At 35.3% G+C, this 72,089-nt stretch overlaps 3 protein-coding genes, 1 long non-coding RNA gene and 1 pseudogene across 8 annotated transcripts; 2 read left to right on the top strand and 3 right to left on the bottom strand.

The window, feature by feature from the left end:
• Positions 1-11,452: 11,452 nt before the first annotated feature.
• LOC107951502 (BTB/POZ domain-containing protein At4g08455-like) lies at positions 11,453-13,703 on the top strand (annotated as a pseudogene).
• A 207-nt stretch (positions 13,704-13,910) lies between these two features.
• Positions 13,911-24,738, bottom strand: LOC107951501 (probable methyltransferase PMT10). Of its 2 annotated transcripts, none has more exons than XM_041091297.1 (9): positions 23,793-24,732; positions 22,575-22,724; positions 22,225-22,495; positions 21,787-21,897; positions 21,330-21,489; positions 20,430-20,687; positions 20,182-20,304; positions 14,482-14,559; positions 13,911-14,385 (listed from the first exon to the last, which is right to left on the bottom strand). In XM_041091297.1, exons 1-9 carry the CDS (start codon positions 24,441-24,443, stop codon positions 14,187-14,189), a joined length of 2,001 nt encoding a protein of 666 aa, XP_040947231.1. In that variant the 5' UTR covers positions 24,444-24,732; the 3' UTR covers positions 13,911-14,186. The 2 variants fall into 2 exon arrangements, 1 of the variants encoding a protein (XP_040947231.1); XR_005912108.1 differs by lacking the exon at positions 13,911-14,385 and adding an exon at positions 19,520-19,593 and having other exon boundaries at positions 14,477-14,559; positions 23,793-24,738.
• A 5,428-nt stretch (positions 24,739-30,166) lies between these two features.
• Positions 30,167-30,945, bottom strand: LOC107952579 (probable calcium-binding protein CML44). Its single transcript, XM_016887793.2, has one exon. It carries the CDS (start codon positions 30,817-30,819, stop codon positions 30,223-30,225), a length of 597 nt encoding a protein of 198 aa, XP_016743282.1. The 5' UTR covers positions 30,820-30,945; the 3' UTR covers positions 30,167-30,222.
• A 1,097-nt stretch (positions 30,946-32,042) lies between these two features.
• On the top strand, positions 32,043-47,846 carry LOC107951504 (uncharacterized). 4 transcript variants are annotated; one of them, XR_005912135.1, is made up of 5 exons: positions 32,043-32,458; positions 32,563-32,622; positions 32,709-32,842; positions 33,044-33,133; positions 46,883-47,846. XR_005912135.1 is itself a non-coding variant. In XM_041091314.1 (4 exons), the coding sequence occupies exons 1-4, from the start codon at positions 32,146-32,148 to the stop codon at positions 33,062-33,064; spliced, it is 528 nt and encodes a 175-aa protein (XP_040947248.1). In that variant the 5' UTR covers positions 32,043-32,145; the 3' UTR covers positions 33,065-35,709. The 4 variants fall into 4 exon arrangements, 1 of the variants encoding a protein (XP_040947248.1); XR_005912136.1 differs by having other exon boundaries at positions 47,122-47,638; XR_005912130.1 differs by having other exon boundaries at positions 46,871-47,010.
• Positions 46,858-49,928, bottom strand: LOC121216068 (uncharacterized). Its single transcript, XR_005912137.1, has 6 exons — positions 49,727-49,928; positions 48,692-48,768; positions 48,480-48,585; positions 48,194-48,322; positions 47,276-47,477; positions 46,858-46,968 (listed from the first exon to the last, which is right to left on the bottom strand). It is a non-coding gene; the product is annotated as an uncharacterized lncRNA (long non-coding RNA).
• Between the last annotated feature and the right edge of the window lie 22,161 nt (positions 49,929-72,089).

Below are 72,089 nucleotides of genomic sequence, written 5' to 3' on the forward strand. Positions count from 1 at the left end.
GAACACGTCGCTCACCCAACTCAGTCAAGCACAAAAGAGTGCGACACCTCATACGGTGCCATCTGTATACTAGATTGATAACTGTTGTTGTAAACGAACTCTGCCAAGGGCAAGTACTCTTCCCAACTACCTCGGAAATCCATAACACACCCTCTTAACATATCCTCCAATAGCTGAATCACCCTCTCCGACTGACCATTTTCTGAGGATGAAATGCAGTATTAAAGTCAAGATGAGAACCCAAAGCCTCATGAAGTTTTTGCCAAAACTGAGAAGTAAATTGAGGATCCCTATCAAAAATGAGCAAGACCGGTACCCCATGTAGCCTCACTATCTTAGAAATGTACAGCTTGTCCAACTTCTGTAGAGATAAGTCTGTCCTAACAGGGATGAAATGTACAGTATTGGTCAATCGATCCACAATGACCCAAACAGAATCTTTCCTAGTGGGTGTTAGGGGCAACCCATTAATGAAGTCCATCGTTACTCGCTCTCATTTCCACATCGGTATCCTAATCGGCTGCAGCAAACCTGAAGGTAATGATGCTCAGCCTTAACCTGCTGACAAGTCATACAGTGAGCAACAAAGTCGGTAACCTTACGTTTTAACCTTGGCCACCAATACAACTCTTAGAGATCTCGATACATCTTGTTTCCACCAGGATGCATAGCTTAAAGACTACTATGCACTTTCTTCGGAATTGACAATCGCAAATCCTCATCATTAGGTACACAAATCCTACCTCAAAAACACAGTACCCCATCACTATTAATCCCAAAGTCAGTAGTAGCCCCAGTCTCAACTTGACGAAATCGCAACTGAAGAGACTCATCTCTTAACTTCTTATCCTTAATCTAAACCAGCCATGTCATCCTAACCTGCAACTTAGCCAAAAGAATCCCATTATCATAAAGGCTCAATTGAGTGAACATTGCTCTCAGATCTGTCATAGCCCTACGGCTTAATGCATCGGCCACCACATTGGCTTTATCAGGGTGATACTCAATACTCGTAGTCCTTGAGCAGTTCAACCCACCGACGCTACCTAAGATTTAACTCCTTCTGAGTGAGGAGATACTTGAGGCTCTTGTGATCAGTGTAGATGGTACATTTCTCACCGTACAGATAGTGCCTCTAAATCTTCAATGCAAAGACAACTGCCACCAACTCCAAATCATGCGTCGAATAATTAGCCTCGTGAGTCTTAAGTTGTCAAGACGCATAGGTAACTACCTTACCATCTTGCATCAAGACGCAACCCAAACCCACATGTGACGCATCACTGTAAACCATGAAATCCCTACCAGGCTCAGGCTGTATCAGAACTGGAGCCTGAGTCAAAACTATCTTGAGCTTCACAAAGCTCTCCTGCTGCGCATTAGTCCAAACAAAAGGAACTCCTTTACACAACAACTTAGTCAATGGCGTTACGATCATCGAGAACCCCTCTACGAAATGTCAGTAATATCCTGCCAGTCCCAGAAAATTGCGAATTTTTTACACACTCTTCGGCTGTTTCCAATCCAACACAGCCTCAATCTTACGAGGATCCACTCGAATTTCCTCAGTAGAAACTACATGACCCAGAAATGTCACTTCCCGAAGCCAGAACTCACACTTGCTGAACTTCACATACAACTGTTTCTCATGAAAGATCTGCAGAACAAATTTTAAATGCTCATCGTACTTGACCTCAGATTTAGAATACACCAAAATGTCATAGATGAACACCATTACAAATCGATCCAAGTAGAGCTGAAACACACAGTTCATTAAGTCCATAAATGTCGCTGCTGCATTAGTCAACCCAAAAGGCATGACTAGAAACTCGTAATGCCCATAACGAGTCCTAAATGTCGTCTTATGCACATCGGCCTCCTTAACCCTTAACTGATAATAACCTGATCGCAGATCGATTTTCAAAAACACTGAAGCCCCTCTGAACTGATCGAATAAGTCGTCTATCCTCGGAAGTGGGTACTTATTCTTAATCGTTAACTTGTTCAATTGGCAGTAGTCAATACACATCCTCACTGTACCGTTCTTCTTCTTTACGAACAGAATAGGTGCTCCCCACAGAGACACACTTGGACGAATAAACCCACGATCCAACAACTCCTAAATTTGAGCTTTCAGTTCTGCCAGCTCCTTTGGTGCCATTCGGTAAGGGGCGATAGACACCGGAGCTGTACTAGGAATCAACTCAATCCCAAATTCTACCTCACGGCTTGGAGGCAATCCTGGTAATTTCTCTAGAAAAACATTTGGAAAGTCCTTCACAGCATGGATGTCTTTAACCAATAAGTCCACGGAATCAGAGAACTGATGTAGGCCAAAAACGCCTCACATCTTTTTCTCACCAGCTTCTCTGCTACCAACGCAGATATCATATTACTCAGATAATTTCGTCATTCTCCAATCACGAATATCTTATTATCCTCTGAGATCCTCAGGACAACCCTCTTTTCAGCGCAATCCAGTCTTACATGATGCTTCACCAACCAATCTATACCCAAAATTAAATCGAACTCCCCAAATAGAAGTTTTATTAAATTAGCCAGAAATATCGTTCCTTGGACTTCCAATGGAACGTCTTGAACAGTTTACTAACCCTAATAGACTACCCCAATGAACTCACCACTAAAATCTCACTAGAAGCACTCATATACGGTATTCCCAAAGTCTCAGACACAGAACATACAACGTAGGAATATGTAGAGCCTATGTCTATCACTGCAACATAAGGTACATTAAGGATTAAAAACGTACCCATGATGACGTCCGGAGCATCTCCATCCTTATGATGACGTGTAGTATAGACAAGTACAGGTTGCCTCGTCTCAGTTGGCCCAGCACATATGCCTTGTACTCTCTATCCTCGGCCCATACTGTTTCCACCCCTAGCCTGACCTCGGCCCCTTGGTGGCTGCTGGACTACCCTCGACGGTTGTACAGTTTCAGTATCCAGAACTTGCACCTAATTAGTCCTCAATAGACAGTCCTTAACACGATGCTCAGAAGACCCACATCTAAGACAAGCTCTAGTAAACCTCCAACACTCGTCCGGATAGCGTCTATTACAGTGCTGACAAATTGTCACCCCAGCAGGTGCAACAGTAGACCCAACTCCTATGGGCCCATCAGATCTGGCCTTTTTCCTAGGCCTCACCCCAGCATTTGAAGACTCTACCTCCCTCTTAGTCTTCCTTCTATCACAGTTCTGGTGCTCAGCGCTCTTAACCTCCTCCGCAATCTTGGTCTTCTCAACCAACACGGTAAACTCACACTCCCTATACAGAGCTATCAAGACCCTCAAGTTATCTTTCAAGCCATCTTCAAAATAGACACAGCACTCATACTCAGTTACCACCATGCCTCGCGCATAACAGCTCAGCCTCAAAAAGTCGGCCTCATACTCGGCCACCAAACGGTCTCCTTAAGTAAGATTTAGGAATTCACGCCTCCTAGCGTCGATATAACTGGCCCTCACATACTTGCTCTGGAAAGCCGTCTTAAATAAGTCTCACATCAGACTGTCAGGTTGAGTGCCATCCCTGACTGTCAGCCACCACTGATATGCTTTATCGCGAAGCAATGAAACAGCCCCCTTTAGCTTCTACTTGGCAGTAAAATCCAGATCATCCATAATAAGCTCCGTGGCCTTCATCCAGTACTCAGCCACATTAGGAGCAACTCCAGCGATGGCCCTAAATACCTCAGCCCCATTGGAAAGGAGCCGTTCCGTAATCGACCCACGGCCTCTAGATTCAGCATTAGCCCCAGCTACCCTCTCCAGAATTCGCAACATGGCCTGGGACAATGCGTCATCCCCAGCTGCACAGTCTTGCGACTCAGCACCAGTCTCAGTAACAGGTGACACCGGCGTCTCGCTAGTGTCCAGATTAGGGATCGTATTAGATGTGAAAGACTTAGCTCGAATCCCTCTACAGCCTCTACCTTGGCCTCTAGTACCCCGTCCACGAGTACCACATGCGCTCATCGTAATTATCAAATTAATCTGTATTTAGAAGTTTTATGCACATCAGTTTATAATTTCGATAATTATTAACAGATATTTTATGCAAAACAGTATCAGAGTTTTAGAGTCAATTATCGCGAGTAATAAGCTTACTATGGTTTCAGTTTACACTACCAAAGTGGTTCAGTAAAGTACTACCTATAGTAGTCTCACAACACATACATAATCTTTTAAACAAATACAGACAATATTTCATTTTAAACATGTTTCAGATAGTATATATCAGAGTTTAAAAAAACTTACAGGATCGGCGTCGGAGATTCGGTGAACCACTTATTTATCAAAAACATTCCAAATTACTTTACCACTTATTTTTCAAAAACAATTCCTTTTTACCGTCCAAATCTACAGTCGAGTTTTTTACAAATCTAGCTCTGATACCAATAAATGTAACACCCCCAAACTTTGCCTAAACGCTATGGCCGAATCTGGCAGCATCACATGTGAGTGCTTTTTAGATAAACCTTAGCGAGTTGAAATTTGTCATGTTTGTTATCTTTACTTAAGTTGTAAAATCTCTATTCCAAATATTAAGTGAAAATATTTCATTAACGCGAAAGCTAAAACATTATTAATTCATGAATCGATAATTTAACAATTTAAAATCCCCAAAATAAACCCAAAATAAATATTTAAATAAAATAGACAAAATAAAGTGTTACTCAAAAATCCGTAAATATCTACCAGTGTTCACCATCGAGTGCTCCGTCACACCGATCCATCTACTGCTGGGGATTACCTGAACAGACAAATAAATAAAATGGGTAAATTTCGCAACTCAATGTGTACATCCCCACAGTATAGCATGTATACGAACAAATAACAGAATACAGTTATAATTCGGGCCTAGGCCCTCACAGAATCATTATCAAATACAGTCTTAGGGCTTGCGCCCATCTCAAATGTAACATGCATAACAGAACAGAATAACAGATAAAATCCACCAGCCTTGCACACCAACTCCGACCAACCCAACACCATGTGAGGATAAAATCGACCCACTCATCCTTGCACACCGTATATGGGGATATAATCGACCCATCCAACCCTACACACCATAAAGTATCGTATCGCAGCACATATCATAAGTATGCAGCTTAGCTGCCAGATGATGGGCTTATGAAGCCTTTCAGATACTCCCTTCACTTCATCAAACCCACACCGATGCAATGCATCATATAAGCATGGCATGCTATAATGCAGACAAACAGATCATACCTTTATTTACAGAACAGATCAGATAATCATGCTAAGTATATCATGCGAACACATACATTATAGAATTAAGAGTCTAGATAAGGCTTACCCACCCTACTACTGGTCACAGTCGACTTGGGTAACCCGTGCAACCTTACAAAACATTTTAAATTTAAGGGCTCACACACCCGTGTGCCTTGCCCATGTGGGCCCACACGCCCGTGTGGATCACATGGCCTGGCCTAGATTCTCACACATCCGTGTGGTTTACTCGTGTGGGCCCACACGCTCGTGTGGCCTACATTGCCCATTTGCCTGAGCCCGTGCCTCGCAAATGGCCTACAAGCTATCACACGCCCGTGTTTGTCACGCATTTATGGCACGCGCATGGTCTGGCTCGTCGAACACACGACCGTGTATCGCTACACGACCTCCACACCGGTAGTCCGCACACTCATGTGGCATCGACAGCAGCATTTTTGGCTTTCACCAAAACTCGTTTCCTGCGTAATCGAAGTACACACCTGGTTTATTTCTGCTGCTAATCCAACCACGCGCACACCAAAGTCGAAAATCGATCATAGCGAACCCAAAATCAGTCTCTTAAGTCAGATTATTAAGAATAGGCAAATCCCGAAACAAAAGATCTACTTACCTTCAATGAATAACAGTGATTCCTCACTGTTAAGAGCTCGATTAATGATCCACATACCCTAGAATATTCCCTAAATAGCAACCAAAATCTCTCTTAAACAATCTCTAAGGAAATCACTTAACTTAATTAAAAACCAAACTCACTGAACCGACGAAATCACTAGCAATCAAAGAAGAAGAAAAATGGAGAAGAAGAGAAAAAGAAGAAGAGAATTTCGGCAGCTCAAGTTTGGAAGAGGAAGAACGGCAGAGAAAATATTTTTCCAAAATGAAGGAAATAATAAAACCCCTAATTTTTTTCCTAAAACTCTCAACTCAGGATTTTAATAAAACTCAACACTTAGCTGAAACTTGCAGCAAAAATAATCTCATCGCTACTGTAGGGAATCGAACTCTAGACCCCCAACACACCAACACACATCTTAACCACTAGACCAACATGCCCATTCTGTTAGGTTTTTACCATCAATTCCTTATAAGCCCACTGACCTAAAGTCAGGCTTTTCTCACATAAAAACCAAAATTTAGCCCAAGTTAAAACTTGAACTTGGAACCTCCCAAACACACCCCAAAGTACATAACTTCCTAAACCACATATATTTATGCCAAAAAGAATCAAAACAAAAGTTTCGATATTTTCATGCTCAACAATCACAAATGTCGAAATTACAGAAATTTTGGGCGTTACAAAGGTTTCCTTAATGAAATTGAGAAACGTTTTGCTAAAAATGATAAAGTTAAAATGAAATTATTTCTAACTTCTTTGATGTCTGTAAAGTATAAGGGCCAAGGAAATACTGAGCGATCTAAGGGCTATGAATTTTAAGATCCCACAATTAGGAATATTTTTTAGACGATAATTGAAACATTCTTTTAGGATGTTGAGTTTGGAGGGAGAAATAAGGTTAGAGACATTGTTTTTAAGGAGGAATTGAATTTTAACTCAGTTCCTACTATTACTTTTGATGATGTTTATGTTCTCATACCTATCATTAATCAATAAGTGAATCTAGAACCTCAATAAGACAATGTTAAACAACTCCCTATTCAAAATGAGGTAATTGTTCTTGAAGAACAAACTCAACAACCTCAAGAATGAATGTTATTAAAAATGTCCACTAGGGAAAGAGTTATAATGGCTTTAGTGGAATATTTTGATATTAAGCTACATCAGATGAATATTAAGTTAATGGTTTCTCAATGGTAACATTGATCATACATTTATATGGTGCAATTAAAAAACTTTGCGTCTGATGATGCAAAGGTAATGATTTGCAGATTAAAGAACTTCATCTATGGGCTTAAGTAGACTTCTCGTCAATAATATTACAAAATTTACCAAATGATTATCTCATTCGATTTAGAGATGAATTTTTTTTATAATCGTATATACCATAAGTTTAGTGGGAGTAAGGTTCTCTATTTGGTTTTATATGTTAATGACATACTTCTTGTCAATAATAAGTATAGCCTCAATCAATGCCCTAAGAATGATTTTGAGATTACCAAAATGCATAAGATTTTTTTTATATTTTAGCAATGGAAAATCTAATGTACATTCAAGTTTGTATACATTGGAATATTGTGTATATTATTGGGATGTTAGGTAGATATTTTAAGCAACCCTAGTTTGGACCATTGGATAGCATCCAAAAGGGTTATAAGGTATTTTTAAAGAACAAAAAATTACAGGCTCTGTAACGCCCCAATTTTCGGGAATTCTGTGAATGTTGGCATAGGTTTAATTATGTTAGTGGGCCTCTAGAAAGCCAAAACTTAAGATAGAACCCGACAATTTTAGTTAATTTTTTTTCCATAAGAAAAAGGGGGTGAAATTATGAAATAGGACCTATGTGAAAATGTTTGAAAATGCTATAGGCTAAATTGAAGTGGCCAAATAAATAGGAGTGCAAAATAGGAGGATTTGCATGACAAACCTCCCATTTTACATGAAGTGGCCAGCCATCATGTTGTTGTAGACAAAAGTACACTTGATATCCATAATTTATGGTACAAATTGATAATAGGTTAGGTAAATGTTCAATGATAATAGGTTAGGTAAATGTTCCATGATAATGGATTAGGTAAATGTTCCATGATAATGGGTTAGGTAAATGTTTCATGATAAAAATTTCATGTCTTTTGTATTAAAGAATTAAATGGATGAAATATGAAGTTTTATTAAAAGAAAAAGGGGTGAAAAGAACAAAGTTTTGTCCATCTTTGTTCATCATAGCTGAAAGTTAGAGAAGAGAAAGGAGAGGAGAAAGCTCTTGAGTATTCGGTTATTAGGAGGAGGAAAATTGAAGGTAAGTTCTTGGTACCTTGCTTCTATTTTGAGGTTCATGAGTTCTTCTTGATTCTACCTTAACTCTTGAAGTATATTTTGATTTTTAGTTGTGTTGTGAGCATTTAGTCATGAATTAAAATGAAGGAAATGGTTGTTGTTTCATGTTCTTTTGATGAAAAATGGAAGATAGGTGAAGTTGAGCCAAACAAATGAGCATGCATGTGCCTTAAATGCTAAAGGGAAAAATCAGCTAACATGTTGTGCTTTAAAATGATGAAATGGAGATTATACTTAAGTAAAATCATAGATATGTGATGATTGATTGGTGATATACATGTTTAAATAACAAGCATGCAAGTTAGGTGTGAAAGAGTGATTTGGTAATAAATCTGCTTGGGACAGCAGCAGTAACGTGACTATGGAAAATCACCATAAATTGTGGGAGATGAGTTAGAAGCTGCATAAATTATGTAATTAAATCTTAATGAGTCTAGTTTCAAATGGAATAAATGAGAACATATTTTGAATTCTTTACAATGAGAAATTTGATTCGTAATGAAGAGTGGTCAGATTAGTCAAACAGTGAAACATGGGAAACTTTAAGAAAAATCTGGTATTGATTGGCCATACCAAAAATTCTGAAAATTTTATGGATAAACGATATATGAGTCTATTTTCAGGGAAAATTAACGGCACTTGATTTGGAGTTTCGTAGCTCCAGTTATAAATAATTTAGTGACTGTTGCTCAGGAAGACAGCTTGCAGTGCAATTATGATTATGTAGTAAACATTGACAAAAATTTGTTAATGAGTTGCTTATTGATTTCTTATAAGCTTACTATGATCTGTAGGTGTGGTTGGCCGAATATTGTAAAGGGTTAATACGTAGTTTGTATTTGAATAGTTAGATTAATGTGTTAGTAATCCAATTGTAGGCGGTTCGTGTGTGGATCTCGTTAGCATATCATCGCAAACAGGTGCGTAACTGACACTCTCTCATAGACTAGATTGGCAAAAGCCGAAAAGCCGAAATGCTGAAAAGTCGGTATTTTGGGAATTTGCGTGTGCGAATGCTCGTAAAATAGTTGGGTTTGTATATTTGGTAATCTAAAGTAATAAACTGCAGTACGCGCGATTTCGTACATTTTGATAATTTGGGCTTAATGGGCCAAAGATCGGGTTCATGGGCCAACGGGCCTAATTCGGTAAGTATGCGCGGTAAGTGTTCTGATAGTACGTAAATAGTTAGGATATGCATGAAAACCCTGAAAGTAGCTAAATTACTATAATACCCCTATGCATGGAAAATTACTGTTATACCCCTAGGTGCAAAATTACCGTTATACCCGTAGGGCTAATTTTGACTGAAAAGCATAGCGATCTGATTCTGTATGATGGATGCCATGATTATATATTTGTTGCATGGGGACATGGGTTATATTATGGAAGAAGCGTTCTGGTGGCTATGCCACAAATATCTGATCTGGTGGCTCTGCCACATATATCTGTTTTGGTGGCTCTGCCACGATTATCTGTATCTGGTGACTCTGTCACATTATCTGTTCTGGCAGCCATGCTGCAAATTCTGTGGTGTGTAGCGGTTGGGTGGGTCGAGTTGTCTCCCTACACGGTGTAAGGTTGGTACGGGGGTGTATACGGTTGGATATGGTTGGGTTTCTACATAAACATGTAACATTTGTTCTGTTCTGTTATGGGCCTATGGGCTTTATTCTGAATTCTGTTCTGGGCTAAGGCCAACTTATTCTGTTTCTGTGGGTTGAGCTGATTTAGACTATGGTTGGGTTATTTTACACACTGAGTTTCCCCAAACTCATCCCTTTTATTTTCATCCACGCAAGTAATCCCCAACCATAGTGGGCTTGGAGCTGTGAGGGAATTCTGAGTGGCCACCCGTTCTGAAAGTTTGATTTTCTTCTGGTGAACTGGACATCCTTTTAATTACGTTTGAGGTTTTGGGCTTTTAAATGTAATAAAGCCGCTTATTTATTTTTGATGGTTTTTAATATGTATTACTAAGATAGGTAATACTTATTTTAACTGTTGAAATTGGATAGCTTTAGGGCGCATTTTCAAAAACAACAGTTGATTTCAAAATAACACGACAACAAGCAAAGCTTCCGCAATGAAAGTATTTTCCAAAATTAATCACTTTTCCTAAAAATGACTTAATCAAATCGGTTTCCTAGAAATATCCATGACGTTAAGGTGTGGCAATGACAGTATGCATGTCTAGGATTGGATCCGAAGGGAGCTTGGTACTTAAGCAGTCCGATGGACTCACCACCTCTTTTCCGGTTTCCTACCTGGTGCACAGCTTCCATTCACTTTAACCCTTAATGAATTAATCTTTTGAACATCAAGTACGATTTTCTGGACTTAGAATGGAAATTTTTTTTTTACGTTTTTGATGTGGCATGCCGGATCCGGCCATAACTTCTGGGCCGGGTTTGGGGTGGTACAGGCTCACATATCAGAAATCTAATTAGTTAGAGATCATCAGGTATATAAACTCCGGTTTTGATGGAATATGGATACAAGATTTTGTCACTAAGGTGTAAATTGTGAAAATAAATTGCAGCCTTTTATTCCAATAGCAACAGGAGCACATTAAAGTCAAAACACATAGACTTTAAGTTCCTGCTTGTTAAAATAAAAGTTCAGAGTGGTTAGGTACTTATAAAGCATATTAGGACAAACTCTATGATTGCGGATCCGCTTACTAAGGAACTACACCTAAGGTTTTATAAGAGCACATTGCTAATATGGGTGTAATGTCATTTAAAGGATATTTGGTTTTAGTGGGAGTTTGTATTTTTAAATGCTTTTATGTTATAGACACATTTTCAGTTATTTCAGTTAAAGATAATAAGTTTATTTTCTGCAGAAATAAAGTTTATTTGGTTTATTCACACTCTAATTTTGGTAAGGTTTGATCTTACTAAGGAGGACCAGTTGGAAATAGACATGTTTAGATTATATTGCATGTAATTTCCATGCTACACATCCATACTTGATCTATGTCATTTGGTTGTGTTAATATATGTGATCATGGATGGATTTAGTTACGATATATGTAACAAAAGTCGCCTTGGTTCTATGTTAACATAATTAATAGACGAGATTGTTCAGAATACCTTTTGGATATAATAGTAAAATTTTGAGCTCATAAGGTTATATAATGACATGTAATTATAGAGTAATTTGTATATATATGTGGACCAAGTGGAAGATTGTTGGAAAATATGGACATCACATATATAATAAGGTAATTACATGTTATTAATTACTATCATGATATGTTAGCCCAGATTAAAAGTGATCTAATTTGGTTAAAATTTTATTGGGCTTTAATTATTAAATAAAATATGGGTCAAATATGTGTAAATACTCTAGTAATTGAGTTCTAATCATATTCTAATTAATGATGGGCTAATTAGAATTTGATTAGAATTAATATGTCACGATTATAAATATTAGAGTTATGGTTCCCAAATTACACACAAGATATCTTTTCTAATATCTCATCATTAGGAAAAAAAAGAGCAAATATTCTTTGAATTTCTTGTGTGCTAATTTGGAAGATCAAATCCCCAAAATCCGGTAAAACTTTAAAGAATTCATGGATTCAGGTACGCTTCAGCATCTAGTTCTGTTATTTATTTATTCTTGATGATTTGACATGATAGATCCTAGTTTACGGTTCTAATTTTATATTAGATACTATTTAAAATTCTAACATGTCATTATAATGGAAGAAGAATGAAAAAATATAATATATATATAGTGTGAGAGAGAAATAATGTAAATGAAAATAAAATAATTAAAAATCATTTTTTTAAAAATTATATGATGTTAGGGTCTATTATTACTGAAATTTTTTAACAGAAATAACATTTTGATGTCAAATGGACAATGAAAGAACAGTTTAGGTAGCATGTGACAAAAAAAGTTTTAGTATCAACTTGAAAAAAAATTATAATTTAGGTATTAATTTGTGAGTTAAGCTTTTTTTGTAAATAGAAATTGTTTAACTAATGGTTTGATTAATGAAGGTAGCAACTTGAGGAAAAATAATTTAAATATTATTTATGACAAAAGAAAATTAAGTATAAAAAATAAATAAATAATAATTTAATTAACAATTTATGAGTTAAGATTTTTTTTTAACTATAAAAAGTGTAATACAATTACAAATACTAAGTGTAAATAACTACAAGAATCAAACTATTATAAGGTTTAACAATAAGTAGAAATAAAAAAATCATATTGGGAATCGTTAAAGAAAAAACAGCCAATAGCAAAAGACGCACATTCTTTCCCGTAGAGCGAAAAAAGGAAAATGAGAAGGCATCGGTGTGACCGGGCGGGCATCAGAGTCGGAGAAGGAGAGCGAGAGCGACACCGAGACGATGAGATGCATATCGTGCAAGGAAATGCACACGGCACGTGACGCCGGGACGTGCAAGGAGTGTTACGAGGGAGCTAGCGAGACCGAGGAAGAACTGAAGCGGGAGATTGAAGATCTCAAAGCCAAAGTCGCCTTTTACGTTTTTGGTCTCCACTAGATCACGCCCACCGTGGTGCCTCCACCTCCCCTGGTCCCCTCTTCCCCGACGTCGTTTTGGTCGCTTCCGATGATAGCTTGCCCCCTGTTCCTGTACCCGCCCATAAAGCCGTTTTGGTACTGCTCCTACTTCCACTCCCACCAATTTGCTTCATCTGCTCTAATTTCAATTTCAAATGAAAAAATTGAAATTTTAATGTGACCCAACTTGAAATTTTTGAAAATTACATTTGGATGATGGCTATTTTCTTTTACAGTAGCTAAAAATCTGGACCTAAGTCAGGAAATGTGTCTTTTAGGAGCATTAATTGTTTGGTTCTTGTTTTATGTATGAATATTTGGATGTGAAGCCAGGTGAACCATTCACCAGTATTCAAAGCAATGCTTGAAAATGAGATGGAAGAAAGCAAAAGTGGAACAATCAAGATCAGTGACGTATCATACGATGCTCTGCGAGCCTTTGTGAACTATTTGTACACTGCAGAATCATGGCTTGATGAGCAAATGGCTTGTGATCTTCTTGTTTTGACTGAAAAATACCAGGTGAAGCATCTTAAAGGCTTCTAGGAAAAGTTCCTGGTATCAAAATTGAACTGGGATAATTCACTCATGACCTATGCCTTTGCTTACTAGCACGGCGCCAAGCTCTTGCTCGATGCAGCTTTGTGTTTGATTATGGACAACATTGATAAGCTTACAAAAAAGGAAGGGTATATGGAACTTGTTGAAAAGGATCCTAGACTCGTTATGGAAATATATGAAGCTTCTCTCTCTAAACAGGTTAATACTGCTGTTCTTAAGGATGCTTCAATAAAATCATAGTTAATTGTGATAAAGGATTTTGCTTTGTTTATCATTTGGATAGTGTGAGTTTGTAATCTTTGTTTATGGATGAACTTTTAGGATGATATGAAAGAAAAAAAAAATTTGATGATCATTTATTGGTGAAATCTTGGGTTACAAGTTGTCAATGGATGGATCTTTTTGTCTCCTTTTATCCCAGAAAAAAGATTGGTAAAATTGTTGTATCCTTCCTAACACATTCTCTAAAAGTTCTTGGCATGATGAAATCACATATTCCTTCAACTGAAACATGGAACAGTTTCCTAAAGAGAATCAGTAAGACATTGACAACTTCAACATGTACTAAAATGGCAAACTTTGTAATGTACAATTACACTTGGGATACAACAGAGAAAAATGAAATCCTTTAATATATGTTCGTCCAAATGTAGTAATACCAATCAGTAATGTTTACTACATACATAGAACAATAGATTATACTTATATTATTTGGAACGAGTTGCAGCTCTTACTTTTTAGTTCAGGGAGTAGCAGCTTCTTTCTATATGTGATTTTGACGTACTTCCCAAAGTTGTGAAGCTAACATGGTTTTACAGATATTCATCAAACAAGCACATCACATACGTTTCTCAGAGATCAAAATTTTCCAGCTCGCGTGTGGACCTTCACCTGTTTCGTGCAGCACAGCCACCCATCCCATTGCAGTTGCTATTTCTTGAAGTTCACCCATAACAAAGATTGAATCTCGTATATATACACGTCCACCAGGTCTCAGCATGCGATCCATCTCTAGCATGATGGTTGACATATTACACCTATATCAACCAGAGAAGGAAAATGACAAACCGTAACTTAAGAATGTGCATTATTATCATAAACTAGGACACAAAAGGAAAAGAGGATGAATATACCTCTTTTTCTCAACAGAGAAAAGACCTGCTACATGTAATAGGTCATAAGTTCTAGGATAAGTATCGAATGGTTCACACCTGGGAAAAGAAATTAAGAATCATAAGTATAAAGCAAGAGGAATATGAAATCATATGTAGAAATTCTACAGATGAGCTTAAAAGCATTCATAAACTCAGTAATGAATGAGCTACAAAAGAAACCCAAGGAAGACCATGGAAGGCCCTCTTACTTAGTTCTAAGTACTATTACTTGTATAAACATGGTGGAAGGTCCTCCTACTTCCCAGCCAAAAAGGTTTAAAGGTTTCGCAGATTGGTGTCACTAAGTGCTATTTTGACAGCTGCTTGACTTAGTTCAAGACTCATCCTGGTTCATTCTAATTAACTGGACGTGCTAACTACTATATGGCTTAGCTAAACATAAATTAAGCCTCAAGCCAAAGCTCAAAGAAGCTGAGTTTTTGGAAATCTATGCATTGAACTTTAAATGTTGGAGAGGAAAGGTTTCCCTTGCCCAAATCAAATATGATGGCTTCCAGAAAATACATATGAGTAGAAATTTTGATGATGACATCAAAATGATGTCCTTCTCACATTTTGTTGGAATTCCTTAAATTAAGCAGATTTTCTACCTTAGTTCTAGGAATTTCCTTGTACTATTAGCCATAATCAAATTACTAATTTTGAGGGATAGGCTAATTTCTAGAGATTATTTCTTTTTTTTTTCCTGCTATTCTTTAAAAGGCTGTATTCAGATTAGAAAAAATAAGAATTATTATTCTTCCTAAACTTGTTCATGATATCAAGAGCATCAAGAATCCAATTGATCCTGCTCTTTCTTCTCTTTTCTTGTTCTGTTTTCTCTGTTAGAAACCTTACTCCCATGGGTGACACCGAAAATTCCTCTGAGACTGAGATCCCACAAATAACTTAAAATCACAGTCAAGGAATCCCACAAGGTGACCTTAACTCTTCTCTTATAATCACAAATCATCGATTAGATGGAAAAATTTTCCTGCAATGGTCACAATCTGTCCTTATGGTTCTTCTTGGTCGAGAAAAAATTGGGTACATTAATGGACAAATTCCTCGACCAGCATCAACAGACTCTGGTTATGCAACTTGGGAGTTTAACAACTCAATGGTTATGGCCTGGCTTATAAATTCGATGGAAGATCATATAAGCCGAACATATCTTTTTTTCAAAACTGCCAAAGAAATGTGGAATGCAATCAAGGAGAATTACTCGGATCTTGGAAATGCTTCCCAAGTATTCGAGATCAAATTAAAGTTGAAAGATATTCGACAAGGAACACTTGAAGTCACTCAATATTACAACAGCCTAAAGATCTTACGGCAGGAGTTAGACATGTATTATGAAGCTGATTGGGGCGAGGGCTCGGAACACACCAAGTTCATGGATCATCTTAACAAAGAGCGTCTCTATGAGTTCCTAGCAGGACTAAATCGTGATCTTGATGAAGTCCGAGGACAAATACTAGGCAGAACCACACTGCCAACCATAGGAAAAGCATTTGCTGAAGTAAGGAGGGAAGAGAAACGACGTCTTATTATGTTGGGAGACACAAGAGAACTAAAACCATTGACCATAGCTGGTCATCGTCCTTCCAAGAACTCTACTCTTATTTCAAAAGGCCCACAATCTCAAAAGTTCAAAAATGGAATTGATTCTGGTTCAAATAGGCCATGGTGTAGCCACTGTAACCGGGTTGGGCATACCAAGGAGAAATGCGTCAAACTCCATGGTTATCCTGAAAAAAAAAACAGAAAGAAACAAGGCAGCAATGATATCTACTACTGAAGAAGATGCTCAAGATGTTCGGCTAACCAAAACTCAACTTGAGGCTCTTCATAAACTACTCAGAACTCCTACAGCCAGTGGGTCACTAGCTATTCAAGGTATTGCTTTAAATACTACACACGAACCTATCATAACTTCTTGGATACTAGACTCGGGTGCATCCGACCACATGACAGGTAATCTAAGTTTGTTTCACACCTATTTACCTTGTCATGATCACTCTCGGATTCGCATAGCTAATGGATCTTACTCGCCAGTGGCTGGAATGGGGACAGTTAGACTTACTGAAAATTGTTTTCTTGATAAAGTTTTACATGTTCCAAATCTTTCCTGTAATTTACTCTCAATTAGCAAGTTTACCAAGGATGAAAAAGTACTTGCTGAATTTTCTACTTTCGATTATGTGGTTCAGGAACAGGAATCGGGGAAGATGATTGGCACTGCTAAAGTAGATTGGAACAAAAACAGTTCACAAGAAGGGATAGCCTTATCTACATCAAAAGAAGATTTTATCATGCTATGGCACAGTAGACTAGGACACCCGAATTTCATGTACTTGAAGAAACTGTTTCCTCTACTATTTCTAAATAAGAAAATAAGTTCATTGAACTGTGAAGTTTGCCAACTGTCTAAACACACTCATGTCCCTTATCCTTTAAAACCTTATGTTCAATCTCAACCTTTCTCTTTAATCCACAGTGATCTATTGGGAGCCAGTCGAGTAAAAAACATCACAGGGGCTAGGTGGTTCATAACTTTCATTGATGACCACACTAGAGTTTGTTGGGTCTATCTCCTTAAAGAAAAATCCGAAGTCTCTAGAGTCTTCCAAAATTTTCATTCAATGATTCGAACCCAGTTCAATTCAAATATTCACACCCTTAGAACTGATAATGGGAAAGAGTACTTTAATTCTATCCTGAGTCCTTATCTTTCTGAGCAAGGAATCATACATCAAAGTTCTTATCCTGACACCCCTCAACAAAACAGGGTTTCCGAGAGGAAAAATTGACACCTTGTAGCCGTGGCTCGTGCCCTTATGTTTACTATGGGTGTACCAAAGTATTTATAGGGAGAAGCTGTCCTCACTGCTTGTTATCTTATAAACCGACTCCCATCAAAGGTATTAAACTTTCAAACACCTTTACATACTCTTCAAAAAAATTTTCCCTTGTTTCGTGTTCCTAATCTCCTAACCAAAACATTTGGTTGCAAAGCATTTGTCTACAACCATCAACCTAACCGATCTAAACTTGATCCTAGAGCCCACACTTGTGTTTTTATTGGTTACTCACCTACACAAAAAGGGTACAAGTGCTACTCTCCAACCTTACACCGGATGTTTGTATCCCTTGATGTTACTTTCTTCGAAAACGAGCCATATTTTTCAGCCTCTCATCTTCAGGGGGAGATACTTAGTGAAGACGAGACCTTGAGCAATCTTCTCATTATACCTCAAGACTCTATCAGCCCTACCACCACTACAAAACCTGCTGAAAATCCTACAGCCACTGTTATTCCTGTTTTTCCTGTTTTGGAACCTGTTTTTCCTGTTTTGGAACCTGTTTTTCCTATCTCCACTGTTCAGCAACAAGAAACAAGGGTGATTAACCATACTAATGAAGAAAAACAGCCCACTCGGAGACATCAGCTGTCTGAGACAGAAACAGCAGTGCCAATGCCATTTTTACCCGAGGACTGTCCTGAGGAAGAAGTTTCACCTCCTTCATCTTCCATCTATCTTCCAATTGCAGTAAGAAAGGGCACTAGGAGCTACACTCACCATCCCATTTCTCGGTTTGTATCCTATGGAAACTTGTCTAAATCCTACAATGCCTTTGTTTCTAATGTTGACTCTGTAGAAACTCCAAAAAATATAGAAGAGGCTCTTAAGTCAACCAAATGGAGGCAAGCTGTGTTGGAAGAAATAAAGGCTCTTGAAGACAATGGAACTTGGGAAATATCTAAACTACCTACTGGGAAGAAGACCATGGGTTGTAAGTGGATTTTCACCACAAAATTTAAACCAGATGGGAGCATTGATCGATACAAGGCTAGACTTGTGGCCAGGGGTTTCACTCAAACATATGGGTTGGACTATGAGGAAACATTTGCACCAGTGGCCAAATTGAATACTATTCGAGTGCTTCTCTCAATTGCTGTCAACTTAGAATGGCCTTTGATCCAATTGAATGTAAAGAACGCTTTTCTCAATGGAGAATTAAACGAAGAAGTCTACATGGATTTTCCGCCTGGATTCAAAGGAAGCAAGGGCCAAGTATGCAAGTTGAAGAAGTCCTTGTATGGACTAAAGCAATCCCCTAGGGCTTGATTTAATCGTTTTGCCAAAGCCATGACTAGTAGACATTATACTCAAGGTCAAGCTGATCACACCTTATTCTACAAACACTCGGATAATGGGAAGTGCTGTATTCTCATTGTCTATGTAGATGACAATATTGACAGGGGATGATTCTATTGAAATTGAAAGACTAAAAGAGTTCTTAAGTCTTGAGTTTCAACTTAAAGACTTGGAGAATCTTCGATATTTTCTAGGAATGGAGACAGCAAGGTTAAAGGCAGGTATTTCAATCTCTCAAAGAAAGTATGTTCTTGATCTACTTTCTGAAGTCGGACTGTTGGGCTGCAAACCAACCGAGACTCCTATGGAATCCAACTTTAAATTAGGAACTGATAAGGATGGGGAAGAGGTAGACAGGGGGAGATATCAACGGTTAGTGAGAAAACTTATCTATCTTTCTCACACTCGTCCAGACATAGCTTTTGGAGTAAGTGTTATAAGTCAATTTATGCATGCTCCTAGGGAGAAAGATTTCGAAGCTGCCTACAGGATATTAAGATACTTAAAAGGGACTCCTGGTAAGGGGTTGCATTTCAAGAAAGATGTAAATCGAAGCATAGAAGTCTACACTGATACAGACTGGGCAGGGGCAATTAATGACAGGCGCTCCACAAGCGGTTACTGCAGCTATGTTTGGGGTAATCTCGTGACATGGAAGAGTAAAAGCAATCTGTTGTGGCACGCAGTAGTGCTGAATCTGAATATCGAGCTTTGTCCCACGGTATATGTGAAGGAATGTGGTTACAACGGCTAATGGGAGAACTAAAATTATCCTATACAAAACCTATAACATTATACTGTGACAACCAGGCAGCAGTTAGCATAGCTCATAACCCTGTACACCATGATCGTACCAAGCATGTGGAAATTGATCGCCACTTTATTACGGAGAAAATTAACAAAGGGGAAGTTTGTGTTTCATATCTACCTACAAGACAACAAGTAGCAGACGTGTTAACCAAAAGCTTGAGCAGAAAAATGTTCGAAGAAATTATGGGCAAGCTGGGTTTGATTAACATCTACACTCCAGCTTGAGGGGGAGTGTTGGAATTCCTTAAATTAAGCAGATTTTCTACCTTAGTTCTAGGAATTTCCTTGTACTATTAGCCATAATCAAATTACTAATTTTTAGGGATAGGCTAATTTCTAGAGATTATTTCCTTTTTATTTTTCCTGCTATTCTTTAAGAGGCTGTATTCAGATTAGAAGATATAAGAATTATTCTTCTTACTAAACTTGTTCACATTTAGATATCTTTTACCATTGTATCCTTTTCTCATTTAGATGTATTTTACCATTGTTGCCTCCAGGTCAAGCACAGAAGGTGCATAATTTATGCTGCAAAATTTCATTGTGGTCTCAAAAGCATTACACTTGGTGGGATTCATGGTCCAAATAGTAGCTTCATGTATTTTATATACTAGGCTAAATAGAATCTGAATAGATGCTACAATACCACCAAGCACATGATGTTGGAAGAATATGAAAACCAGAGCAAAGTGAAGGTTGTCTATACCAGTCATGCATAACTCCTATAAGCCCACGATCATAAATAACAGGCAAGGTGTTGAACCCACTAACAGGAACAACATTCATAACCCAGCAATCGATCTGAAGATCATGTAAAGCTGCTGCAAACCTGTCAAGAGTCAAAATAAACAAAAATTTCAAAATAATGCAATACATTCTTTTTCATTCTTATCAAATAAAAAGAATTCTAAAATCAGAAAAGTGTATGTAGTAGCATGTTCTATATGACGTTACCCGCCAAGTCCAGCTCTCATGTCCATCACATTCCGTAGTTTCAAATCTTTCCAGCGAAAAGCACGTATGTAACTGTCTATTATTTCATTCCAGTATTTTGATTCAGCTCTAAAGATTTCCTTTCTGGATATATAGGCATTCATTTCTATGCTTTGAAGCCTGTCAGGTGGATCATGAAGACGCGCAGGCCATGTGCTAACATTAGAGCCATAACCATTCACTGGCAATAGAGTGATGCAGGCACTCAAATCAACATACCTGCAAACATGTTACACTGCAACTTGTTATGAGTTGTTCAACTATGGCCGTTAAACCTCCTTGAGCTTTTCTGCCATATGTCATATCAAAGTTCTTTTAATAAGCAGAGGAAGGTAACAAGAAAGCACCCAGCTTACTCCTGAAAATGGTCTAAGCATTCTCAACTTTTAACTGATCTCTCAATTCTTCTGTTAAGCTATTCTTTCTAGTACTTTATCTATTAGGTTTAATTTTTTATATGAAAATGGAAGAGAATGGTCTAAGCACTTGGTGAATTCTTGCTGATTTGTAAGTAATGTAAATGGATACAGAAGTCAAATATTTTCTATTTTCTGCAGCACTAACTACAGTTACCAACATCTGACAACGATTCTTTAAAAACATTAAGATAGTGATTTGGCATACTACGTAAAAGAAAACACGCTCAGCAATTTTCAACTCATAGGTGGTTTCAAAAGTCTAACCCCTCAAGCTATTGACGCTTCATTACACTAGGGCCATGATCTGAAGAGCGATTTAAACAAAATATTGCAAGATAAGGAGTCTGAAAGAATGGCCCAGTACCAATCTAACGAATTCATTCATCTAAGATTTTTTATCATCATTTAAATGTGGACCTTTATGTATTGAAGTGGGACATACCAAACATTGTCTGAATTATCATTGGAGTTACAAAGGGGAGGTAGCACTCCAGTATCACGATTAAGATAGCAACTATTGTTCAAAGGCTTCCGCCATATGGCAATATATCCTTCCTTCTTTACTAGTTCCCAGCATATGCGAGCAGTAAGATCCTCCATTTCTGTAGATAAATCAGCTTGCAAATAAGTCTGAGCTACTTCAATGTATCGATCTTATTTTCATTTTACACAATAAAAAATGATAAAGGTGGAATGGAAAGTCATAGTTGATCAAGGTATTATACATGCAACTGATGTTTCGGTTCATTCTTATTATTCAATTAAGCAAAGTATTCAAAGCATCTAAAACACTATATTGCAATATCAAGCACCATAAAGAAAAAGTGTCTTGGTGTGTGTGTGGAGAGAGAAAGGGGGGGAGAGGGGGGGCAGTAAAAAACATGACATGAGGGGCCTACCTTTCCATTGCTCTTGTAGAATCTCTTCATGTTTATATACAGGCTGTGCAGCCCAGACAAAATAGCCTCCAGCTCTAAGCATCCTGTTGACCTCAAGAAGCAAAATTTCATCTTCACCATAAGGAAAAAATAGAAAGAAGCATCAAGATCAAAGAGGTAGGATGTACATTATAGCATATACAATCCCACAAACTCAACCTACTAAGCCTGCAAACACATACAGACACAGGATACACACCTGCATGCATACAATCCTAACAACTAAAAGATTTAATGCTCAAATAACCATGAAAGAATGCCGTTGGAAGAATTTAAATTTCATTATTGGGTTGCAATAGTCAATTATAGACAACTGAATATTGATCAATTGCAAACAGTTTTCGAATAATTCAAGATATAGCAGCTGTTTAGGATATGTCCCAATAAAAAAGAACTTACCATCACGGGTCCAATTAATTCTACATCTTGACCAATGTATCAAGTCAAAAGCCTGACTTGGATACAACAAGCGATGAGTAGCAAATACCGCAACCATGGCAGGTACCCCACGCTCTAGTGCAAATTGAATTTGGTTTTCATGAACGTCTTTTGGTGCTATTGATAAAGTGGTGACATTGCGTTGAAGAAGAAAGGCACCAAAACTGGCAACTCCACAACCAATATCTAATGCAACACGAACATGGTGGCCAAAAGAAATTTCAGGAACCATCTGCAAGCAGAAAGCTGATTATCAAACCCATGTCAAAACCAAGTACTAGAAACAAGCAGAGATTGGAAAAGCAGACAACCTGTGAAATCTGATTCAAATATTGATCAGCACCATGAATAAATTGTGTTCCACCTCCTGGGAAAATGAACTTATCTTTCTTTATTGATATCCAATTTTGCCCACCTTTATCTGCAACTAGACGAGTATGTGGCATATTGCTGAACCAAACCTGCAATTATAACTCACAATTAGACAAAAGAACCTTCAATGAAATTTTGACAAGGTAAAATAGTTGCTTTGAGATATAGAACCAAAAGAAAGTTGTAAAATCAAATTTGTTTCCATTGTAGCAGCAACAATAATAACTGGATAATGCATGGGACAATTTATAGAGAATGACATAGCTTTAACCCAATAAATTCCTAGAAGAAGGATATTAAAATAGCATAACATCTATGCTCAGGGTAAATAGGTCAAAGTCAAGAAATTTCCTCCACAGACAAAAAAAATTTAACTCAGTTGAAAGAAATTAACTTGCACAATAACTAAGAAGTCAAAGACCACAAATCTGATGAATCCAACCACTAGCAAAGTATCAATAATTAAACCAACTCAGAGGCTAGAGATGGTTGCTTGCAAGTCTAAGCTAAACTTATCTCATTGTGTTGTAGCTATCATCTTTCATTAAAATAGCGGTCACTGGTTTCGTTATTCCTATGTCATAAAGTTTGGAAATCAAAAGCTATTATCCATTCAGTACTCTCCATTCTCAAAGTTCTGCAATGTACCAAAAATCAATTCACCTGCATTTCCATTATGGTGGCTAAAACTGAGCTTAGACAATTTCAGCAGCAATCCAGATGCATCCAGGAGATGCTAACACTGATCAAGGGCCACTACTTAAAAACATAACATTCTAATAGTTTTCTACCAAGACTACTACTGCTTTACGGTACTAAGCACCACTAAACTTAAGAAAAAAGACTAACAATGAAGAGTCTCTTCATTCACTTGATACCTTAGGCAATCACCCAAGCTCACTAAACGCCTTTTGTCTACCTAGTTCAACTCCAGCCCTCTGCACAGGCATTTGACATCTAATTTCTTAGCTAACCACCCATCAACAGAAAAACAACCTCCTTGACACCCCAAAATACAATTACTTGAAACCAAGACTCCCATCTACACCTTACTAAAATCATCAAGGTCTCCTACTAGAAAGCTTAATTACAAGTCAATTTATTATTTTTCTTAAATAGTAAATAAAATAAAATAAAAATTTCAGGTAAAAACTTACCTCATCACGACTCTGAGGCCAAGGTATAGATCTCTGGTACCCTTCCGGCCTTGGAATCACACAATCCAACATCTCATCTTTTCCAGGACAATGTCTCTCGTATTTCTCCCCTTTGTCACTCTTACTAAACAGCTTAATTGCTATCTTATTATCCAAACACGGTATATAATCAACTTTACTCTTATCACATACCTTATATTTCTCAACCCCAACCCTAACGTCACCGTCGCTCTTACTCTTTCTTTCCTCCTCTTCTTGTTCTCGTCCTTCCTCGTCGCCATCACTGAACTCCGTAAAACCAGTCGTAGAGTTCGAGCCTGACTCTCCGACAAAGAATTCGTCCGACATTGCTCCATTTTCGTCGATTATCCCCGTTCTTCGCACGGCCGGTGGAGGAGGAGATGGTAGCGGAGAAGGGGGAGGAGGTGGTGGTGGAGAAACCGGAGGCGACGCTTGCGGAGTTTGTAAGGAGTAATTGATCGAGAAGGAAGAAGAAGAGGAGGATAAGTGAGTAGCAAGGAAAACGAGGGAAACAGAGAGGACAACAATGGCTACAAGCTTAACAAACTTGAGGGTTTTAAGGGCCTCAATCGTCGTCGAAGATGCCGTGACGGTTGCTGTAGTACTAGTTATTGGAGCAGTCGGTTTCATTTTGTTTAAAAGTATTTTTATTCGTAAATTTTCTCAGGAAGGATGGAAGAAAAAAAATTCAACAGAGAAGCAGAGAGCTTTTCTTTTTCTAATTTTGAACTAACAGAGAGCTTCGATTTGCAGAAGAAAGTAAAAGATCGGCGGAAGAGAGAGAGAGGATAAGTGGAGAAGGAGAGCGTGTAGTACACGCTTCAAAGGTGGAAATATTTAATAAAATAAAATAAATAAATCCAATAGTAATTAATGCCAGTATAAAATACGCTGAGATCTAGAAGAAGAAGAAGAGGAAATACGGTCACGTGGCTTCCGTTTTTCTTTGCCGACGCTTCTTAGGTAAACGTAATGAAAGTTAATATCTGTTGTATTCATGAAAAAGGTTATTTATATTAATATTTTTATTTTTTATAATATTTTTAATATATTAAATCATTTCAATTTGAGATACTAAATTTATTAAATCTTTTAAAATTGAAACTAAAATAATAAATATTATAAATATTAAGGACTAAATTGGTGAATATCTTATATTTAAGATCAAATTGATAAAACATTTAAACATTAGAAGACTAAATTTGTTATTAAATTAATTAAAAAAACTTATATCAATTCTAACTAGAGAGTAACCAAAATGTTTGATTTTAAAAAGTTTAGTGACTAAATTGAAAAAATTAATAGTTTAGTTTTTAGGAGACAATACATTCTTTTGTGAGGGTTCAGATCGACCTTCTCAAGGATGACACTTCAAAAATTTCACCCGAAGAATCGATCCCCTTCTACAGAATCGAATTCGAGCATTATAATACTTTATTATTTAAGAAAAACTTTGATAACAAGCTAATTTGAACTTTAAATATGAATATGTTTAATTAAGTTTAAATACAAAAATTAAATAAATCAACTTAATTAAAGTTGAACTTAAATAAAAGTCAAGCTCCAACTTAAATATTAATGTTGGAAATAAGCCTAAACTTATCAGTATTCAAACTCGATAAAGCTTCCCTCACAGTTAAGCCACAAAATTATTAGGGTTGAGTTACAATATTAAAGGGCCCAAGCCATGATTGGAATAAAAAGGCTGGCTTTGATTGTTTCGGTAACCTGAAGCAGCTCATACTCCACGGGCTTTCAAGTTGCTAATAATTTTATCCGCTTTGGGAGTGCTCTACTTTTAATTGGGCTCCAATCTTTGAACAATCAATTTTCACTATCTTAAAAATAAAAATAAAAAAAAGTCAAAAAAATTTGTGGTGTTGTTTCTAATAAAAGAAATTGAAAGAGTGAAAAAAGGAAATTGGTTTGTGATTCTAACACATGATAGCTTTTTCCCTACATTTAATATTTTAATGATTTTTCAATGCATTTTCCCTAAATTTAATGTCTTTTCCTCCATTTTAATCCTTAAAACAACAGCATTTTTTAAAAAATTTCTGTCTAAAAACCAGATTGAAAATAAAATCAAAAGATTTACATAGGAATATCCTGGTTAAAATAGCCCTTAATCTATCCTCTTTTAAAATTTCCTGAATCTCTAAAGGAGGAATGACTAATAAACATAACTATTCCTTACTTGCAAAAGCCATTTAATCAATGATGCGGCATCAATTAAATTTTTTTTTTTACTTTTTCCGCATTTTTTCCTATCAATTTTTTTTTAATTTATTGATCCCGCCAACGTGTGAGGTGCTGCTCAAAATTATCGTAACAAACATATTATTTTTATAATTAATTTATTTTCCACCTTATTTTTATAATTAATTAATTTTTTAATTTTATTTTCGTAAAAAAGTTATAAAGTAGCGTCGGTTTATAAATATTAAAAAATGAATTTAAAATCCATTAAACATTATCCTTTCATTATAAATACATGAATTGTCTTTTCATTTTCTAATGTCAACCGTCAGTCTTCAATCTTAGCACCTTCCAGGATACATCCCTAATTTATGTTTCAACAATGGCTTAATTACATTTTTCATCCTTTCTTTTTCCAATTTAATTGTTGATTCAAGCGTTGTAAGTCTTCAACTCTAGCGTGTACATTTTTTTTAGATCCTCAACCGAAGAGTTGACATAAAAAAATAAAAAATAAAACAGATATAATAACTTAAAGGCTGAAGACGAGATTATAATTTTTAATAGTTAAATCATTTTTTAAAAAATAGAATATAAATTTAGTATCCAAAACTCTAACATGTCCCCACTGCGCCGCCCCTTGATCTTGTGGAACTTCGCGGAACGTACCAACAGGTACATTACCGTACCTGTCTATTTAATATCAAGTCCTTTTCAAATAGTCGTCTATGTTGTTAAAGTATTTCAATATTTGTTATTTTCAAATATCTTTAATTTATATTTCACTTTATGGTCGGCGAAAAAATTTTCTAAAAAAAAAACTAATCTTTAAATTATAATAAAAAATAAGTGCCAATTTTTTAAACTTGTTTGTAATAATATTTTGAATATATTAGTGAAATTTCATTAACCAACAACCATGGATTTATTTCCGCAAGAAAAACTAATAATAATTAATTAAAATTGGGGTTCTACTTTTATTTTATTTGGACGGTCCACATCACCAATGAATTTTGTCCTCCAATTTTCTTGGTCAACAATTTACATTTTTCTTTTCCTTTGGAGAGTAATGAAAATCAAAGACTGAAGCAAGTGGCCCCCCAAATTCACTGAAGTCCATACACAATTTTCATTGCAAATGGAAGGAAATTGATAAAACTGACTCAACATAGTGGACGTTAGTTATCAAACTTGGTTATACATATATATATATTTGAATTAGGATCACAAATCAATTAAATATAAATTTAATTGGATATCAGTGAAAATATCTTTATTTTACAAAAAAATATTGTATTATTTTGAAGATATCTTTTATTTTATAAATTTTATATAGAAAATGAGAAAATATTAGAAATCCTATTACACGTATAGAACACGAATATGTGTTTAAAATTAGCATATAATAAATAATTAAACATATGATTTGAAATTAATTAATAATAATTACACATGAAATATATATACAAATTAAAATTAAAAAATAGATTAAATTTTTTATCATTGTATTGTTATCAATCTTGAGTTGGTGTCGAGTTAACTTGTGGCACCAACTCAATCAAATAAATTATTAATATTATAGATACAATTGATGGAAGTAATAAAGTGTACATAATTAAAATTAAATTGTATAAAAATATTAAATTAAAACTTTTACTAATGCAATTGGTTCGGGCTTAAAACACACTATATGCATATTTTTATTGATTTTTAAATAAAAAGACTAAAATACCCTCGAATAATATAACTTAATTTGCATTCGGAAAGGTATTTTCATAATCTAACAACTAAGTTTGTGACTCGGTTGAGGGTGACATTAACTCAGTAAAACACTTAAATAGTAACTATAGGTACACATAATAAAATTTTAACATAAACCTCTATAGTTTTCAATATTTGTACTTTCTCTTTCAACCAAAATATCATTTCTTATTTAAATTATTTTTTTATAAATATATTTTTTTATATAATTATATTTTTCATCCACATCATAATTGTGTCACAGTCTAGTTTATATTAGTCCTCTGTTTACTTTTAGTATAAGAGTATTCAACGCTTTTTATTTATTCACTTTTAAAAATACAAATATAATTATAAAATTAATTTAAATCTTATTAATTCTAAACATATTCTACATGTGAGGAATTTTCAACTAGAATAAATTTAGACAAAATCCAGCATCATAAAATAAAATTCAAAGCTAAACATTTAAAATCCCAAAAACGAAGCATTAACGGCACAAATCAATATTTCATAGTGTTATATCCTTATTCAAATCTAGATCTAATTGTACTCTCTATTGGGCCACTTAAAATTCATTAAGTGACATAATTGGATAAAAATCATCACTCTTCTCTAACTACACAAATATGTCAACATTATAGATAGACTCCTCTCCTTTCCTAAAATCCTAACAAGCTAATCTCTCACTTCTCTTTTGCCGAGTTCCTCCCTCTACTTTTTGACTGTCGGCCTTAAAATAGATAAATCGATATTCCTCAACACTAACTTTCACCTCTTTCTCTATCTCCATTAATACTATGTATCAACAATTAACAATATTATTATTTATTTGGTGGAAGCTATTTTTTTAATAAAAAAATTGTTGTCAATAAAATATTAGATTCATAAAAGGACAATTACAATAAAATTAGCCATTAATGAAAAAGGGACAAAGGCGGTGAAAAGTTTAATACAAGATCCACTCGTTTCAGCCAAGTACTTTACCGTACTTTTAGCGTGTGGGGCTCTTTCAATGCTCTTTACCATGCCCCTTTCAATTTCTATTTGTTAGGACAAAGTTGACCATATAATTTATTTTTATTTAAATTTGATTGTTAATATTTAAAAAAGAGTTAAATTGTATTTGCTCAATGAAATGATTAAAATATATTTTTTAAATGATATTAGTGTGGCAAACCACATGACAAACTATGTATACTCTTGCTGATATGTTATTATTTATCTTATATATCAATTAAAAAATTATAATTATAAAAAAAGAAAATAATTAAAAAAATATAAGGTACAAGTAGATTGTCACACAAATTATCATATTTAAAAATCTAACATTATAGTTAATATTTCTATTAAAAAACAGCAATATAATTCTTTCTGAAAGGTTGATGGATAAATTCAACTCTTTTTAAAAAAAATTAAGAGTCAAATTTAACAAAAAAAAATAAGGATGAATTTGACAAAAACTCTAAACATTAAAAATTAAATTTATTGTTATTCCTGTTCCTATTGAAAAAGTTCCAAATAAATAAATATACACCAATTGTTATTTTATACATTATTAAAAATTTTAACCCAAGAAAATATAAATGCCTTTAAATAATATAAAAATAAAAATTAATCAAAATGAACACGTCCTTTTTAGTTTTATTTGTAAAGTTTTTTCTTTCGCTTCGAATATATATATTTTTGTGCTCAACTACCATAAAGCTTAAAATATGCTCAAATTCTCTGTATTTTTCATATATTTACTTTGTAATATATTTTTAATTTGAGAATTTAGTGTATATATATTGAATTTAAAAATGTATGTTGTTTTTTTTTTTAATGTATGTCGTTTACATGGTTATCAAATGATTAGGAGCGGTAGTTACCTAAAATTAGAATTTTAAAATTTAAACCTTTAAAATTTATGAAGTTTTAAATTAGTATATAATAAAATTACACTTTAACCTCTAAAAATAATAATTTTTTTATTTAATCCTTTAAAATGTAAAAAAATAAATTATTAAAATGTTGAAATTATATTTTAATTCTCATAAAATTATACAACTTAATTCTAGCTTCATAAAAAAAATTTTCTGACTCCACCTTGCAAATATGAGTGTATATATATATTATTTTAAAATACCACACACTAATAAATTTAACAAAATAATTTAAACGGTAAACCTAAATCTTGAAATTTAAAAAAAAAATTCTTGAAAAAAAAAAAGACTAAAACTTCAAATAAGACCATATTTTGGGTAACAGAAAGCTGTAGCACATTCATACATGATGATGCATGAAGCATGAAGCATATGGATATTAATTAAAATATTTTAAATATACAATATTATTATTTGTATAGTCATTAATATTTATAGCAATGAAAATCCCTAATAGCATAGAAGCAAGAAACAAGCGTAGCTCAAAAATGGTAATGAAATCAAACTTTTTTATTTATTCAGACATGGGGATGTTTGAGAATAACTCAAGAACTGGAATGTAACATCATGTTTTTGAATTCTTGAAAATCAACCATGCCGTCTAAATTGGTGTCGTAATACCAAATCATTCTCCTGCAATCTTTTCCACTCTTTTCATCCCACAAACCCAGTCTTCCCAGCACGCATTCAAGCTCCTCACATGAAATAAACCCATCCCCATTCAAGTCAAACACTTTGAAAGCCTTCGCAAGGTCACTGTCTTCTTCTTCACCGCCGCCGTGAGTGACCAATTCCTCCTCCTCCTCCTCCTCTTCGTCACCACCCTGTGCCGGTGGGTTCGAGATGGATTCATAAAAGAACAAGAATTCATCCAAGTTCAAACATGGTTTTCCCACTAAGGGCTCCAATTCTTCAAGGCTGAATTGGGCAGACCCGATTTTCTGGAGCAACCAATTCAGCTCCTCCAGACTAACGAAGCCATCTCCATTCTTGTCGAGCTTCTCGAATACGCGTTGCAAGTCGGTCTTACTAAGGGGAGACATTTTACTACCAAAGAGGATATGATCACCATTAACATCAAACATTGAAGCTTTACAAATTAGGGCTTCTTGCAGATACGATGATGATGATGAAGACAACATAATGATGAAGGGGGCTGGGGAGGTTGCTTTGTATTTGTATACGAAAATGGCTAACGAAGAAAGTGGATTAATGCCTTTTTCTTTTCATTACGAATTCTTTTATGGGGGAAGACGATGGGCATGCAAGGAAACTTAGAAGAAGTTTCCCCGTATAGATTAATATCAAATTGAATTTTCTTTTTCTTTTCTCAGTTGAGCTAAGATACGGCTAAATTTCCTTTTCTATTTTATTTCTTTAATCATATCATCATCATCATCATTTTCCTTTTAGAATTTAATTAATTTAGAATTAACTAATATCATTACATAATTTATATCATAATAACTTTAAATATTAAGCATAATTTACATAAATTCAATTTTAAGCATTTCAATAACGATTAAGTTTTAATTCGATTGGTATGAATGTGTTATAAGTAATTAAAAAAATAAATATGATCAAAATCGATAATAAAATTAATGTTAAAAAAATTCTTAACTTTACCAACACAGACAAAATATCATTTACAGTAATTTTTTCTAGTTAATTGTTGTTGAAAATTTGATAATAAAATGAGATTCTAATTAAAGACAAATAAACCGAGTTAGATGATAATACTAAAATGAGATGACTATGGCACATGTAAAATGATAATATAAAGTCAAATAATGACTAAAAATCTGCTTACACAAAATATTCTCTAAATATTCCCCAATAAGAAAACCATCATAGTGATTTTGTAGATGAAATTGGAACACGTGTCCTACTGCAACCAATGCCAAATAATAGTGGACCCATTTTCTTTTTGCTTTATGCTTGATTGGTTATACATAATTGTAATAGGTGAAAAATAGAGAGACACGTGGATACAGAAGAATCCGGAGTTACTTGAGAAGGTTACATACTATATTCATTATATCGTTTAGGATCTTGGTTTGTATGTTCTTTTTATGGGTTCACCTTTTTTTTTTTTAATTTCAATCTATTGTTGTTGTACCGATTATTAAATTTACGAGATATAATAACATAATTTAAAGATTTTTTATCGTATTTAATTCACGATTGTTGCTTTATTCATCATCAATTTTGTGAGAGCATACTAACTTAATCTTAAGATTTCAAGTATTTAAATATATTTGTTATTATCTTTATCTTAATTTTTGAATTATTGTTTTATATTATATATATTCTCTTTTTTTTTTTTGAAAAATTTAATCCGTTTATTATTGGCCTGAAAACCATTGGAGAAGTCCAAAACAAACCCAAACAAAACTCAAATAAACACAAAATAAAATAATAAAAAACATCGTCTTCCCCACCCCTCGCGTCAAAGCTCCCATCAATAAATGGCTAAGTCTTCCCAAAATCCGGCAGTGAATCGCCCGGAAAAAAGGAAAAAATCGTTGAGATTGTCATCCTTATTTCAAGACTTTCTCAACCCAGTCGTTGCTGCAAAGAAATGGTTAAAGAGGTTGACTGTACCGACGATTAGCATCTGCCTCTTCCACAACTCGCAAAGGCGCATCTTCAACCCACAAAAAATCTGCTTCATTTTGCAAACCCTCGACAGCCATCGCATGTGCTGCTCGATTTCCTTCACGTGCAATAAATTGGATTCTGCAAGAATGAAAAAGTCTCGCCAAATTCTTCACATCTCAGGTAAAAGGTCTTGTTTCTGAATAATCCTCACTAGATTGTTGAATATTTTAGACAATTAACCTGGAATCACTCTCAAAGATAACCTTTGTAAAACCCATCTCTAGAGCAAACTGAAGTCCATGTAGAAATGCCAACGCTTCGACAATCACTACCGACTGAGTCAGGTGATGACCCTTGAACCCAGAACCCATTATGAGACCTTCATCATTTCTAATAATGAAGCCTGAAACTGCATGATTTTTGTTTACAGATATCCCTGCATCAACATTAATCTTAACCCATTCTTGCGGAGGGGGCATCCATTTAATCATGGATCTTGGCTTAGGGTGCTTCAGATTCAAAGCGCAACCCCAATACTCCAAGCCAAAGCTCCTCATGATGAAGGTAACAATCTCCTCTGCACTCTGCATCTTATTCTCATGAACATATTTGTTGCGAGTGAACCATAGTGCCCAAATGGCAATGGCAATCACTCATTTTTTATTACTGTCTGAACTCTCCAACACCCAACTCAGCCATTCTTTAAAATTGGAATTTGTCATTGAATTTGGCACTGAACATTTAACTTGGACCAAACCTCTGCAGCAATCAAGTAATCCTGAATAGCATGAGTAGATGACTCGCAAACCAGTCTGCAGCGCAGACATTTGTTATCCGTGATCAGTCTCCTAAAATGTAAGTTCTGATAGATAGGGATAAAATTTTTCACAAATTTCCACATTAAAATATGAATTTTTGATGGACACATTAAGCTCCATATCTGCTTGAAGAACTTTTGCTCATTGACATTAACATTTGAAAGATCCAAAAGTAATTTATATCCACTTTTCACAGAGTAAATACCTGAATTTTCCTTAAACCAAACTACTTTATTTGGTTGATTAGTAGTAGGAATAGGAATACTCACAAATTGATAGGCTTCTTCCTTCGCAAAAATCAAGTAAATGATATCTCTATTCTATCGATTTGGATTCTGCAGCATTAAATCAGACACCCAATCCATTCCAGCCACCTTTTCAGTAGTGATAAACTTTTGATCATTCCCGGGCAACCAATAATCCTGCCGAATTGACACCGATGTTCCTGCTCCAATTCTTCATTTCAAACCCAACCCAATAAAGCCCTTTGCGCACCATATACTCTTCTATACCAGCAATGGGTTTGGCCCTAACGAAGCCTCCATAAAGTTGAAACCATTAAAATACTTTGCTCTAAGCACACGCGCAATAAGTGAACTCGGGTTCTCCATAATACACCATCCCTGTTTCGCAAGAAGAGCAATATTGAATTTGGACAAATCACAGAACACCATCCCACCCTCTTCTTTTGGCACAGACAACTCTTTCCTCGCACACCAATAGAGGCCTTTTTTTCCCAGCCTTATTTTTCCACCAAAAACGGGCTAAAATCGCTTCCAACTCTTTACACACTGATGACGGCAACAAGAAACAATTCATTGAATACAGCGGGATAGCCTGCAGCATAGCTCTAATCAATACTTCTCTCCTACCTATAGAAAGTAATCTCGAGCTCCAACTTGAAACTCTCCTAGTAAGTTTCTCTTTGAGCTCCTTAAACGCCCTCCTCTTATTGCATCCCACCATTGAAGGAAGACCAAGATATTTTTCCGGGTTGTTACTCTGGTCAACACCCAAAACCCGGCACACCTCCACCCTTTTATTCTATTCAACATTTGAGCTAAAGAAAATCCCTGACTTATCAAATTTGACTTCTTGGCCTGAACATTGGGCATATACCTCTAAAGTATCATTGATCGCAGTAACCCCAAATACTGTTGCATCCCAAAAATAAGGTTGCCATCGACAAAAAATAAATGGGTGATTCTTGGACCAAACCTATTCATCCGAAACCCATTAAGATCACCTCTAGTAGCCGCCATTTGAAGGAGAGTCAACAGCCCTTCATTGCAAATGAGGAATAAATAGGGACTAATAGGATCCCCTTGACGAAGACCTCTGGACGGGAAAAATATATTGCCCACCTCTCCATTCATAACCACAGAGTACGACACCGAAGAAACACAACGCATGACATTCTCCACCCACCTATCCAAGAAGCCCGTTCTTTGAAGTATAACTTGCACAAAACCCCATTCAATCCAATTATAAGCTTTGCTCATGTCCAGTTTTAATGCAAAAGGTCCCTTAGATCCTACTCTTTTTCTTTTCATAGAGTGCAAAACTTCATAAGCTATGATAATGTTATCAGTATTAAGTCTTCCCGGAATAAAAGCACTTTGTGCTTCGTCAATACACAAATGAAGGATCTTTTGAAGCCTATTTGCAAGCATCTTTGAAATTATTTTATAGAGAATATTACAAAGACTAATAGGCCTAAATTGAGTCATGCACCGAGGCAATCTAAACTTAGGAATCAGAACAATTCTTGTACTATTGATATCAGCTATATTATGGAGCCCATGCAATGTCTCAATACAGAAATCAGCCACATCTTTACCGACAATATGCCAAAAACGTTGATAAAAAATCGCCCCTAAACCATCGTCCCCAGAATCTTTCAGAGGGCTCAGCTCTTTAAGAGCCAAACATACATCCTCATAAGAAAAATTATTTTCGATATCCTCCATCATCAGTTGCGTTATACATGGTTCAATCTCTTCCAAAATTGCACTAGGATCACCCACACCTTTCGATGTAAATAAAGATTTAAAATAATTAGTGGCTAGCTCTAATAAATCAGCATTGCTCTTATGAATATTACCCTCACTATCCTCTAGCTTCTTCACCCTATTCCTCCGTCTACGATCCGTTGCCTTTTGATAGAAAAAAATTATATTTCTATCCCCATTCTTCAACCAATTCGCTCTCACTCTCTACTCCCAATAAAGCTCCTATTTGTTAGCCTCCATATTAAGTGCCAATTTGGTCTCCATTAATGCCCTCAAAACATCATTTATGGGTGTAACACCCTTAACCCTAAACCGTCCTCGAAACAGGGTTACGGAGCATTACCGGACCTATCAGACATATACAATTAATATACACATAAATACCAACACAACCAGATACACTCATAATTTGCCCAATTTAAACATTTACATATTATCCAATATTTAATTGTATTTAAATATCAAATATCATCAAATAAATCAATTTCATGCTAAATTAACCAAATTCTACTATATATCATAACCAAACCTAAATCTAATTATTTCATTCTTATATTTACAATTTCAAATATGTCACACACATAAGACACCCTAGGTACATGCCATTACTAATAATTAACACACTTTACCTTAATGAATTCGGGATCGGCCTGGGATGCTGATTCAACGTTCTATCTTTACATAACCTGCGCACGAAAACAAACCGTACGCTGAGTATAGGTATACTCAGTGGTATTTCTATAATCTGAACATTTAATAATATAACAAATACTTAAGATCATAATAACAATTACAATTATTTGATTATTTATTTCATAGATAAATTTCAACTACGTACCATATAAATTTTATACAAATCATATAATAAACACAATAACATAATTGTTCATTTCTTAAATAAATCCATTATTATTTACTCCATTCTTCTCTTACTATTCGGTATAGCTTTCCTTAATTTATTCACAATTCAATATCAATAAACTATATTCAACTATGCATTTATCAATTATATTCCATTTTAATTCATTTCAATAACAGTCAATTTCATTTATATCATATCAACTTACTATCTCTGATAGCTTTCACTATATACATATGATTCATATATCTCAAATCACATTTTAATTCATCAAGTGGCATCATATATCATCAATTCGAACTCCAATCATTTTATGAACCTTTGGTTCATATTTTCAATCTCATATCTAAATTTTCAATTCTCAATTTAATTTCTCGTTCCATTTCAATAGCTTGATCAATCAAATTTATTCGATTTATCTTTCACTTATTTACCCCTATTAACAAACTCGGACTTTGACGGATACACAGATTCCAACCTAAACACACCAGTACGGCACATTGTGCCTAAAACGGTACATAGTACCTAATCAGTATACGACACATAAAGTGACTAAAACGACACACGAGGTGCCTGAAATACGACACATAAAGTGCCTGATCGGTAAAGCTGGCAAATCCCGTACACTTCCAGATCCTATGGCATGCCAATTATATCCGACTCAGCCCGACTAGTTAATAGGGTATTTCATTCACTTTCTCAATTTAATAATTCTTTCATCAATATACCATTCTGATAATCACATATATTCACCTATTTTCACAATTCATACAATTTCATTCAATTCAACAAATATATTTCAATTATTCACATTAATTCGTAATTCAATACAATTCAATTCACTTTTCAATATCAAATATTCAAATATCACAATCTCATATATTCATATCAATTTTCTCATATTTCCAATCAATATATTTTTCAATATAACATTCATTCAATATTCAAATTTTTACATAAATGATATATATTATATAATTCAATCAATATGAATTCAATCAAAATAATTTCAGTCAATATAAATTCAATAAATTCGTCGCATACCAAAATCAATCCATTCCAATTGTAAAACATCATAATTCTAACACAAACAATTGCCATATGTATATAAATATAACAAATAATGACTAAGTTCGGATTATAGAAATACAAACCATATTTTCTCGAGCTAACTCCTCAACGATCTTTTCTTTTCCTTTAGATGCTGATGCCTCGTTTTCTTGGTTAGCAATTAAACTTTAAAGCTTCAAACCTTCAAATTTCCCTTTTCTTTCTTTCCTTTTTTTTTCTCCTTCTTTCTCCCCTGTTTCACGTTTATCTATTCTGTTTCTTTCCTTTCTTTTATTTACTTGTTTTATATATATATAATATAATAACATTGTATTATTACTTATTTATTATTTGTACATGTGTATATTATTATTACATATGTATCCATAGATCACCATACATTTGTCATACTTTTATTTATTTATCATATAAATATCTTATAATATAATTATTTAATTAATAAATATCTTTTAATAATTAAATACATGTATTACAAATATATATATTTTTATTTATACACTTGTATCAAATCATTACCATACACATGCCTTTATTTAATTTATTTCATAATATAATATTAATTCAATTAATAATAACATTAATAAATATAAATTATAAAACCATAATAAAAATTTATTATACATATTCATGCATAAAAATCAAAGATTTTTATGCATTTGCCGCCTCACTTAAGACAAATGGCATAATTGCCATTTTGGTCCTTTTCATTTTCTTTTAATCTACAATTAAACTTTCACACTTTATTCAATTTAATCCTTTTATCTAATTATCCTTATTTAAGCTAAATTCTCTTAATTAAACTCTAATTAACCACTCAATTAACTTCGTAATTATTGTTTTATAAATATTTTCTAATCCATTTTTCAGAAATAGAGATCCGAAAATATATTTTTCTAATATCCTTAAAATTCGGGTCGTTACATTTCTCCGCCCCCTTTATAAATTTCGTCCTCGAAATTTACTTAAGAGAGGTAGGGGTATAAGTACAAAGATCTCGCTGTTTCTCTCGGTTCCCATATTGTTTCCTTAATATCATGGCTTCACTTACTCAAGCGAGTATCTCAACAGGCTTTTTCTCCATACGATAAATCATATCAAATCTCATTATCCTTTGTTCGAGATAACATATAAAAGATCAATTCTATATCATCTAGACACCAAGTCCTGAAAAACCCCATAAATTTCCATAACTTCAGAGGCTAACCATTCAATATATTACCAGTCCGATCTTTCCACAGATTCACGTAACCCAACAGAACGAGAACTCAATATCCCGACGTTTCAAATTCACATATAATTTCTATCTGTCAAACTGTTTCAGTCTATCTCGAATCACTTTCATTCAATTTCCATATAAAATTTCCGACAATCAAATACTGCTTTTAAACTATCTCGAATTATTTTCATTTTTCTTTAGTTTCACGAATCAACCAGCGCCGCATATTCTTTTTCTCACAGTATTCAATCAGATCCCATGCAGTTTTATATTCATAATCATTTAGAACTTCATACAGTGCTGAAAACTGTTATCATGTACCCATAACTTCTTATACCTATTCTATAATCAGAGTATAAACCACGTATCTCAATTAGAAATAATAGAAACCACCATACTATGTAATCTGATAATCTCATAAACCTATATTTCAGACAATTATTAAGTAAGAAATTTATTCATACCGGAATAAAATATGTAGACTTTGCCATACCTTCGACAACTCTTCAAATATCATCCTAAAGATAAAAGGTGATCCCAATTCAAAATCCATAGAAATTCTATCCTATTTCCATTCTGATATCCTTTCTAGCTGTAACAGTTCTGAATGTATCTATATCTGATATAAACATTTATATACAATTTCAAAGTATTGCTTTTCTTTCCCAGTCTTCAACACATCTGCCTCAAACCACTGCTCATCTTATTTTTTCTAGAATACATAGACATCTTATTTCTTCTGTCTAAGCTCTGAATTCTTCAGTACAACTTTTATTTCTAAATAGCAGACAATCATCAAATTCAATCTAAAATTTTCAATCAAAATCATTTGTTCACTATACCCATTTAACCAGTAACTCATTATCACATTTCTGAACTTTGCAAACCTGCTGTAGAGAAGTAAGTTTAACCTTTATTTCAACTAGAATTGAGCGATTATCAGATAATGACAATTGAGTGTTCATAGCTCATAACACAAAGCAAAACTTTCAATTCTGAGTATTCATAACTCTATTTGCTTTTCTTGGATGATATTCAATTATCAAATCATGATCTTTTAATACAAAGACAATAGCTACCACTTCCGAATCATGTATCAACTAATTCTTCTCATGTAATTCTAACTTTCCAAAACATAATTCATTAATTTTCTTTCTTGCATCAAAACACTGCTATCCCTGTAAATCACAAGTTTCTTCACCGGATTTCAGACTAAACCAGAACTAATGCTTCAATTAACTGAGCTTTCAACTAATCAGAACCTTGCTAACGTCTATCAGATCATTCCAATTCCACATCTTTCTGTAATAATCGACTATTTTTAGAAAACCTCTAATTTAAAATGTATTTTTCACTATCATCTCAGTCACAAAATCTATAGCACATTCAACTTCTTCAATCAACAGTAGTTCGGGCATCTCTTCTGGAAACATATCAGAATTTTCTCGCACTATTGCAACTGATTTAAACTTTAACTTAAATACTTTAATATTCAATACACAAACAAGGTAAGTACCATGACCCCTTTCCGACATATATCTATGTTGGCATGTTCAATATCACAATAAATAATTAGTTCAATCTTCTCTGTTTCAACAAAACATTTCATCGTTCTAACCTTGCAGTATAATACACTTTTGCTTACAATTTACCACCATATCATATAGAATTAACCATTCCGTTCTTGAAATCACATCAAACAGTATTAACATCGAATCGATCAGAAAACAGTAGTATCATTATCAAACAGTTCCTGTAGATCTTATCAACCCATAAATACTAATCAGGAAAATTTAATGCTTCAACCCAAAAATTTCAGCAAACTCAACAGGCAAATCTTTAATAGATACTGAACTTATGTAATCATAGGAATAGTCAAACCAAGATCAATTTAGAACAATCATATTAGTGTCGATAAAGAAGAAAGTACCTGTAATGACATCCGATAGAGATAAATCTTCTTATATACAATTAACATATATATACCATGGCTGATATTCATTCTCTAGATTTTACAGGGAAATCCTTTGTCACACTTCGACTATTACTCGCATTTTTGGGTTACAGAGTAATCTACCTCTGATAACTGTGGTACTCTGTCTTGAAATTTAAATAATATCTCTTCCAACTCTCTTCAATCAATCACTAAGATAATGATCAGAAGAATCATATCTAACTCATATTTCGCTATTTATTTTACATTCTTCAACTTTATGTTATCATCTAAACCATCTTCAAACCACTTGTACATTATGGTTTCTATCGGAATATACCCTCTGATATACTTATTCAATCAAACAAATTCCCTTCATACTCAGTTACAATCATATGACCCTGTTTAAGCTTCAAAAATTTCTTTGCATTTCTGATCAGGAAATCTCTAGCTAACATATACTTCTTTCAGAACTCATTTCAGAAAATTCCTAATAGCCATTTCATAGTCATAACATAAATCAATATTTCCACTACTGGCAAGCTAAATCTTTTAGCAGAATATCATACCTTTCTATCATTTATTCGGCGAACAAAGCAAATCATTTACAGCCCTGATAATATTCTCTAACCAAATTTCAATTCTTTTAAGATCATTTTCAGTTGTAATTCCCAATTCTTCCACACTATATTTACGGAAGATTTAACAGATACTTACCTGTTCAGATGAACTCTGTATCTTGAAGCACTTCGGGAACCGATTGAGAAACAGAAAAGGCAGTTATCATAACATATATAATTTCTTATATTCAGTAAAGAGCATCAGTTATAATTCTAAACATTATGTATCATTTCTTTCTCTATCATTTCATCATACAACACTCAGTGGACACTCAGTGGTTAATTACTCATTAAGTTATTACTCAGTGTTGTCGATTCAGTTTTTTTTATCTAATTCACGAGACTTTTCGTTTTCAGTATACATTTCAAGATCAATACTATCAATACTTTCGTCTAAGTTTTTCACTATAAAACAAAAGCAAACAAATATATCAGCAACCGGTCCTGATTCAATTTCAACTTAACTTTGGCATGTACTTCTAAACTCAATTCCGAGCTCAATTTAGTCCGAGAATTGACTAAAATTGATAGCTCTGATACCAACAATTGTAACACCTCTAACCCTAAACCATCTTCGGAACAGGGTTACGGAGCATTACTGAACCTATCAGACATATACAATTAATATACCCATAAATACCAACACAACCAGATACACTCATAATTTGCCCAATTTAAACATTTACATATTATCCAATATTTAATTGTATTTAAATATCAAATATCATCAAATAAATCAATTTCATGCTAAATTAACCAAATTCTATTATATATCATAACCAAACCTAAATCTAATTATTTCATTTTTACATTTACAATTTCAAATATGTCACACACATAAGGCACCTTAGGTACATGCCATTACCAATAATTAACACACTTTACCTTAATGAATTCGGGATCGGCCTGGGATGCTGATTCAACGTTCTATCTTTACTTAACCTGCGCACGGAAACAAACCGTACGCTGGGTATGGGTATACTCAGTGGTATTTCTATAATCCAAACATTTAATAATATAACAAATACTTAAGATCATAATAACAATTACAATTATTTGATTATTTATTTCATAGATAAATTTCAACTACTTACCATATAAATTTTATACAAATCATATAATAAACACAATAACATAATTGTTCATTTCTTAAATAAATCCATTATTATTTACTCCATTCTTCTCTTACTATTCGGTATAGCTTTCCTTAATTTATTCACAATTCAATATCAATAAACTATATTCAACTATGCATTTATCAATTATATTCCATTTTAATTCATTTCAATAACAATCAATTTCATTTATATCATATCAACTTACTATCTCTGATAGCTTTCGCTATATACATATGATTCATATATCTCAAATCACATTTCAATTCATCAAGTGGCATCATATATCATCAATTCGAACTCCAATCATTTCATGAACCTTTGGTTCATATTTTCAATCTCATATCTAAATTTTCAATTCTCAATTCAATTTCTCGTTCCATTTCAATAGCTTGATCAATCAAATTTATACTATTTATCTTTCACTTATTTACCCCTATTAACAAACTCGGACTTTGACGGATACACGGATTCCAACCCAAACACACCAGTACGGCATATTGTGCCTAAAACGGTATATAGTACCTGATCAGTATACGACACATTAAGTGACTAAAACGACACACGAGGTGCTTGATACGACACACGAAGTGCCTGAAATACGACACATAAAGTGCCTGATCGGTAAAGCTGGCAAATCCTGTACACTTCCAGATCCTATGGCATGCCAATTATATCCGACTCAGCCCGACTAGTTAATAGGGTATTTCATTCACTTTCTCAATTTAATAATTCTTTCATCAATATACCATTCTGATAATCACATATATTCACCCATTTTCACAATTCATACAATTTCATTCAATTCAACAAATATATTTCAATTATTCACATTAATTCATAATTCAATACAATTCAATTCACTTTTCAATATCAAATATTCAAATATCACAATCTCATATATTCATATCAATTTCCTCATATTTCCAATCAATATATTTTTCAATATAACATTCATTCAATATTTAAATTTTTACATAAATGATATATATTATATAATTCAATCAATATGAATTCAATCAAAATAATTTCAGTCAATATAAATTAAATAAATTCATCGCGTACCAAAATCAATCCATTCCAATTGTAAAACATCATAATTCTAACACAAACAATTGCCATTTGTATATAAATATAACAAATAATAACTAAGTTCGGATTATAGAAATACAAACCGTATTTTCTCGAGCTAACTCCTCAACGATCTTTTCTTTTCCTTTAGATGCCGATGCCTCGTTTTTCTTGTTAGCAATTAAACTTTAAAGCTTCAAACCTTCAAATTTCCCTTTTCTTTCTTTCCTTTTTTTTTCTCCTTCTTTCTCCCCTGTTTCACGTTTATCTATTCTGTTTCTTTCCTTTCTTTTATTTACTTGTTTTATATATATATATATATAATATAATAACATTGTACTATTACTTATTTATTATTTATAATTGTGTATATTATTATTACATATGTATCCATAGATCACCATACATTATAGATCACCATACATTTGTCATACTTTTATTTATTTATCATATAAATATCTTATAATATAATTATTTAACTAATAAATATCTTTTATAAATAATAAATATCTTTTAATAATTAAATACATCTATTACAAATATATGTATTTTTATTTATACACTTGTACCAAATCATTACCATACACATTATAGCTAATATCAGTAACAGAACAATCTTCCATAACCTCCTGAAATCGACACATTTGCTTTTCCCTTCTTGAAAGACCGCCCTTCTTCTCAGTGGAGAAAACAATTTCATTGAAGTCCCCTATAACAACCTAAGGAATATTCGGTAAGTCATTTAATGTGCGTAACAAATTCCAAGAAGCTTCACGCATATTCTCCTCAGGGGCTCCATAAAATCCCGTACATCTCCAAGTTTTCCCCACCAAATCCTCCTCAATCATAACATCGATATGCCTTCTTGAAAACGATCGAAGAGTAATCTTGCAATCACTATTCCATCCTAAAGATAACTCCTCGCTTCTACCATCTGAATCCACATCAATTCCATTCAGCAAACTACACTTGCGCCTAACCTTCTCCATCCTACCACCCTGCAACTTTGTTTTAATTAAAAACACCACTGTGGGATTAATATCTCTCAGCATATGCTAGAGACGAGTAACAGTTCGAGGCCTTCCCAAACCCTGAGCATTCCAGCTTAGGAGTTTCATTGCTCCCGATTGACTTGTTTAGTAAGGCCTGCCGCTCGTATATTGTTTTGTACTTGCAATGAGGTACCAAAATTTTCATTCAAATCCCCATAACCAGAAACTCGTGAAATAGTAGATTGCACACGGGGTTGTTTCAGCCCATCACTGTATACAATTGGGTTACTTGTTTCCTCACGGGATACCATTTCCTCATCAAAGTCCTCATTAAACTGGACCCCATCCCCATTTTTTAATTGGCCCAAAACATCCGTTGACTTTCCTTTATCTTTAACAACAACAGGATTAGAATCTTTTATGATTGGAACCCAATTTCTGCCTTTATTTCCTAAATTTGGATTCAGAATCCCTTTATTCCTTCCTTCCTCCATTAATATCAGGTTTCCAAAAATAAGAGATCTCTTCCCATCCTCATCCACTAGCCATTTACTCTTCCATACCTAATTTCTTCTCAAAAGAGCACGCAGAGAAATATCCCAGTTAAAAATATTTTCTGACTATGGCTGTGTAACTCTAACCGGATAAAAACTTTCTCCATGTCCCAACCTTCCACATAGAAAACAAAATAAGGTCAATTTTTCATACTCAAATCGAACATAGATAGATTCGCCATTCTTCAACGCAATCCTTTTCTTTCTCTTTAGAGGCTTCCTAACATCCACTCTCACCCTTATTCTCATTATACGCTTATAGCCTAGCTGAACTGCAACAGTATCATACTCACAAAATTCCCCAATAAAATTCCCCAACTGCTGTGCAACAGATTCTGCCATAAACCCAAGAGGGAAATCATATATAAGAACCCAATATTCCACCCAATTTAATTGAACCGCTATAGGATCCTCACCCTGCTTCAAATGATGGAGAATAAGAAGATGAGAATTAAAATTCCATGGTCCATTCTTCATTACCCTTTCTACATCCACTTCATAATAAAGCGAAACAAATGCCGTTTCCTTCCTAGATCAGAGATTGAAACCCCCTATTGGATGCTAAACGCCCGCTAGAGTCGATCGCATTGCTTGAAAACGTACAACACTAGACGTAAGAAATCTTCCAACTAAGCAATTTGCATACGATATCTCTTTAGATGCCTCGTCCACCTCCAGTTGAATGACTTCTTCCTCTTCATCATCCAGTGAAAGACCAGCAATTGAATCCTCCATTATCCTTCCACTAAAAAACCAGACAGCCTTCCCCGAAAAAAGTAATACGAGAGAAAAAAAAACCAACCAAAAGAAAAAAAAAACGTGTCAACAGACAGACAGAACGCGTGTCAAAAGACAAAGATTATATTATTTATATTCTAAATGTAACCATCTATGTCAATAAATCAAGTATAATCATTTCATAAGCTTTCTATTACTTTATTAGGTAGTACATCCCGTTTAGTTGACTTAGCCTGTTTTAACTCAAGCTTAGTTAGAAATTTTTTAATCTCAAGCCAACTTGATCCGGTCTTAATTCAAATTTAAATTAAATAGTTTTAAATTATTTTTATTTAAACTTAATCATAAATATTAATATAAAATAAATTTTTAAATAATAAATTATATAATTTTAATGGGTCCAAATCCAAACTTGAAAATTATTTTAAACGAGAATTTTTTTTATAATCAAAGTGTAATCCAATCCATTTTAACTGTAATGATAATAAATTAATTTCGAAATCGAATAAATTATTCTATAATTTTGTTTTTATCAATTAAAAACAATAATTAATGGTAATAATATTTTCTGTCCGAAAATCTAACATGACAAATTTGAAAAAATAATATTAAAAATAAAATATACACTTGTTGAATTATTATTGGATCACCTAATCTAAAATTAAAACATATATTTTCACCTAAAAAAACAAAATAAAAAAATCTGCCAACCCAACCGGGTTTCCACCCACCCAAACTCATTTTCCCCGACATTACAAAAACTTTAAATCCGTAGCATTATCATCATCTTCTCATCAAACTTTCTAAGCCAACGCTTTCACATTTAATTGAAAACCCGAAACAAAGCTTCCCAATTCCCTACCAGGTTCCACTCAGACGTCCACGAAGATTCCTCCTGCTAATAATAGTTCATTTCCATGGCCACTCTGTTCTTTGATTCTCAGAATCTTGCTGTTAATTTGAGGTTTAGAGCTAGATTTTTAATATAGGTATAATTTTGGGTTTAATCACTCTATTGTGTTGAACTTTAGAATTTAATCCTCCACTTTGTTAAGTTTTTTAGATTTTGTGTTTAATTTTGGTTTTGATTTTCTTTTAGATTTTGTTAAGTTCTTTTTCTAGGTTGATTCAATGGGTTCAGGTTTGGATGGGTAACCGGTTAGGTTGAATAGCTTTTTCTTTTTTCTTTTAGCTTACTTAAGACCCAAATATATAAGGAACAATTCCGTGATTTGACCAAGGATTTTGTGGGACATTCCAAATAGTTTAACAACTTGTAGTCCATAATTATTTTAAAATATTATATATTTATTTACATTTTGATAATAGTTATTTTCTGTAATATAGATTTTTTTAATATTATAAATGTTATAAATTTTAATGCCTTTATGTAATAAAAGCACAAATTTAAAAAAAAATTAAATGAAAGAAAAATGATACTTAAACAACAATTTACTTTTATTATTAATTTTTTAAATATTTAAAACATCTTTTATTAATTTTTATATTAATACCTACATATTTGAATAATATTTTTTTATTATTAAATTTGAAATTACATTATTTATCCATATTAAATTCATGGCTTTAAAGTGTATTTGCCAGGTTGACTGTAGGTTTCCTCCATCCTGAAACGTCGATCTTCAGTTTCCCCGGGAATACCGTATCTTTATTGATCCTCCAACTTTTACCTATTTCCAAAACCACACTGTTATTACCATAATGTTCAACTGAACTAAATTGTCCATCCAACACACAAAAAGTTTACTTGCACATTTACAAGCAGAGAAGGATTACATACTCATATGACAACTAGAAAATCTGAGCTAATAATGAAACGACAGGGAAGGCAGTTCAAGTCAGAGTTATCAAGCAAGAAGAACGTAAGAAAATTGAAGACATGAACAACATCAAAAACATGGAATTGAATAACAAATCTAATAAACATTGTGGCAAAAGAGAGCAAGGGAATGGATGTGTCTACCGTCAGTGGCATACCTCTGTACCGTCAGTTGAATTGATGATAAGAGCTCTATCCAAGATATCACGCCCCTTAAGGGCCATGGCAGACCTTCGAGAAATAGAGCAACTTCAACTAACTTTGCTTTTGATTATCCCACGTTTAGGCTTCACATGGCCACACTTCCACCTTTTGGCCGTTGAAAGCTTGTTGCATAGGAACCTCCACTTGGACACCCACCTAGCAAATGGATAAAATTTGTTGTTTAACAATGAGATGAGAGACAGAATTAGAGCCAGTTTGGCAATGCTTTTGAGAAGTGCTTTTGAGAAATGCTGTGGAAAAGTGCTTTTGAAAAATTTAAGTGTTTGGTATTGCTGTCAAAAAGTGCTTTTGAGAAGTAAAATGTACATTTTAGACATGATATTATAAAGTAACAAATATGTATTTAAATAATATCTAAATTAGTTAATATTACGATATTTTAGCAAAAATATAAAAAATAATTTGTTATAACTTACTGTTAATATTTTAATATATAATATTAATTTTAAATATTTCTAAGTAATTAATATTAATTATTAAGGTGAAAAAAAAAAGAAGACAAAAGAGAAAAATAAAGTTCAAACAAAAGAGAAGATAAAAGAGAAAAGGTGAAAATAATTATCTTGTAACGTGTAGAAATAGTAAGGTTAAAAAGGTAAATTAATAGTCAAAAGTGTTTTTTGGCTGAGAAAAGCCAATTTTTCTTGTTTCTGGAACTGGCCAAAAGCACTTAATTTAAGTCAAAAAAAGTTTGCCACTGTTAGCTGTTCTTTGCTGCTTTTGGAGAAAAAACACTTAATTGTGCATAAGTCCATCTCAAATGGAATGAAGAACGGGCCCTTAGACTAAAAAACATTCTAAAGAATGAGAAAATATAGAGCTGAGTTTTAGCAGCACAACAACATGCTCACCTTTTTAAGGATGAGATATGTGGCCATTTCTCTAAAAGTTGCACTGTGATATGGGTTCCCTTTTGGTACCTTAGCTGCATCCTCAGGGTTGTTTTTCACTGGTGCATAAGCAAGCCATGTATCCATTACCTACATAGTCGCATTACATCAGGTTAATGATGAGTATATATTTACATTAGTAGCAAATTCATTCACAGAACCACAAGAGAAGTAAGATCCTATCTGACGTATTAACACTAAAAAGACTCGAGTGAAATTATAAGAAATGATTCAAACCACCCATTACCGTAAATCCGACTCTTGCTGATAGAGGCAATGTTTTAGGATAGTCTTGCATCATACACTCTAATCAAGTTGAGGACTTAAATGATGTTTTACTAGCATCTTTATACCTGCAGTAACATAGGGCAAAACAGATGGCATATTCACTTGCTTTCTTCTTTACAAAGAACAAAATATATGAAAACATAAATGATAAGGTTTTGGAGAACAATTTACTTGGGGTTAACGAATTCCTTAATAGCACTTCCTATTTTGGTGAGCTCCTTAATGTATAGACCAAGCTCCAAAATCAACTGGTAAACAAAAAAAAAATAATAAAAAGGAGACGGACACTACAGGAAAATAGGGTTTTAGCGACGTTTTTAGCGACGTTTTATCAAAAAACGCCGCAAAAATTTTAAAATACAGAGCAATAGCGGCGTTTTAAGAAAAACGCCGCTAAAAACAGAGCAATAGCGGCGCTTTTCTTAAAACGCCGCTAAAAACCAGAGCATTAGCTGTGCTTTTGGTAAAACACCGCTAAAAACCAGAGCACTAGCGGCGCTTTTGGTAAAACGCCGCTAAAAACCAGAGCATTAGCTGCGCTTTTGGTAAAACGCCGCTAAAAACCAGAGCATTAGCGGCGCTTTTGGTAAAACGCCGCTAAAAACCAGAGCATTAGCTGCGCTTTTGGTAAAACGGCGCTAAAAGTCATATAACCCCTAAACCCCCAAAAAAATCATAAACACTAATCTATAACCCCTAAAATAATAATTATTAAAATTTATGGTTATACAATATATTAAATATTTTCTTATATAATCGTAAAAGAGATAATATTAAATTTAAAATATTAATTAAATTAATTATCATTATAGTTTAAGATATATGGTTTAGGGTTTAAGCAGGTTTATGAGTTAACTATGGTTTAAGATATACGGTTTAGGAGTTAACTAGTATTTGAAGGTTTATGATGAATTATGGGTTTAGGGATTATGATTTAGGGTTTAAAGGTTAGGGTGGGAGAGCGCAATTAGACAACGAATGAAGCATTTTCTACATATGTATAAGAGGTTCCACAGCAAAAACCAGATCAAATTTAATGAATATCACAATAATAACAAAGATTTCAGCTGGTGTAAAATGCGGTGATTCTTTGTACTTCCAAGTTCCAACCATATCAATTACAAAAGTAAAGAATCCTCACTATCACACTAGACATCTTCCTAGAAGTGAAACATCTAAATAATGATTTTGAGCTAGAAAAATTACTTGGTTTATATTTCCTGGAAAAGGAGAATAACCGGTCTCACAATTAACATCTCCATCTGGATGTCCGGTGGCTATAAGTATAGGATCAAGCTGATTCTATTCCACGTTGATCACCAACGATCTCCCTGAAGTTAATTTCATGGTGCATTACTAATAATGAAGCATAAATCGTAGGGTCTTTGATGCCGAAAATGCCCGCGAGAAAACTTTTTTTTGGCTATCGACTTTTATTTAAAAAAAATGAAAATAGAGTTGCCACCAATCTTTTTTAATTGGTTGTGATTGGATCACCTCAAGATTTTGTTATTTTAATAAAATATTATATTTATTAAAATTATTTTCGGTCTACAAAAATTCAGGAAATGAGTTCGGGAATCATTTAGGTATGAGAAATGATTAGCACCCTCATAACGCACAAAATTGGTATCTAATTGATTATTTGATGTCTTAGTGTTGAAAGTTAAAAATTCGAATATAAATACGATCCCTCTTTGCATGATGTTATTTTAAAATCACTTAACTAAATTAAAACTTAGGTAAAAGGCATTCTTATCTTGAGGTAACCAAAATGAAAAGGTCATGTCCCGTAAGTTAGGGCACGACATCTTGAATCATCGAAAATAAAATTATTCATTATTTAATTATTATTTAAATCCCATGTGGTTTTAGTTTTAAAAAAGATGTTCAGTTATGTAGGTTCAAAGAGAAAGTCGAACCCCGTAAGTTAAGGCACAATTTCTCGAATCTTTAAATAAAGAACGTTGTAACACCCCGAACCCGAGACCGACACCGGAGTCGGACACGAGATGTTAACAAACTTTGAAAAATTTTTCCAGACACTGCCCAGTCTGAGTACTAGTCGCTTCAAAAATCATATCTTGAGTTTCACAACTCAAAAATCAGTTTTGTGATTTTTCCCTGAAACTAGACTCATGTCCCCACCTATGGATTTTTTTCTAGAATTTTTGGTCGGGCCAACTAGTACAGTTTATTAGTCAAATTCTCCCATGTTACAGGGGTCGACTACACTGACCTTTTCCCATTACGACTGGGATATCTCTCTGCACAGAGCTTCAATACTGATGCCGTTTGTTTCTATGGAAACTAGACTCAGAGAGGAATCCATACATATATGGTATGACCCCTAATTATCTCTGGTCAATTTATAGTGAATTTCCAAAGGCGGAACAGTGAATCCAGAAACTGTTCTAGCCCTGTTCCACAAGAACCCGAATATCTCTTTCTGTACTGTTCCTATAATTGTTTCGTTACTTCCATATGAAAGTAGATTCATCAAGGTTCGATTACATAATTTATTCACTATTTAATTCCACTCCTACGAATTCTTGTGATTTTTCCAATCCACACCACTGCTGCTATCAGCTTCTGTTTTCAAAGTGAACCTTACCTAATTTGGGGTTTCATGGACCAACTAGGGCCTTGTCATACATAAGCCCACATATGATCATACTTAGCCATTCTAGTGGCTGATCATTTGCTCAACACTTCCATTCCAACATAGTTACATCATGAAACCATCTATACATTCATAAATACGAATGGTCTAATGCCATACTCCACTTCTACAAGCCATCTTCGCATGGCTGTACACTTATACATTTCATAAAGTACTCGAAAGACAACAATGGGTAGTCCTATACATGCCATAACAAAATTCAACCAAAATAGTACCCAAAAGAGCCTTTGATAGTGTGGGCGACTTCGACTTCAAGATCCCGAGTCCGATAGCTGGAGAACCAAAAATCTATAAAACAGAGGAGCAATGTAACGAGTAAGCAATTTATGCTTAGTAAGTTTGAGCAAGGAATTCCAGCATGCACAAAGAATAGCACACATTTAGCTAAACGGAATATTTCATAATACGCAATTTACCGATATCAAACTTGCTTCACAACATTAACAACCCTTATGTACATACACAATAAACTAACTTGGCCGAAGGCCGGTAGCTCGTTTATCAACTGAGCGAACATTTATTTGTAAGGGCTCGATTAAATTCAACACATACGTAACATATCCCCATATTGGGATGTTTTTCGAGTATTCGCTGGAATTTTACAGCAAGCTCATTCATTACCAAATCACGTACCTTCGGGATTTAACCGGATATAGCTCCTCGTTCAAATGCCTTCGGGACATAGCCCGGTTTTAGTAACTCACACAATGCCTTCGGGACATAACCCGGATTTAACAACTCGCACGAATGCCTTCGGGACTTAACCCGGATTTAATAACTCGCACGAATGCCTTCGGGACTTAACCCGAATTTAGTATCTCGCACAAAGGCCTTCGGATCTTAACCCGGATATATTCACTTAGCACAAATCCTTCGGGACTTAGCCCGGACAGCATTCAATTAATCATGCACATCTAACAATAATTCATAGCACATTCATATTTCATTTTCGTTTACGAAACTCAAACACAAGGCACATATTGTCCTTGCACATTCGGCTCAATAGCCACACATAGAGCATGATTTAATCACATCGAAATTTAAGCTCTCTTACTCAAGAACTTACCTCGGGTGTTGTCGAACGATTCCGCTAGCTATTCAACCACTTTTTCCTTCCCTTTATCGGTTTTATTTCCCCTTTGCTCTTGAGCTTAATCAAACAAATAAATTGATTTCATCATTTTAGGCATCAAAAGATGAACACAAGGCACTTAGCCCATATTTATACATTAGACATTAAAGTCTCATACATGCAAAAATCATGCATCAACACCACATATTAGCTAATTTCTTGCCCTTGACCGAATATGCATGTCCATTTTTGGGGTCGATTTCAACACTTAATACACACATGTACACACTAGTAAAGCATCCTCCCCCTTTTCATCAATTTAACACATGCATTGCTCATTAACATGCAAAGTTACATTCGGCCTTAGCACACATCTTGCTAGCCGATTCTTCTCCATTTAGCAACCAATGCACATATGTGCTCACACAACAAAAAATGCTAAAAAGGAGGTTCAAGAATCATCAAGCCATCATCACATGCATCATTAACAAGCTTCATATTTTGCATGCAATGGCATTAACACAACCTCCACCTAGGCCGAATCTTAACTCATCCTCATGCCTCATCACCACAACATCAAACATCAACCAAGAATGATTCATCCATGGTCAAGTGCCATTTCCATCACATAGCAAGATTTAGACCATGGGTTAGGTAGAACTCAAGCTAACAACTAAAACATGCATGCCTCTCATGGAACATCATCAAACATACCTTAGCCTAGCTACATGCATGGCCGAATCTCTTCACCTTTCTTCTTCTTTCCTCCTTAAAATTTTTGGCCAAGGATGAACCAAAGGATGAGAAAATTTTTCTTTGTTTTTCTTTCTAGTTTTTGGCAAGCATGAAGATGAGAAAAGGATGAACAAAATTCCCCCTTTCTCTTGTTTAGCTCACGGCAATGGGGGACAAACACCACACACACATTTTTTTTTCTTTTGTTTTCCATTTCTTTATTACCCATACTCCTTATTTTATTCTTCCACTAACAAAACATGTTTCATGACATGTTTTGCCCATCCTTCCTTGTCATGGCCGGCCACTACTCATTAGGGGGGGAATTTGACATGCAAGTCCCCCCTTTGTCCACATGCACTAGTAGGTCCTCACACATTGACCTATCACATTTTAGAATTTTCTCACATAAGTCCTATTGACTAAATTCACATGAAATCAACCAAATTGAAGCTTGAAATTTTCACACATTCATAATTACATATTCTACACAATAAGTATCACATTCAAACATTTCGGTGACTCGGTTTAGCGGTCCCGAAACCACTTCCCGACTAGGGTCAACTTTGGGCTGTCACAACTCTCCCCCACTTAAGAAATTTTCGTCCCCGAAAATCTTACCGGCAAATAGGTTTGGGTATCGTTCTTTCATCGAGCTCTCGGTCTCCCAAGTAGCTTCCTCGATCCCGAGTTTGAGCCATAACACCTTTACTAGCGGAACTCTTTTGTTTCGCAACTCCTTCACTTCACGAGCTAGGATACGCATCGGTTCTTCTTCATAGCTCATGTCGACTTGAATTTCAACCTCCGATGGGCTAATTATGTGCGATGGATCAGATCGATAGCGTCGAAGCATCGAAACATGAAAGACGTCATGAATCTTTTCAAGCTCCGGGGGCAAAATCAATCTATACGCAACCGGACCAACTCGTTCGGAGATTTCGTACGGCCCAATGAATCTTGGGCTCAACTTGCCCTTACGGCCGAACCTGAGTATCTTTTTCCAAGGTGAAACCTTAAGGAACACTTTGTCTCCCACCTGATACTCGATGTCTTTTCGTTTCAAATCTGCGTACGATTTCTGACGATCCGTGGATACCTTCAGACTTTCACGGATTACCTTTACTTTCTGTTCAGCATCTCTAATCAAATCAACTCCGAAAATTTTGCTTTCACCGAGCTCGGTCCAAAACAATGGTGTACGGCATTTACGACCGTACAAAGCCTCATAAGGTGCCATCTTAATACTTGATTGAAAACTATTGTTGTAAGCGAATTCAATCAAAGGTAAATACCGTTCCCATGAACTACTGAACTCGAGGATGCAACATCTCAACATATCCTCAAGTATCTGAATTATCCGCTCGGATTGACCATCGGTTTGGGGGTGAAAAGCAGTGCTAAAATGCAGCTTAGTACCCAGAGCTTCTTGCAATTTCTTCCAAAATCGTGAGGTGAATCTCGGATCTCTATCCGACACGATAGAAACAGGTACCCCGTGTAATCTCACAATTTGATAAACGTACAATTCAGCTAGTTTATCCAATGAAAAATCCGTACGTACGGGGATGAAATGAACCGACTTAGTCAGTCTATCAACAATAACCCATATCGCAACCCTCTTACTTGCTGACAAGGGCAGTCCGGACACAAAGTCCATTGTGATTCGATCCCATTTCCACTCGGGTATCATGATCGGCTGGAGTAATCCTGAAAGCACTTGATGTTTCGCTTTCACTTGTTGACATATTAAACATCTCGAAACAAAGTCGGAGATGTCCCGTTTCATACCATGCCACCAAAATTGACGTTTCAAATCGTTGTACATTTTCGTACTCCCCGGGTGAATTGACATTCGGCTACAATGGGCTTCGTTCAGAATCATCGAAATGAGTTCCGAATTCCTTGGAACACACAAACGATTTCTGATCCTCAAACAATCATCATCATCAATTTGAAACTCCGATTCCTCGTTCGGAAAACACTTAGCCCGTTTTGCAACCAATTCATCATCGACTTTCTGAGCTTCACGAATTTGGTGAGTCAATAATGGTTTAGCTTTTAATTCAGCTACTAACACACTGTCTGGTAGAACAGACAAATGCACGTTCATCGCTCGTAAAGCAAACAATGACTTCCGGCTTAAGGCGTCCGCAACCACGTTAGCCTTTCCCGGGTGGTAATCAATGACAAGCTCGTAATCTTTCAACAACTCAAGCCAACGTCTTTGTCGCAGATTCAAGTCTCGTTGAGTCATCAAATATTTGAGACTTTTGTGATCCGAAAATACATGGCACTTCTCACTAAACAGATAATGTCGCCATATTTTTAAAGCAAACACGATGGCAGCTAGTTCGAGATCATGGGTCGGATAATTCCTCTCGTGTGGCTTCAATTGTCTCGACGCATAGGCCACGACTCGACCTTCTTGCATCAATACGCAACCCAACCCAAGTAGGGATGCGTCACTATAAATGACAAACTCTTTACCTGATTCGGGTTGCACCAAAATTGGAGCTTCAGTCAAATGAGTTTTCAGTTGGTTGAAACTTTTCTGACATTTCTCCGTCCACTCGAACTTAACATCCTTTTGAAGTAGCTTCGTCATTGGTGTGGCTATCATCGAGAAACCTTTCACAAATCGTCGGTAATAACCGGCGAGCCCCAAAAAGCTCCGAACTTCAGTAATATTTCTCGGAGGTTTCCAGTCAAGTATGGCTGAAATTTTGTTCGGGTCAACTCGAATACCCGACGCGGATACCACATGACCCAAGAAGCTAACCTCTCTTAACCAGAACTCACACTTACTGAACTTAGCATATAACTGCTTATCCCGCAAAATTTGCAGCACTAGCCTCAGATGCCCAGCATGTTCGGTCTCATCTCTTGAATAGACCAAAATGTCATCAATGAACACAACTACGAACTGATCCAAATACGGTCTGAAGATCCGATTCATCAATTCCATAAATACCGCAGGGGCATTAGTGAGCCCAAACGGCATCACTAAGAATTCGTAGTGACCATATCTCGTTCTGAAGGCAGTTTTGGGAATATCTGGATCTCGAATTCGCAACTGATAATAGCCCGATCTCAAATCTATTTTTGAGAACACTGAGGCTCCCTTCAGTTGGTCGAACAAATCATCGATGCACAGCAACGGATATTTGTTCTTTATCGTCACTTTATTCAGCTGACGATAGTCAATGCACAACCTCATGGTTCCGTCCTTCTTTTTCACGAACAATACTGGTGCACCCCAAGGTGAGAAACTTGGTCGAGCGAAACCTCTATCCGTCAGTTCTTGCAACTGAGCTTTCAACTCCTTTAACTCAGTTGGTGCCATACGATACGGAGCTATCGAAATCGGCGTAGTCCCAGGTACAAGCTCAATACCAAACTCTACCTCCCGAACAGGTGGTAAACCCGGTAATTCTTCCGGAAAAACATCCGGGTATTCACAAACCACCGGCATAGATTCGGGTTTCTTTTCTAATTCTTTGTCATCAAGCACATATGCAAGGTATGCTTCGCACCCTTTTCTTACATATTTCTGTGCCAACATTGCTGATATTACAGCTGGCATCCCCTCCAAGTCCGCAGACTCAATTCGGACTACTTCGTTATTTGCGCACCTCAAATCAATAGTCTTGCTCTTGCAATTCACAATCGCATCATGCGCGGTCAACCAATCCAACCCAAGGATAACATCAAATTCATCAAACGGCAAAAGCATCAAGTCCGCTGGAAAACAGGAACCTCGAATTTCCAGGAGACATTTCTTACACACTTTGTCGACAAGCACGTAACGACCCAAGGGATTTGACACCCGAATTACGAACTCAGTAGACTCAATAGGTAAAGTCTTACTGGATGCTAAGGTTTCACATATGTAAGAATGAGTAGAACCGGGGTCAATCAAAGCAATTACATTAGTATCAAAGAGGGTGAATGTACCGGTAATAACATCAGGCGAAGAAGCATCCTCGCGGGCACGTATAGCATAAGCTCTAGCAGGCGCACGGGCTTCGAATCTGGTTATATCATCTCTAGATCCTCTCTGACCACCACCAGCATTGCCCATATTTCCAGATGGTCTACCTCGAGCAGTGGTAGCACCCGGTCTCCCACTCTGATTTGCATTCTGTCCCGACAACCTCGGGCAATCTTTAATGAAGTGGTCCACTGATCCGCATTTGTAACAGGAGCGGTCAGGAAATCTACAACTCCCCGAATGCCATTTACCGCAATATCGACATTTCGTCCTGTCTCGACGTTCATTCCCAACACTGGCGACCGAAGTGCCTCGTGTACCCACAGGGGATCGATCACGATCTCGTCCAAAAAGGCCCGAAGTGCCTCTAAACTGGCCCGCATCATCTCGAAATCTCTTCGATGTCTGTTGAAGAGACCTCCCCGAGGATGTTTTACGAAACTCTCCAGTTCCCTCATCAACTCTTTGCTTTTCTTTTCTAAGCTCTTCAGCTTTACAAGCTCGTTCAACAAGTACCACGAACTCTTGTATTTCAAGAACGCCAACGAACATTTTTATATCTTCATTCAGCCCATCCTCGAAGCGTTTACACATAACAGCTTCGGACGAAACACATTCCCGAGCGTATTTGCTAAGTCTAACAAATTTTCGCTCGTAATCAGTAACCGACATGGAGCCTTGCTTAAGCTCAAGAAATTCCTTCCGTTTTTGATCAACAAATCTCTGACTGATATACTTTTTCCGAAACTCAGTTTGGAAAAACTCCCAAGTTACTTGCTCTCGGGGCACAATAGAAGTCAGAGTACTCCACCAATAGTAGGCAGAATCACGTAGCAAGGAGATAGCACACTTTAGGCATTCATCGGGTGTACAAGATAGCTCATCGAGTACCCGGATGGTGTTGTCCAGCCAAAATTCAGCTTGCTCGGCATCATCGCTATCCATAGCCTTAAATTCAGTAGCCCAATGTTTTCGGATTCTGTCAACTGGGGCTTATGTGACCTTATTTGGTCCGTTACCGGCGGTATTGTAGGTGCGGGGGTAGTATTTGTTCGGGAATGGAGGTTGTGGAACAGCCATATTAGTTCGAATGTATTGGTTAAACCAATCATTCATCACGCTATAGAATGCTTGTCTAGCTTCATCATTCTGATTACTAGCATTAGGTTAAGAGTTTGCCGGCACTGTCCCTTGTGCGGGAGCAGGCGCTACACTCTCAAGATCATCAGCTACCTCTCGGTCACGATCGGGATCCATTACTATAAATAAACACATTTACAATTGTCGGAAATCACCACACTATCAAGTAATCACATAAAATGGCATGTATAGCTAGACCCAAAACATTACGGTAGTCCTAGAATCGACTAAACCGTAGCTCTGATACCAATAAAATGTAACACCCCGAACCCGAGACCGACACCGGAGTCGGACACGAGATGTTAACAAACTTTGAAAAATTTTTCCAGACACTGCCCAGTCTGAGTACTAGTCGCTTCAAAAATCATATCTTGAGTTTCACAACTCAAAAATCAGTTTTGTGATTTTTCCCTGAAACTAGACTCATGTCCCCACCTATGGATTTTTTTCTAGAATTTTTGGTCGGGCCAACTAGTACAGTTTATTAGTCAAAGTCTCCCATGTTACAGGGGTCGACTACACTGACCTTTTCCCATTACGACTGGGATATCTCTCTGCACAGAGCTTCAATACTGATGCCGTTTGTTTCTATGGAAACTAGACTCAGAGAGGAATCCATACATATATGGTATGACCCCTAATTATCTCTGGTCAATTTATAGTGAATTTCCAAAGGCGGAACAGTGAATCCAGAAACTGTTCTAGCCCTGTTCCACAAGAACCCGAATATCTCTTTCTGTACTGTTCCTATAATTGTTTCGTTACTTCCATATGAAAGTAGATTCATCAAGGTTCGATTACATAATTTATTCACTATTTAATTCCACTCCTACGAATTCTTGTGATTTTTCCAATCCACACCACTGCTGCTATCAGCTTCTGTTTTCAAAGTGAACCTTACCTAATTTGGGGTTTCATGGACCAACTAGGGCCTTGTCATACATAAGCCCACATATGATCATACTTAGCCATTCTAGTGGCTGATCATTTGCTCAACACTTCCATTCCAACATAGTTACATCATGAAACCATCTATACATTCATAAATACGAATGGTCTAATGCCATACTCCACTTCTACAAGCCATCTTCGCATGGCTGTACACTTATACATTTCATAAAGTACTCGAAAGACAACAATGGGTAGTCCTATACATGCCATAACAAAATTCAACCAAAATAGTACCCAAAAGAGCCTTTGATAGTGTGGGCGACTTCGACTTCAAGATCCCGAGTCCGATAGCTGGAGAACCAAAAATCTATAAAACAGAGGAGCAATGTAACGAGTAAGCAATTTATGCTTAGTAAGTTTGAGCAAGGAATTCCAGCATGCACAAAGAATAGCACACATTTAGCTAAACGGAATATTTCATAATACGCAATTTACCGATATCAAACTTGCTTCACAACATTAACAACCCTTATGTACATACACAATAAACTAACTTGGCCGAAGGCCGGTAGCTCGTTTATCAACTGAGCGAACATTTATTTGTAAGGGCTCGATTAAATTCAACACATACGTAACATATCCCCATATTGGGATGTTTTTCGAGTATTCGCTGGAATTTTACAGCAAGCTCATTCATTACCAAATCACGTACCTTCGGGATTTAACCGGATATAGCTCCTCGTTCAAATGCCTTCGGGACATAGCCCGGTTTTAGTAACTCACACAATGCCTTCGGGACATAACCCGGATTTAACAACTCGCACGAATGCCTTCGGGACTTAACCCGGATTTAATAACTCGCACGAATGCCTTCGGGACTTAACCCGGATTTAGTATCTCGCACAAAGGCCTTCGGATCTTAATCCGGATATATTCACTTAGCACAAAGCCTTCGGGACTTAGCCCGGACAGCATTCAATTAATCATGCACATCTAACAATAATTCATAGCACATTCATATTTCATTTTCGTTTACGAAACTCAAACACAAGGCACATATTGTCCTTGCACATTCGGCTCAATAGCCACACATAGAGCATGATTTAATCACATCGAAATTTAAGCTCTCTTACTCAAGAACTTACCTCGGGTGTTGTCGAACGATTCCGCTAGCTATTCAACCACTTTTTCCTTCCCTTTATCGGTTTTATTTCCCCTTTGCTCTTGAGCTTAATCAAACAAATAAATTGATTTCATCATTTTAGGCATCAAAAGATGAACACAAGGCACTTAGCCCATATTTATACATTAGACATTAAAGTCTCATACATGCAAAAATCATGCATCAACACCACATATTAGCTAATTTCTTGCCCTTGACCGAATATGCATGTCCATTTTTGGGGTCGATTTCAACACTTAATACACACATGTACACACTAGTAAAGCATCCTCCCCCTTTTCATCAATTTAACACATGCATTGCTCATTAACATGCAAAGTTACATTCGGCCTTAGCACACATCTTGCTAGCCGATTCTTCTCCATTTAGCAACCAATGCACATATGTGCTCACACAACAAAAAATGCTAAAAAGGAGGTTCAAGAATCATCAAGCCATCATCACATGCATCATTAACAAGCTTCATATTTTGCATGCAATGGCATTAACACAACCTCCACCTAGGCCGAATCTTAACTCATCCTCATGCCTCATCACCACAACATCAAACATCAACCAAGAATGATTCATCCATGGTCAAGTGCCATTTCCATCACATAGCAAGATTTAGACCATGGGTTAGGTAGAACTCAAGCTAACAACTAAAACATGCATGCCTCTCATGGAACATCATCAAACATACCTTAGCCTAGCTACATGCATGGCCGAATCTCTTCACCTTTCTTCTTCTTTCCTCCTTAAAATTTTTGGCCAAGGATGAACCAAAGGATGAGAAAATTTTTCTTTGTTTTTCTTTCTAGTTTTTGGCAAGCATGAAGATGAGAAAAGGATGAACAAAATTCCCCCTTTCTCTTGTTTAGCTCACGGCAATGGGGGGACAAACACCACACACACATTTTTTTTTCTTTTGTTTTCCATTTCTTTATTACCCATACTCCTTATTTTATTCTTCCACTAACAAAACATGTTTCATGACATGTTTTGCCCATCCTTCCTTGTCATGGCCGGCCACTACTCATTAGGGGGGGAATTTGACATGCAAGTCCCCCCTTTGTCCACATGCACTAGTAGGTCCTCACACATTGACCTATCACATTTTAGAATTTTCTCACATAAGTCCTATTGACTAAATTCACATGAAATCAACCAAATTGAAGCTTGAAATTTTCACACATTCATAATTACATATTCTACACAATAAGTATCACATTCAAACATTTCGGTGACTCGGTTTAGCGGTCCCGAAACCACTTCCCGACTAGGGTCAACTTATTCCCAACCCAAGTATACATGCTGTGTCCAGGAGTGACCAATGGCCAGAGGACCAAAATAAAAAAAATCCAAAATTAAGTGGTATAATTTTTAAAATGGAAAAAGACCCGAAGTAGATATTGAAAATTACTTAAAAGGCAGAAGGACCAGGGTAGCAATTAGACCCTTCCCACGTAAACACACGGATCCCAAGGGATTCTAGTCGGGTTGGGTTGGCGGGTCAAGCTTTTAAACTACGCCGTTTTTAGGACTCCTGAAACTTGGCCAAAACGACGTCGTCTAGTGATGCCTATTAATGTCATTTTTTAAAAAAAAATTCATTTCTATTCAATTTTTGAAAAAAAACTTAGACTTTCTCTCTTTCTTTTTAAAGGTATCTCCCTGTCTGGCCATAGGGTCGTTGACGCTCCGCCATGGCCACCGATCATAGGCGGCGGCTGCCGTCTTTTCCGATGGCCAAAGTTGCACAAAGAGAGAGTGAGAGAGAGAGAGAGAGACAACCCTTTTTAGCCTTCTTGACCCCTATTTGAAGGTGATGCCTTCTAAAAAAACCTAAAAACTTTCGGTCCTTCTCTTTTTTGAATGCGGTCTCACGCGCAGTTTCGTCGAAGCCTAGGCTAAGCCCTAACGGGTTTTGGGGTTTTCGGTGTTGGAGAAAACCTCCAACAACGGAGGAAAGCGAAGCGACACAGGTAAAAAAAAAGTTATTTTTTATTTATTATACTTTTCAAAATAAAATAAAATAAAATAAAAGAATCACTTTCATTTTTTTCTTTTAACGTTTTTGTTATTTGTATTTGATTTTCTCCGGAAAAAATACATGCCATTATTGTAACGGCCCCAAATTTCAGTGACATTAGAATAGTGATTTAAGATCACTAAATTCGATATGTGAGTTTAGATGTTAGTAAGTAAAAGTTAAGTGTGGTTTTAGAAATTTTTTTTAGTAAAATTATGAATTAAAGAAAATTTGTAGATAAAATGAGATAAAAACGAGGTATCGAGACCTCGAATTTATAAACTGAGCCATAAGTATTTCTAAAAATATTTATGGAGTGTTAATAAGTTAGTATTAAAGTTTCATTAGGAAATTTTACCATTTTGATAGTTAATTGAAGAAAAAGGACTAAATTGAATAAGATTTAAAACTGTAAGAAGTGATTAAATAGCTTTAATAATAAATAAGAGGGACTCAAAGAGAAAATTGGCCCAAAATAAAATTGGTTTGACGGTTAGGTAAGTGAATGACTGAGAAATAGTGTGAACTAAGGGAAAAATGGTAATTAAGTTGAAATTGAATAGTTAAAAGTTGGATTAAATTAGAATATCTAGAGTTTTCTTCATTTTTCTTCATCTTCTCCAGAAAAAACACCATTGAAGGGTTATTTTAAGCTGGTCTCTCATATTTTTATTACATGTAAGCTAAATTCTTGATTATTTCTTGTAATTTTTTTGTGTTTTTGAGACTTTTACAACTAGGTCCACTTGTTTAATTCATTAGTTTTTGATTTCATGGATAATTTTGAAAGTTTCCATGAATAAGTGCTAAAATTTTATGATGATTTATCATGGAATTGAGGTTTTAATTTTTTTATATGATGATTTTATGAAGAGATTTTTATAGAAATCAATTTTTAGGATCTAATTGTGAAAGTTGTTGGAATTAGGGTTTGTGATGAAATTTTGAGTGTTAAAGGCTTTGAAGTAGTTTATAATGTCTTGATAAAGTGTTATTTGAAAGGAATTAGCTCAATCGATGAATAAATTGAGCAGGGACTAAATTGTAAAAACTAAAAAGTTTAGGGTAATAGTGTAATTTCAAAAATTTAAGAGAATAAATTGTGAATTAGAATGTAATTGAAATAGATGCTAATGAAGGAATGATTTTATAATTATAGATCAAGAAAACGAAGTAAATCGTGGAAAGGAGAAATTGCAAGAATAGTCACTGAATTTCTACGACTTTTGCAAATCAGCCCAGGTAAGTTCATATGACAAAGTTTAATGTTTTATTATAAAAATATTGTGATTACTAAAGTATCTTATTGTAGATGAACACTATCAAATTGTATTAATTTCCAAATGATATTTAATTAAAAGTGCAAATTAGTCGAAATAATGGTTTTGAGTGCTTTCATTCGATGAACAGGATGAATTAACGGAATAGATGTGATATGTGTACCCGTATAAGACCATAGCAGGGCTATGACATCAGTGCAATGTGATACGTGTTCCCGTATAAGACCATAGCTGGGCTATGGCATCGGTGTCATGTGATAATGTGATCCCGTATAAGACCATATCTGGGATATGGCATCGGTATGATATGTGATCCGTGTAAGACCATGGCAGGGCTATGGCTTCGGTGTGTGGTGTGTGATGTGTGACAATGTGCAAGTCCATAATTTACTATAGCATTGTGATAATGAAGCACTCAATTCCATTATTGTTCCCTAATTTGACAATGGAAGTAAATGAGAAATGGGCCCAAAGAAATTAAATTCGTGAATAGCAACATGGAAATTATCCAAATGAGTTTATTAATGAAATTGTGATTTGCAGGATGAATTAGTTAAACTAATAGGTATATGATTGTGGAAAATGTTCGGTAAGATTTATATTTATGCCTATGAGCTTACTAAGCTTCTATAAGCTTACTTGTGTATGTTATTTGTTTTGTAGATTGACTTATATATATACGGAGGATCGGATTTACATCAAGGATCACACTATCCAGATTTATTGCGGTAGATTTTGCTAAACAACTTTTTAATTTATATGGCATGTATAGGGGTTGATTTGATAATGTAATTGTTTGAATAATTAAGTATGCAATGTAAGTTGAATGTGTTAGTTATATTAGATAATGAAATATGCATGAATTGGTTGATTGGTTGGACTCTATTGGTATATAAATGTGTTTTTGTGCAGAAGGTTAGTATGAGGGCGAGAAAAGTAGTCTTAAAGGGCCTATTTTCGTCCACATGGTTAGACACACGAGCATGTGTCTAGGCCGTGTGTGACACACAGTAAGCCCACGAGCGTGTGATATGACCGTGTATCCCCTGCATCCTTAAATGTGAAGTCAGAATAGTACATGGGCAAAAGACACGGCTGTGTGTCTTGGTCGTGTGAAGGACACTGGTTTCAAGCATGGTCGTGTGTCAAAATTGTGTGAAAATGGTTTAAAAATTGTGAAAAATCAGTTTACCACACAGCCTAGCCACATGAGTGTGTGCCCCTTTGATACTTAAGAAATTGCAAGTCAGAATTCTACATGGGCTGGCCACACGGCAATGTCCCAGGCCATACGGGCGTGTGCCTCTATCTTTAAGGTAAAATTTCCAAAGTTGCCGGTTTAGTCTCAAACCATTTCCAAAGCATGTATTGGGCCCTGTAGGCCCATATTAGGGACTTTATCATAAAATTTGAAAAGTTTTAATCTAGAATGCAAATTTTTGACTTGGTTTTATACGAATGCTAGTGTATAAGTCCAGTAATGCCTTGTAATCCTGTTCCGGTAACGAATACAGGTTAGGGGTGTTACATTTAGTACTATCAGAGCTTCAGTTTAGCCGATTCTCGGAATGTGTGTGATATGTACAGTGCGTAGAAATACATGCCATATAAATCTGTGATAGTGTGATGTGTATGATTCGATCTAATCCTTGTTTTTATTATAGATTATCTTCGATTTGAAAAGATTTCAGATAGACCAGAACAAATTGAGCAGGAAAAAGTTAACAGTAGAGTACAAACCTCTAACCAAGGAGCAAGTAGTGAAGTTCCAATTTCATTGATAAGAGAACAAGAACTCAAAAATATGATTTATGGATTTATGAATCAGTGGTATAATGAGAATGTGTAGGAAAGAAATCAGGCTCAGCAACCTCCTCCCCCTGTTTCAACACCAGCACTACCCCCGGTTGCTCCTCCACCTCCCCCAACAACGGAATCCAGTAAACGTTCTCCATTTGAAAAGCTCAGAAAACACGGGGCTGAAGAATTTCGGGGAAGAATAGATGATGATCCTGTCAAAGTTGAGTATTGGTTACAAAGTATAATGAGGATTTTTAAACAAATGACATGTTCACCAGATGATTACTTAATATGTGCTATGTCATTATTAAAAGAAGAAGCTTATAACTAGTGGGAAACAATTGAAGCCGTAGTACCGGCTGAGAAAATCACTTGGGAATTTTTCCAAAATAAATTTAAGAAGAAATATGTTGGTAGAAGATATTTGGATAAGAAGAAAAGAGAATTTCTTAATTTGCGACAGGGAAACAAGTCAGTGGCTGAATATGCAAGAGAATTTGTTTATCTGGGTAAATATGCACGATATATTGTACTTACTGAGGAAGAAGTGTGCATCAGATTTGAAGAAGGGCTAAATGATGAGATCAGAATGATGATAGAGGGCGTTGAGATACGGGAATTTGTTGTTCTATTAGATCGTGCTCAGAAACTTGAAGAAGTATATAATAGAAAGATGTAACGAGATAGAAAGAGTAAAGAATCTTTCAAAAGAAGTGCATCTAAGTCATTTTCAGCTTTACCAGCAAAAAAAATTAATGAGGAATTTAGTCGAGCCACTTCAACACCAGAAAGATCAGAAAAGAGTAGACCAAGACAATCTGATTACAAGGCATCTGATAGACCTGCTGTTAGCGTGGGTACTGTACAAAATACCCAATAGCCTAAATGCTAACATTGTGGAAGAAGTCACCCCGGTGAATGTAGAAGTAACTTAAGGTCACTTTATTCGTGACTGTCCCCAACTACAAGTAGAAGAAGTTGAACAGAAGGAGAAACAAAAAACTCTCTCTCAAAAAGGAAGACGATCTGGTCAGAGCAGTGCTATAGGGGCTACTCGTTCGGGTATAAAAGATACTGCTAGACGATCAGAAGTTAGGGTCGTTGCTCGTACTTATGCCATTCGAGCAAAAGAAGAAGCAACAGCTCTAGATGTAATTACTAGTACTTTCTATCTTTATAATGTTCCTGTGTATGCTTTAATAGACCCTGGGTCTACGCATTCATATATTTCTACTATATTAGCATCTGAAAATAATTTATTTGTTGAGCCTACTGATTATAATGTACAAGTTACAAATCCGTTAGGCCAAAGTGTGGTAGTTAATCTAATATGTCATAATTGTCCACTGAAAGTTAAGGGCTTTAAATTCTTTGCTAATTTGATGTTGTTACCCTTTCGGGAATTTGATATTATCTTGGGCATGGACTGGTCAATTAAACATGATGCGGTAGTGAATTATCTAGAAAAACGAATCAGTTTGAAATGTCAGACAGGTGATATTATTTTGGCTGAGTCTGGAAATTTGGGTGATACTGTTAGAATGATTTCATATATTACTTCTCAAAAATTGTTACGTAAAGGAAATGAGGCATATTTAGCCTACATTCTCGATACTCGGAGTTCTGAATCAAAGTTAGAACAATTACCGATTGTGAATGAATTCATGGATGTATTTCCTGAAGAATTACCAGGTTTACCACCCGAAAGAGAGGTCGAGTTTGTGATATATGTGCTTCCGGGAACAACTCCTATATCAGTGATACCGTATAGAATGGCCTCAGCAGAGTTAAATGAGTTGAAGATACAGTTACAAGAATTTTTGGACAAAGGGTTTATCAGACCGAATATGTCGCCATGGGGTGCATCTGTCTTATTTGTAAAAAATAAGGACAGTTCATTAAGGCTGTGTATAGACTACATGCAGTTGAATAATGTAACGATTAAAAATAAATATCTTTTGCCTCGTATTGATGATTTATTCGATCAGTTGAAGGGTGCTGCGGTGTTTTCGAAAATAGATCTCAGATCTGGGTATTATCAGTTAAAGGTAAAAAAATGTGATGTGCCGAAAACAACTTTTAGAACTCGGTATAGTCATTATGAGTTCTTAGTTATGCCATTCGGTTTGACAAATGCTCTTGCTGCTTTTATGGATTTAATGAATCAAATTTTTCAGTTTTATCTGGATAGATTTGTAGTTGTGTTCATTGATGATATACTGATTTATTCAAAGATAGAATCCGAGCATGCTCAGCACTTGAGAGTTGTACTACAGATTTTGAGAGAAAAACAGTTATATGCAAAATTCAGCAAATGTGAATTTTGGCTTCATGAAGTGGGGTTTTTGGGTCTCATTGTATCTGCTGATGGTATATGAGTAGATCTGAGCAAGGTGTCAGCAGTGATTAATTGGAAAACACCAAAGAATGTTACGAAAGTACGAAGTTTTCTTGGATTAGCTGGTTACTACCGTCGATTTGTGAAAGATTTTTCAATGATTGCTTCACTGATGACCCGGTTACTACAGAAGAATGTTGAATTTGTATGGTCGAAAGAATGTCAACGAAGTTTCGATCAGTTAAAGAAAATGTTGACAGAGGCCCAAGTGTTAACTTAGCCTGAATCAGGTGTGCCATATGTAATATTTAGTGATGTGTCTCTGAATGGTTTAGGCTGTGTACTGATGTAGTCTGGAAAAGTTGTAGCATATGCTTCTCGGTAATTGAAACCATATGAAAGGAACTACCCTACACATAATCTTGAGCTAGCTGCTATTGTTTTTGCTTTAAAAATCTGGAGACACTACCTATATGGGGAGAAATGTTATGTATATACAGACCACAAAAGTTTGAATTATTTAATGTCGTAAAAAGAGCTAAATTTGAGATAGAGACGATGGCTAGAACTACTAAAAGATTATGATCTTGTCATCGATTATCATCCGGGGAAGGTAAACGTAGTGGCAGATGCACTCAGTCGAAAATTGTCATTGTTCGCTCTTCGGGCATTAAATGCTCATTTGTCTGTTGATGAAGATGGTTCTGTGGTAGCCGAATTAAAGGTAAAACCAGCATTCTTTTCATGAATTCGAGAGTTGCAAGATGAAGATCCGAAGTTAGTGTTGAAACGACAAATAGTTCTAGACAACTTGAACTTAGAATATTCTATTGATGATAATGCTATGTTACACTATCGCAATAGAATTTATGTTCCGAATAATTTAGATTTGAAAAATGATATTTTATCAGAAGCTCATAGTAGCATTTATTCGATTCATCCGGGTAGTATGAAAATGTATTGTGATTTGAAGCAAATGTATTGGTGGCCTGGTATGAAGCGAGAAATTTGTGAATTTGTAGCGAAATGCTTGATTTATCAGCAGGTAAAAGCCGAACACCAAGTACCCACGGGATTGTTACAACCTGTAATGATTCCAGAATGGAAGTGGGAACATGTGACGATGAATTTTGTATCTGGGTTGCCTGTGACTCCGAAGAAGAAAGATTCGATTTGGGTGATAGTGGACAGATTGACTAAGTCAGCACATTTTATTCCTGTCAGAACAGATTTTTCGCTTGAAAAATTAGCGGAATTATATGTATCAGAAATTATGAGATTACATGGAGTGCCAACGTCAATTATTTCTGATTGAGATCCAAGGTTTACTTCGAGATTTTGGAGTAAACTACAGAAAGCTTTAGGTACTAAGTTAAAATTTAGTACAACTTTTCATCTTAAGACTGACGGGCAATCAGAGCGAGTGATTCAGATTTTGGAAGATATGTTGAGGTGCTGTATACTCGAGTTCAGTGGTAGCTGGGAAAGGTATTTACCTTTAGCTGAATTTGCTTATAATAATAGTTATCAAGCTAGTATCAAAATGACATCGTTTGAAGCTCTGTATGGAAGAAAATGTAAAACCCCGTTGAATTGGTCAGAATTAAGTGAATCGAAATTAGTGGAAGTGGATTTAATTCGAGAAATTGAAGAGAAATTTCAGATTATTCGAGAAAGTTTGAAAGCTGCTTCCGATCGTCAGAAGTCGTATGCAGTTCTGAAAAGAAGAGATATAGAGTTCAATGGGGGTGATCGTCTGTTTTTGAAAGTTTCCCCGTGGAAAAAAGTTCTACGGTTTGGTAGAAAGGGAAAACTTAGTCCACGATTTATCGGACCATATGAAGTTATTGAGAGGATTGGTCCAGTAGCTTATAGATTGGCTTTGCCTCCGGAACTTGAGAAGATTCATAATGTATTTCATGTATCTATGTTGAGACGGTATAGATCAGACCCTTCACATGTGATTCCTCATACTGAAATAGAGCTACAATCAGATATGATTTATTCGGAGGAACCAGTGAAAATTCTAGCTCGGGAAGTTAAAGAGCTACGGAATAAACGAGTACGTTAGTAAAAGTATTATGGCATCGACATGGATTGGAGGAGGCAACCTGGGAAACGGAGGAATCAATGAGATCACAATATCCGCATTTGTTTTCAGGTACGAAATTTCGAGGACAAAATTTCCTAAGGGGGGAGAGTTTAGATGTTAGAAAGTAAAAGTTAAGTGTGGTTTTAGAAATATTTTTTTTAGTAAAATTATAAATTAAAGAAAATTTGGAGATAAAATGAGATAAAGACGAGGTATTGAGACCTCGAATTTATAAACTGAGCCATAAATATTTCTAAAAATGTTTATGGAGTGTTAATAAGTTAGTATTAAAGTTTCGTTAGGAAAATTTACCATTTTGATAGTTAATTGAAGAAAAAGGACTAAATTGAATAAGATGTAAAACTGTAAGAAGTGATTAAATAGCTTTAATAATAAATAAGAGGGACTCAAAGAGCAAATTGGCCTAAAATAAAATGGACTGGATGGTTAGGTAAGTGAATGGTTGAGAAATAGTGTGAACTAAGGGCAAAATGGTAATTAAGTTGAAATTCAATAGTTAAAAGTTGGATTAAATTAGAATATCTAGAGTTTTCTTCATTTTTCTTCATCTTCTCTAGAAAAAACACCATTGAAGGGTTCTTTTAAGCTGGTCTCTCATATTTTTATTACATGTAAGCTAAATTCTTGATTATTTCTTGGAATTTTTTGTGTTTTTGAAACTTTTACAACTAGGTCCACTTGTTTAATTCATTAGTTTTTGATTTCATGGATAATTTTAAAAGTTTCCATGAATAAGTTCTGAAAGTTTATGATTATTTATCATGGAATTGAGGTTTTAATTTTATTATATGATGATTTTATGAAGAGATTTTTATAGAAATCAATTTTTAGGATCTAATTGTGAAAGTTATTAGAATTAGGGTTTTGTGATGAAATTTTGAGTGTTAAAGGCTTTGAATTAGTTTATAATATCTTGCAAAAGTGTTATTTGAAAGGAATTAGCTCAATCGATGAATAAATTGAGTAGGGACTAAATTATAAAAATTGAAAAGTTTGAGGTAATAGTGTAATTTTAAAAATTTAAGGGCATAAATTGTGAATTATAATGTAATTGAAATAGATGCTAATGAAGGAATGATTTTATAATTATAGATCAAGAAAACGAAGTAAATCGTAGAAAAGAGAAATTGCAAGAATAGTCCCTGAATTTCTACGACTTTTGCAAATCAGCCTAGGTAAGTTCATATGGACAAGTTTAATGTTTTATTATAAAAATATTATGAGCACTAAAGTATCTTATTGTAGATTAACACTATCAAATTGTATTAATTTCTAAATGATATTTAATTAAAAGTGCAAATTAGTCGGAACAATGGTTTTGAGTGCTTTCATTCGATGAACAGGATGCATTGACGGAATATATGTCTTTTGTGCGCCCGTATAAGACCATAGCAGGGCTATGGCATCGGTGCAATGTTATACATGTTCCTGTATAAGACCATAGCTAGGTTATAGCATCGGTGTCATGTGATAATATGATTCCGTATAATACCATATCTGGGATATGACATCGGTATGATATGTGATCCGTGTAAGACCATGGCAGGACTATGGCTTCGGTGTGTGATATGTGACAATGTGCAAGCCTATAGTTTACTATGGCAATGTGATAATGAAGCACTCAATTCCATTATTGTTTCCTAATTTGACAATGGAAGTAAATGAGAAATGGGCCCAAAGAAGTTAAATTCGTGAATAGCAACATGTAAATTATCCAAATGACTTTATTAATGAAATTGTGATTTGCGGGATGAATTAGTTAAACTAATAGGTATATGATTGTATACAGTGTTCGGCAAGATTTATATTTATGCTTATGAGCTTACTAAGCTTCTATAAGCTTACTTGTGTATGCTGTTTGTTTTGAAGATTGACTTATATATATACAGAGGATCAGATCTACATCAAGGATCACACTATCCAGATTTATTCCGGTAGATTTTGTTAAACAACTTTTTAATTTATATGGCATGTATAGGGGTTGATTTGATAATGTAATTGTATGAATAATTAAGTATGCAATGTAAGTTGAATGTGTTAGTTACATTAGATAATGAAATATGCATGAATTGGTTGATTGGTTGGACTCTATTGGTATATAAATGTGTTTTTATGCAGAAGGTTAGTTTGAAGGTGAGAAAAGTAGTCTTAAAGGGCCTATTTTCATCCACATGGTTAGACACACGGGCGTGTGTCTAGGCCGTATGTGACACATGGTAAGCCCACGGGTGTGTCATATGATCGTGTGTCCCCTGCATCCTTAAATATAAAGTCAGAATAGTACACGGGCAAAAGACACAACCGTGTGTCTTAGTCATGTGAAGGACAC

This window comes from Gossypium hirsutum, chromosome A02, assembly GCF_007990345.1.
Source record: "Gossypium hirsutum isolate 1008001.06 chromosome A02, Gossypium_hirsutum_v2.1, whole genome shotgun sequence".
Taxonomy (NCBI): domain Eukaryota; kingdom Viridiplantae; phylum Streptophyta; class Magnoliopsida; order Malvales; family Malvaceae; genus Gossypium; species Gossypium hirsutum.

Bases quoted from the DNA above. Each gene is read 5' to 3' on its own strand.
- LOC107952579 (XM_016887793.2), bottom strand. From the start codon at position 30,819: ATGTTGTCTTCATCATCATCATCGTATCTGCAAGAAGCCCTAATTTGT.
- LOC107951504 (XM_041091314.1), top strand. From the start codon at position 32,146: ATGGCTAAGTCTTCCCAAAATCCGGCAGTGAATCGCCCGGAAAAAAGG. The intron at 32,459-32,562 runs GTAAAAGGTCTT...ACCCATCTCTAG, and splicing joins CCAAATTCTTCACATCTCAG to AGCAAACTGAAGTCCATGTA. The intron at 32,843-33,043 runs GTAACAATCTCC...AAACCTCTGCAG, and splicing joins CAAAGCTCCTCATGATGAAG to CAATCAAGTAATCCTGAATA.
- LOC107951501 (XM_041091297.1), bottom strand. From the start codon at position 24,443: ATGAAACCGACTGCTCCAATAACTAGTACTACAGCAACCGTCACGGCA. The intron at 22,725-23,792 runs GTAAGTTTTTAC...TTATAATTGCAG, and splicing joins GGCCTCAGAGTCGTGATGAG to GTTTGGTTCAGCAATATGCC. The intron at 20,305-20,429 runs GTAACGTCATAT...GACTCTTGACAG, and splicing joins ATGAGAGCTGGACTTGGCGG to GTTTGCAGCAGCTTTACATG.